Genomic DNA, 72,089 nt, shown 5'->3' on the forward strand with positions numbered 1-72,089 from the left:
AAGTTCTTACTAGTTCTTCTAGTTGCTTGTCCATGTTTGGCCAGTACACATAGCCACGTGCCAGAGCTTTCATCCGATTTATTCCCTGGTGTCCATAGTGGAATTGTCTGAGAACTTTGTTCTGGAGTTTGTATGGAACAATCACACGTTCTCCAAAAAGAAGTGTTCCATTAATTTCGGATAAAGATGATCTTCTCTGAAAAAACGGTTGAAGTTGCTGGTTGGTGCATGTTTTTGGCCAGCTTGAAAGATGAAATTTTCTGACTTTTTGTAGTAATGGGTCTGCAGCTGTAGCCTCCTGAATCATCTCTGAAGTGACCGGTAAAGATCTTACCGTGGAAACAAGTCCAGACATAACTTCCGGTTCCACCGATATAGCAGCGATGACTGTGTCTTCTACTACTTTCTGATGGGAAGAGATGAGTCTTGATAGCGCATCTGCCTGGCCAATTTTGCTCCCTGGTTGGTGCTTTATAGAAAAGTCATAGTCCAGCAGCATAGTTGCCCACCTTTGTAATCGGTTTGCTGTATATATCGGAATTCCTTTTCTGCTACCAAAAATGCTTATTAAGGGCTTGTGGTCTGTGATCAGAGTAAAATGTCGGCCATATAACATTTTATGGAATTTTTTGACTGCATATATTATTGCAAGTGCTTCCTTCTCAATTTGGCTGTATTTTCGTTCCGTTGGCGTCAAAGACTTTGATGCATGTGCAATTGCTTTTTCGCTTCCGTCAGGGAAAATGTGTGATATTACTGCTCCGACTCCATAGTCTGAAGCATCTGTCACAACAGTAATGTCCAAAGATGAGTCATAGTGTGTCAGCAATAAATTTGAACTGAGAAGTGTTTTAATTTTCTCAAACGACTCTTTGCAGGCGTTTGACCAGTTCCATTTGGTATCTTTTTGTAAAAGATCATTTAGTTGTCCCCGTAACCTATGTAGTTCGGGTAAAAATGAACCATAATGGCTTACAAGTCCAAGAAAAGAGCGTAATGTTGCAACGTCCTTTGGAGCTGGCATATGCTTTATTGCCTGGATATTGTCCGGATCTGGTTTTCGACCATTTTTTTCAAATATAAATCCAAGGTATTTCACAGAAGTTTGGAAAAATTTGCATTTATCTGGTCTTAAGTGAAATCCATATTATTGGATTCGCTCCAGCACGGAAGTGAGGCGATATAAGAGTTCTTCTTGAGATGTACCTGTCACAATAATGTCATCAATATAGGCAGAAACTCCTGGCAATCCTGTGAGCATGGTGTCCATGGTTTGTTGAAATATTGCTGGAGCTGACTTGACCCCAAATGGAAGGCGGTTAAATTGAAACAGTCCCTTGTGGGTGTTAATAGTGAGAAGATTTTTGGAATCTTCGTCAACTTCCATTTGCAAATATGCGTCTGCAAGGTCCAGTTTTGCAAAACAAGTCCCACCATTAAGTTTTGAAAACAGATCTTCTGGTACTGGTAGTGGGTACTGGTGTGTCTCCAGTTGGTCATTTAGCCCTGTGCTGAAGTCCACGCATGACCGTACTTTGCCATTTGCCTTCTTTACAATGACAATAGGTGCTGCCCAGGATGAATAATTTGTGGGTTGGATAACCCCTTCTTGTTGAAGACGATCCAATTCTTTTTCCACAGTAGCTAAAGCTGCGTATGGCACTGGCCGTTTTGGTCTGAAGACTGGTTTTGCGTCTTCCTTCAGTTTTAGAGTTGCTTTAGCTTTCGAGCAGAGCCCAAGACCCTCCTGAAAAACTTTGCTGAATTTTGCTTTGAGCAAGTTTTTAAAATGTGTTTCAGCATCTGTGGCAGCATTAATGTTGAAGGAACTGAAAACTGTTAAGGGGAACATTAAAAAGGTCCAATTCCTCAATGAAATCTAGTCCAAGAAGATTCAGTGTTGACACTTCCGAAACATAGCACACCTGAAAATTGCTTTTCTTGAAAAGAGACATTACATGTTAACTCACCAATTAATTGTATTTTTTTTCCTGATGCCCCACAAGCAACATGATTTGTCTTCTTAAGTGTTGGTTTTCCCAACAACTCCCACGTTTGGCGTGAAATTAGAGTGATGTCCGAAGCAGTATCAAACTGAAAATTCACCGGTTTGTTGTTTATTTCCACAATTAGGTACTTTCTCCGAGCTTCAAAATTCACATTGAAAGTAGCAAAAATTGAATTTGATGAGGCTTTCTGGAACCGTCCTGGAGTTTTTCAGTGATTTTTGCCTCTTGGCTGTGCCGTAATGTGTTTAGAAGGGTTGTGGTTATTACCACAAAATCCATCCTTGTGCCCACGACGCGAACAATGTTGGCATATGTGCCTTTTGAATGGGCAAAAGCGAGCATAGTGCATTTCCCCACATGACCAACAGGGCGTTGGTTTTTTTTTTTGTTTTTCCAGTAGAGTTTTTCTCAACTGATTTTATATTTGAAACAGATGGGGTTTGTTGTTGCACCATTGCTGTGTCCCGTTTTAAATTTGTTAGCCGCTGGCATTCTGTGGTCAGAAGTCTTATCGTTATGTCCTTGTCTTTTTCAATCATGGACAATAAACGAGTGCGGATGTCCGCATCCTGGGGTGATTGTAATCCCGCGATGAAGATGAGGCACTTGAATTGATCCTCAGTCAGTGATTTCAGCTGAAAACTTTCGCAAGTTTGGTTTACAATTCCCGCATATTTTATCAAATCGTCCGTATCATCTTTCTTTAATTTCAAGCAATTGTATCTAATATTAAATAAAGATACTGACTCACCAAAAATTTCTGATAGCTGTGCTATGGTTTCATCAAATGTAAAATCTCCAGTGTTTTTAGGTAGGATAAAGTTTGAATACCGTTGATGCTCGACTGTGTCAAGTTTCTGTAACAGTAAACGCGTTCTCCAGGAGTCATCCATGGATGCGAATTCATTTTCAAACGTATCTTTCCAACGGCCATACCAAGCGTTGAATGTCTGCTTTGAGTCCGGATTGAACAAAAATTCCGTTATCGTGCTTGCTATTGAGTCCAGAGAATTTGATTTTGGTAAGTTTATAATTTGCTTGTTAAACTGGGTTGTCAGATTTTCAATAAGACTGTTCTGAGCTTTTAAAAATTCCGTTTGTTGGGATTGAAGGATTCTTTCGAGCATATTTAGATCCATGGAAGGTGGAGTGTTTTTTTTTTTTCTTTCTTCAACAAGAAAAAAAAAATATTGTAAAAGAAAAATTCCTGTTTTTTTTTTCAGCAAGAAAAAATATTTTAAGGAAAAGTTCCTTTTTTTTTTTTTTTTTTTTTTTTTTTTTTCCAAAAAAAAAAAAAAAATTGAAATTTCTTTTTTTTTGTGTTCAAAAGCAAATGTGGAAATTTGCTCAGGAAAATCGCGGCATGAGGCGTAAATCGCTTCTTAGAACCTGACACCATGTGCGTTTATGTTTTTCTGTGAGTTAAAATCCAAATCCATCGTCGCCATTGATGTGTTTGTGATTATTTGGTAAAACCGATACTTGAAAGGGTATGAATTATAATCAACACTGAATGCATTTGTAATGCATTATTTATTTAACTATAACATAAACTTAAATGTTCGTAATGAACGATTGAGGAAACGATAGTCTGTAGCAGCCATGTTGAATGTTCCAGCCTTTTCCCTTAGTCTCCCCTGGCTGCCAGGCACAACTAATCTTTTGATGGAAGGGAGATAATTCTGCATTTATCCATTTATGGATTATCTCTCTTTGACCATCTAACACGTACAAATCTGGCGGTCACTGAAATACAGTGCATAATGCATGTCTTTATATCTTGAAAACTACTTGTCTCCGTCAAAGTTAAAAGAGATGATCTTATTCAGCATAATCGAAAACCTATACAAGTCGTCATTTTAAAGGAAACTGTAGCGGTGGAGCTAAGGTAAAAAATTTATCAAAAAAAAAAAAATTTTTTTAATAAATAAATAAATAAATTAAAAAAGTTAATGTCTGAGCAGTGTCGCTAATAAGTCTGGAATAGAGAAGTAAACCAAAGACAAATATATAAAAAAAAAAAAAGTGTTTCTGAAAGCAAAGTAATTTACAGTAAATTTGCAGTTTAGCAGTGTAAATTATTTGACAAGCACAAAAATTAGAAAAACTATAAATATTTATTTTTATACTAGCGTGACCTATGGACTCATTCATATGTAATATATTGATGTTGGCATTCTGTAGATGTTCAGGGTAAATGGAGATGCTCTGATATTATTGTAGCTTTATTGTTAAAACTGCAAAATATTTATCTAAGCTAGCATAAATAGGTTTCATGTTTTGACAAGCTTCTGGGATTGACCTTTACTCCTGATCTGAAATGGAACACATACATTAAATCTATTGCCAAGGTCGCTGGAAAAATGGTATGATCATTCTAACAATCCAGTAGATCGATCACTGCTAATGCAATTCACTACCTACATAAGAGCCAGGTACATCCAAAGATGGAGTACTGATGCCACATCTGGGCAGGTGCTGCTAGGAAGAACTTATCCTGCCTTGATAGAGTTCAAAATAGACTTGGTAGCTTAGTAGGGGATGACCTTTTCTCTTCCCTGTAACCTCTTTCTCACAGAAGAGAGATTGCAAGTCTGTCTCTGCTTTATCGTTATTTTCATGGAAAGTGCTCGTCTGAGCTTCAATCTATGGCCCCCTTGCCAAACTTTCACGAGAAACACTTGTCTAGCTGAAAACACTATCAATAATTTCCCCAACTCTTTATCTGTGCCTAAATCTAAACAGATTCCATGAACAAAGTTTCTTTCTTAGAACTGCACGCCAGTGGAACTCTTCCGTTTGCCTGCTTTCCAGCTGACTACAATATGGTTGTCTTCAAGTCCAATGTAAACAAATTCTTGATGAGCCATCCCACTTAACTAATTTACCGAATTTCAATTACTAACGATTACTATATTGTCCAATTAACTAGTCCATTCTTTAATCCTTATCCTCGAGTTGCCTCTGGGCCTTGATAAGTGGTGATGCCTATGTAAAAAAAATTAATACAATGATTTCTCTCAGAACCATATATAAGTGTTTACGACCATGCGGTCAGCCACACGTGAGAAAAAGATGTTAACAGTAAGAAAAATATATGTTTGAGGAGATAACTTGTTATGTACCTTGAATGTTTATAACTATGAAAAGTTTTGCCGAAATTGTAGCCATATTATTGACTAAACTATATCTACTCAAAGTGGATTGAGCTGGCTCCAATAAGTTTGCAGTATCCTCTGTGTGTGTGTGTGTGTGTGTGTGTGTGTGTATATATATATATATATTCATTTCAATTGATGCCAGATGGGAATCAGAGCGTTAATGATGTAAAGATAGAAGCTTGGTTTTAGATGCATTAAAAGTAACCAGCTACCTCTTTCCCCATTGTACCATGTACTCAAGATCAGAGAGAACTTGGTCGTTTATAACCTTTGATGTGTTGCCATAGATGGTAGTATCATCAGCATAAATGTCTACAAATGATATAAGGATGTGATTTGGAAGATCATTAGTGTAGATCAGGAAGAGAGTTGGGCCCAGGGTGAATCCCTGAGGGACTCCAGCATTAACACTGTGAGCTTGATTTCTGCCCATCGATCACTACTCTTATGAATCTATCAGAGAGAAATGATTTAATAATTGAGAAGACATTTCCAGCTATACCGTAGCTGGAGATATATTATTTCAGTTTTTAATTTATATTTTTTTTATTTGATTGTTTTATTAAATGTATAATAGGTTTTCTTGTCCAAGAATGTACTCATTTTATCTTAATGTTCTTATTTAGATCAGTCATGCAGTTTAGTTGCCCGTGACAAACAGCCTTTTCTTTCTTGCATATGTTTTGTGTTATTTTAGGGTTGAGAAATCAAATAGAGAAATAAGAAAATAATGATTAAACTCGTGAGAAATTCCCTTTGGATAAAAATCTAAAATGTATCCATAGCAACTTTGATCGCTATATCCTGATTCACAAGTGTATTGAAAAACATTTAAATTTTATGTCCTTAATCACAAGAAGAATTATTTATGAAAAGTTCAATAAATACTAACAGTAGTGTACAAGTAATTACACATACATGCAGTGACAATTAACAAGATGATTGGTGGTTGGGAGTCATTACATAAATAAAAACAAAGAAAAATACTGTTGGATACTTTTAGTTTTATTGTGCACACATCAAAGTGGCACAAAAATAATGCTTGGCTCTCACGAAAGAACCAATGATACAAAGATGAAAAAGAAATTTCACAAAGATGGATTCACAGTTCACAGGAAGCGTTCAAACATGGCAAAATATTTTTTGTTTATATAGTAAAAAAAAAACAAAAAAAAAAAACACTAACACCCAAACAGTATTTTGGGTAAAAAAAAAAAAAAATTTTTTTTAATGAGATTTTGAAGTGGAGGTGGAACAGGGGAAGCATGTGTAAATTACTGAGTTGATATTAATTGAAGCCATTTTTAAAAATTTTAATTTATTGTTCAGCCTCAGGATTTCCAGGCGCTTTTGGTGCAGCAGGGGCAGTCGGATCTTTTTCTCCTTTCTTCACACCAGACACAATATCATCAATACGCAGTAGTAAAATGGCAGTCTGAAAGAAATTTCATGTTACATATTTAAACATTTTGGAAAAAAGAAATACAAATCACATAAAATGTTATAAGAAAGATGACCACCCATGACCCGTTTAGCTATACATTCATTAAATATGAACACCTTTGAAAATTTATAAACATGCGATGAGATAGAACTTCTCATTTAAATTATTTACATCACTCCATTCCTCTCACAATTTCTTTCTTACTGTTCTTATGTTATTTGTCCATGCTCCCACTACCTAACATATGTGAATGATAAAACAAGCACAGTTTCAATAGTATACAGAGGATATAAATCCTAATCAACATGGTTTCTTCTATACTAAATCAACCAATATCTAATATTTTGAAAAGTGTTGACAGCAAATGAATGATGTTAGGTTGGTTGGTGGTTTTTGTTTTACGGCATATCAACCCTTTTCAGGTTATTTAATGCCGAATACAAAGATTGAAGAAAATTTTTTTAACAGAATATATTTGTTGTTTTCAAGTCGGTTTCTATTTAACCCATAGTTGGGACCCTAACAGGTACTACCACTCCGGGTCAGAGTGGACCTGGGAGCAATGGCAATTAAAGGGTGCCTCCACACTCCTCAAAGCCCGCAAGCTGGGGCCTCACCACTGGATATAGTTTAAGGTCATATCTAGGACCATAAATAATGTTAGGAGATAATGAAATTATCAACCAGTTTTAGCATTTCAATGCTTTAGGTGCCCCAAACTCTAGCATGGATAACATGCCTACTCTCTATGGGGTCCAATCTATAAAGTTAATACCAGCCAGGTTAAAAACAGTAAAGTCACTTCATTTGCACTCAAGCTAGATTTTCCATGCATCCTCGTGCCTGGGGTAGCCATGCATGTTATCGAGTTGATGCAAGAGTCTGCACACCATATATGGCAAACTGCCTAGACGCTAAGTATACAAGGCATCTAAAATCCCATCAATACCAAGCTTCTGATAAAGTACGGTGGAAGAGATTCTTTATTCTGGCAAAAGGACCCCCCACCTCCCGGTTTTACTTAGAAAACATTTCAGTGGACACCAATTTAACATTTACCTTGGCATATTAAAGTGGATTTTCGTGACCAAGAGTTTTTTTTGTTTTGTTTTTTTTATATATTTAGACAACTTTAATCTTTGGATTGATATTTTTATTAAAAAATTAAATTTAAAAATAATAACGGGTTATATTATTAATTTGTGATCAAGATGGATTTTTTTATGGCGAGTTCATCTATTTACAAAATTTTATAAAACTATTTAAATCAAAAATTGGATTGATATTTTTACTAAATGAAGATTTACAATTAAAAAAGATGATTTTTATGGGTATTTGGGTTTGTTTTGAACGCATATTACATTTAAAATTGTTGCTAGCAGGTAGTTGTTTATAAGTAAAAAAAAAAAATCTTTTTAATTGTAAATCTTCATTTAGTAAAAATATCAATCAAAATTTTGGTTAAAATAATTTTATTATAAAATTTTGTAAATAAATGCACTCGCCATAAACAAACAAAAAAATTTTTTTAAATCCATCTTGGTCACAAAAAAATATTAACTCATTATTTATATTTATTAATAAAAATATAAATCCAAAGATTAATTAAAGTTATGTAAATATATAAAAATTGCACTTTTGGTCGTGAAAATTTACTCAAACGTGCCAAGGTGATGATTAAACCTGTTTTTTTTTAAGTGAAGTCAATCAGGGTCTTTATTCCTTTATTCTTTTCCGTTGTCATACATCCATCTAGTCATGGCACGATTATTATGCTGTAGCCATTGCCAGTTTGGGGCTCAGCATGGAAAGCTAATACAATAGCTCTGATTAGTAGCAACTTCCTAAAGCCTATCTCCAGCAACACAAGAGCAAGCAACACTAGCACATTTGTAATATTAATATTATATTTGTATCTTAAGACATTTGATATAAAAAAAATGAAGATATTTACATTTCTAACAGTTTTATGAAATTAACAGTCAACATATTCATAATTAGAGCATATACTCTTGCCTTGTGTTCCTATTTTATCAATCTTTATAAATAACTTATCAGAACGATATACATTCAGAAATAAAACTGTTCGGCGTTGTTAAACTACTTTTGGATATCATCAAAAGAAAAAATAACAGATGGATGAAATAAGTTGTACTTTGAAGATACTCTAGAGCAAAAATTTGAAACATGTAAAATACTACATGTTGGGTCAAGGAATATCGAAGTTGAAAATATAGATTAAGATTTCATGAATTTCATTTTATTCTCAAGACTCCCTAAAAAAAAAATCAAATTTAAGACATTTTTCTAGAAAAAAAAATCCTTTAAATGGTCTGTTGTAAATTGGATTAAATATTCCATACATAATATTTAGCAGCATATATATCTTTATTTCAATCTTAAAGGGAGCATACAAGTGATACGATACTGTTCTTTTAATTTACCAGAACAGAAATACTCAAAAGTTTAAAATTAAAACTTCTAAAGAAAGAAAAAAAAAAGAAAAAGTAGGGATCAACTCACTTCTATTGCTGTCTTGAAGACTTGTGCACGTACAGCATAAGGTTCCCAAATATCTAATTGTTTCATATCAACAATTTCTCCAGTTTCTCCATCAACTCCCCAAGTGGTATTGTTTGGTAAAGCATGTTTCGCCTGACAAAATATAAAAAAAATAAAGTAATTTTGAAAAATTTAATTTTATAATTAATAATCTTGGATAAAAACAATTTTGATCCCAAATAAAAATGTCACTCTTTAAACTTACGCGAAGCGCTGTTAAAGTACGAATGGTGCTGGCCCCACAGTTCTGAATAAGAGTCAACGGCAAAACTTCCAAGGCCTTCGCAATAGCTCGGTACGGCCATTGATGAACAGTGGTTATACTTTTAGCCTTCTCATTTAAAGCCTAACAGGGAGATGAAGAAAAAAGTTTCATTAACATTACACATGAAATTTTTAGATTGATTGCATATCAATCAAAATAAAAAAAAGATTTTAAAGAAAAAAAAAAAAATCATTCTTAACTTGTAATTTAGATTCAACTGAACAACAGTTTAAGTACTAATCTCCAAAGACTACTTCACTTTGATTTAACATCTGGATTTGATAAAAGATTTTAAAATCTTAATAAACTATATCCTCTTATTAGTTATTTTGGTCAATATAAACATTTTTTGTATACAACAAAGTATGCTCATGTGTGAAACATTTTATGGAGGATTAAAAAAAAAAAAAAAAAAAAAAAAAAAAAAAACAATAAATTTAGTGAAACTTAGTCAATTTTTTTTTCATTCATAGAAATATTCTTAAGCACCAAATTTTCTGATATTTATATAAAAAAAAACCCATCTGTTTAAGGTTTGGATGGTAGATCCATTTGCCACATTAATTTAACATAAAAATAAGTCCCACTTTGTAGTCATTTTCATTAACACTGGTTCAGCACTATATCTTTCAAAAAATTACTTTGTGGAAAAGACAAAGGTTAAAATTGACTATACTACCAACTAGAAAATGTAAATGGACAAATGCTATTCTATTCACATTAAATTAAAGAAAAAACAAAATGAAGTAATGTATTCTGCAGAAATTAAAAAGCATTTTTAAAACCCAATATTAAAATTTAGGAATGATGTGTGTGTGGGGGGGGGGGTGAAGCATTGCAAACATCTGCCCAAATAGTTTTATTTTCATAATTTTGATAAACTAAAATAAATTGAAAATCAATCTTAATATAAGTATGGATATATACAAATTATTCTGGATATTTAAACGTGCATCTTAATTCAAAAACAATTAGGATAATTGTAACATGTATTTGAAATCGGATTTCAATACTATTCGTAATATACTAAATATGTAGCTATTCAACATTTCATTTGCTATTTATTAATTTTTTTTACAAAAATTAGCCATTAAAAAAACAACAACTTATTTTGCATTTTTATGGTTTATAACTGAAAAGAGGGGAATTTTTTCTAATAACTTTAACTACAAGACAATGAACACATCTAGGAAACAAAAATAGCAAAGGTGTGGGGGGTCATTTTTGCATTAACATAAAAAAATTTGTAAAGTATATAAAAGTCATCCATACATTATTTTATATCAGTATTTGTTATATAAAAGGCATTTTATTTCACAATTTGAACTCTTGATCCAAATTACATTTATATCTGATTTAGGTACAAATACAAATACAGAACTTGTAAAATAAAATTTATTTTAAATGTTGATCTTCAGATTTTTTGATAAAAATGATCACTAAAATTGTGTTACCCGTTTTAATCTATTTATAAATGCTATGAAAGGTGTGTTAACAATAAGCAAGGCAATTAAGCATGTTCTATCAAAAGCAGTTGGCTCAGTATTAAAAATGAGAATCGTTAAAATGTTGCTGCATATAAAGTATCAATAAATAGGATGAAAACTAATTTTACTCAATATCAGATATAACTAGTTCATTGTTTAAAATGAAAATGCCATTTTTTTTTTTTCGTAATGTAAAAATATCCACCTTCCAATTCTTATGTCAAAGTGATTTATTCTTTGGAAAAAAACATTTCTTTATTTTTTTGCAAATCAAGTACTCTAGTTATAGAATTTATTAAAAAAAACATTAGAAATAAGTCATGTAAAAGAATTTAAAAAAAAATAAATAAGAAATAAAAAAAAAGCAGCAAAAGAAGACTATGAGAAGTTAGAAAATTATTTCCTCCAAATAAGCAAAAATAAAAAATACTAAAGAGAAAAATGAAAATATAAAAATGAAAATATATAAAATGATAATATAAAAACGAAAGTCATTTGGTATTTAAAAAAATTTTTTTTTTTAAGTTGTTTTAAAAAAAACTTACATGTGCCAAAGACATTTCTGTGGCTCCTCCACCAGGAACTAGAATTGGATCTTGAATAACATTTCTAGCAACATTTAAAGCATCCTGTAAGTTTCTCTCAACTTCATTAAGAATATCTTTGCTAGCGCCTCTTAACAAGATGGTGCAGGCTTTGGGATCTTTACAATCAACCAAATATGTGAAGTATCTGAGGAGCAGAAAAAAAAACAGATTTAGCAAAAATCTTTAGAAAAAAAAAAAACAAATATAAGAGTAATTCTAATTTGGAGAGGATAATCTTTAAAGCTTAAGATTTGTAGAATTTGTATTAAAAAAAAATTTAAATATCAGGCAAAAGATGTTACACATGGATGTAAATCTAAGATGCAATTTCTATAAAAAATAAATAAGTTTAAATAAAACTCTGCCCTTACTCGTCACCAATTTTCTTAATTTCAAACAGACCACAATCAGTGCCAATATCCTCCTCTTTAATTTCCTCCGTTCGGTTCACAATGGTGGCACCACAAGCTCTGAAAACAAATAGAAAATGTTTAAGAAATAGTAATCTATGACGAAAAATGAGAATTAAAAAAATACTAAAACAAAAATCTATTGTACATTAACTTTTCTCATATTTCAATAGCACAAAATAGATGTTAAAATATAAATTCCAAGACTGAGTTAGATTTGAAGGAAAAGAAAAAAAATTTTTTTCTAATTAACTTATCCATCATTTCGACTTTTTGTGGAATTACTTATTAATTCAATTATCTATTTTAAATAGATGAGCATTTTCAGAAAGTGACTTTTTAACGTTGTCATACTTTACATACCACAATCATATAAATTAGATGCTAAAATATTAAGCTTCAATAGACTAATAAACAACATTTCTTTAGTAGCGGGACTTGTGGAGACGCTCTGAGATTGTTGTAGCTATTTTATTAAAACTGCAAAAGTATTTATCCAAGCTAGCATGGACACAAAATCGTAAAATACGCTTAAATATGATATTATAATTCTTGCAGATTTTGTATATATTATTATAGAGTTAATGTTCTATCGATTTTTATATATTATAAAGTTGCGATTTCAAAAGTAAAAAATATATCTATATGACTTGGATTCATCAGTTTGAATCGAAACAGAAACTTATGAATGAATATATATATTATATATATATATATATATATATATATATTCATAACTTTATTTACTTCAGCTATAATCGAAACCGAAACCAAAACTTAAATTCTTGATAAAATTATTTATAAAAATAGATTATTAAAGTGGCATCAGCTAAAATCCAAACCAAGACTTATGAAGAATTCTTGATAAAATTTTTAAAATTTAGCTTATTGGAGTGCCATTAGCTATAATCGAAACCAAAACCATGAAGAATTCTTAGTAAAATTATTTATAAAAAAATTAAATGACTTGAGTGCCATCAACCTTAATCGAAACAGAAACTTATGAAGAATTCTTGGTAAAATTATTTATGGCAAGAAATGGAAGTACATAACAATTAAATGACTCAGATGTAAGCGTGACATAGAAAATAACACACACATGCTATTGTATTAATATATAGATAATAAATTAGAGATATTTTTAGTTAAGCTCGAAAAATGTGTTAACAGATATGTTAGTTTATAAATTTTCAAATGGTGGCATACAATTAAACAAGAGTTTACCATAATTTCTGACAGTAGATAAGTATTTGAGAATTTACTTTCAAGAATTTAAATAACCAAACAAAATTTTTTAAAAAATAATATATAAAATTTGTTTTATTAAAATTCTCACCTTGCAATACGGTTATTATCAGTTTTCCTTACTCTGCGAATGCAACTAATTCCAGCTTTGACCAAGAAATGCTGAGCTAAATCAGAAACGCCTTTTTCGGTGATGATGAGATCCGGTTTGAAAGCAATGATTTCGTTACAAATCTGCTCAATGTACTCCTCCTCCATGCGCAAGATTTTACTACACAAAATGGAAAAAAATAAGTGAAATTATCTTTCACATTTGCAGTTTTATTTTTTTTTGTTTCAATTTTCAGACAATCTTCAAAAAATAAAAATCACAAGGTTTTACTATATATATATATATATATATATATATAAATATTTGTTTAAATTTTAAATTGGTTTCTTTTCTTAAATGAGAAAGTTGACAGACTGCAATGGATACAAATGTGTTAAATAGACTATTCATAAGGAATCTTATTCAAAAGAGAAAAAACATCTCATCAGAAATGTTTCTATAAAATAGTAAAAAGTTACTGCACCTGCTTGTATCTGTATATATGCATTACTGATGAAAGAACTAATGTATGTTGACATGGTAGTTGCTTTCTCTTACATATACATTCAGATTGGGGGCAGTAATCAAGTAAGCAATCTGGATGAAGTTTTTATAAATTGTCTTGCTAAAAAACTTACTTTTTATTAGAAATCCAAACTCTTTAATTAGATAAAAGAATTTTTTCAATATTTAAATTTTGAGCTGATTTTTAAATGAAAACTCATTAAACTGACTAGCAACACTGATTATTGCTGAAGAATTTATAAAGAGGAAATACATAAGTGTACATTTTTACTATAATTATGTGCATTTTAATCAATAATCTTGAATACAATAAATTAATATTTAATTTTTTTTTCAATTGCACTGTGTCCACAATAGCCAATAATGGAAAAAATTACATATCTTGGCTATAAATTATCACCAAAATGTTTTTGTTTTTTTTATGTTTTCATTTCTGTACATAATGAAAATAAATTCTGAAAAGTTTGCGGTTAAATTTCTTTATTTGTGCATCAAATCATTAATTTGACCTTAACCAACCATAAATTTTCACCTGAAACTGGTTGGTTTGTGTTATGTGTCATTCAATTCTCTACATAATGAAAACAATTTTTTTTAATTTTTGTTCAAAATGTATAATTTTTTAGGTCAAATTTTCTTATTTAAGCATAATCGGCAATATCATCGGTTGATGATAACCGATGTAAATGACTTCTTCCATTATTATTTTTGTAAAGAAAATTTGAAATTTTTAGGATTTTTTAATAGCCAACATATTTTTACTGTTTGGAAATAAAATTTGTACCTATGAAAGAAAATTATTAAAAATGTTTCTTTGTATAGATTTAAGAAAAACAGTATATTTTCCCTAAAAATTCTAATATAATTTCCGGATGTATTATTCAACTTTAAACAACTATAAAACCATTAAAAATTAAACGAATTATTTTTTTTTATATTCAGTCCAAATTTAGGCTTTAGATCTGCCAATCTTCCAAAAAAAGTTTCCCATCCTTGTAAATACAATGCGCAGTGCATCCAAGCTTTTAACATTATGGCCTCTGGGCCTTGTTTTTAAAAAAAAAAAAAAAAAAAAAAGCACAAACTGATTTGAATACAATAGAGTTTCATGAATAATACTATGATCGTTTATGTAATAGTTAAACTCATTTTTGGGGGGTATTCAGGTCATAAATTAGTTACAAACAAGTGTAGGGAGAAAAATTATTTATCCAACTTTTATATAAAGCCAAAACTTGGATTAAAAATTGTAACCAATTGAAAGTACATATTTTAATAAAAACAAAAATAAAATAAGGTTAAAAGCATTTAATACTTACGCAAAATCTTCTTCCCCACTGATCTCGATGTTAGTCTACAAATAAAATGTAGAGAGAAATTAGGAAATAAAAACGTTTTCATAAAAATATCTTCAAATGCATTAATTTATGCTTTGAACAATGCTGAATAATTGTATGACTTACTTTTAATAATTTAGATTACTATTTCTGCAGGTTTTATACAAAACTTATGGTATCCATAATAATTAAAGTGTACCAATGAAATTTAAGTGAAAGTGTTAGGTAATGGGTCTGACAAGTTCAGTGTATAAAAACGCTTCTGACGCAGTAAATCAGTGTCCAGATCCCTACAAAAGATATATGAATGTTGCTTTTATTTGAAAAGAAAGCCAGAATTCTGTCTATGTTTCTGCTCTGTGGAACAACCTGCTAGGAAATTGTGAAAGTGGTTAGACAAACATTTAGATATTGTTTTTTATCGGTTTGTTGAAGCTGGGGATGGGGCATCCAACAGGATTCCAAATATTCACCCACTAACTTAGATATTCCAGAGAGATCTTAAAGATTCTGACCGTCCTTTTAAGTGTAATTGTTTGAATCTATTGTATGTAGACGTAAATATCTTTTCGTGTGGATTGTTGCACTATTTTTTGCCAATAAACTGGATTACATTTTCTTACGTATAAAAAAAAAAAATCAGACAGATTTAAAAAGAATGTTAATCGAAACTTTACAAGCGAAAATAACTTTAAAATATAAAAGATAATTATAATTTGACAATGGATTCCACTAATAAAAATATACATTAAAATGCAAACCATGTTCTTTTTGCATTTAAAAAACAATTAGGATTCTATATATAAAAGGGCATTTGTCTGCATGTGTGTCATACTAAAACTAGAACATTTAGCATCTTTGTGAGAAAGTTTTACCAAAAAATAATTATCTATAAACTTTGTAAGAACAATAGCATTTAAAGATTAAATGCAATTCGATATAAACAAAATAACGTGATATCTTCGCATTTCAAAAGTTATTGTACACAATATTTCATAGGAATTTGTTCTCTGAAATTACAGTGTAGCCAGATATAAGGGACTTCTTATCCTGACCCTACATCTCTCTTATATCCGGGTTACACTTTATATCAACACGGACCAGAGAAAATCTCATATCTGCCTTTCTTATATCCGGGTTACATTGTATATAATTAAAAGAAACAAATAGTAAAGAAATTAAATTACAAAGTTATCCTGATTTAAACCATGCTAGTGAGATGGTAATACACTAAACAAGTTGGCTTGCTATCACTTCGTTACTTGAAACATTAATTTAAAATAAATATTTTATTTATAACTTTGTCACAAACATGCAACAAAATCTTTCTCGTTCATACAGATATTAAAACATTTATTTATCAAAGAGAAAAAAATGAATTTTCCTTTTCATTTATAATTTAGGAATAGATCAGAATTGTTGAAAATCAAGTAAACTGTCTTTTTCCCAAACCAATATGTAAATTAGTTAATATTGCAGATGACATAATACATACATAAACAGTATTTAAAACAGATGTTATGTTTAGTATGAAATTAAGTTGTTTCAAATTCACTGTTAGTGCAAGAAAACAAAAAAAAAACTTTTACATTTATTTTATTTACTATGTTATTTAATTTCCTTGAAAGCTTTTTCTGATGCTTCTTAACATTTCCCGGTAAATACACTAACAGGCCTCTACATTACAAGTGAAACAGTCGCATTTGCGAGTGATTTTTCAAAGTGGCAACTAGAAATAATGAAATTTCTATCTTTTGGCGATTGTATTTCTTTCACCGACAATCTTCCAAAGCTCACTACTGAGTGAAAAATATCTTTTCAGCTTTTTTTTTATTAATAAAGCGAGCAAAGTCAATTTAAACTATAAAAGGTTTAACAAAATATACTTTTTTTTTTAACAAAGGCTGTTTTAAAAACATCTGAGAAAATTCGAATGTTTATGCGTTCAAGTATCAACATCAAAGTCAGTGTATATTTAGAATTACACTTATTAAAAAAAAAAAATACAAAAAAATCTTTATGATGTGTGTACTTGTCATAGAACGAAGATGTCATACTCTAAAAATCATGTGGGTTTGGCTCGTAACTTTTCTATTTGGCTAGTAAACAAAAATATTTAGTTGTCAAAAGTCAACTAAAACTAAATTTATCCATAGAGCCCCGACTAATTTTAGGAAATACATATTTTTGGTGATTATAAACCGGTAATCAACTTTCATGAAAAATGATTAAGTAGTTTTATTATTAATTAGTAGCAAGATGGGGGGGGGGTTTAAAATATACTTAAATATATTTTAATTCATGCAGATTTCGTATTTATTATTATAGAGCCAATTCTCAATTGAATATTATATTATACCTAATATATAGTAGTGATTTCAAAAGTTTAAAAGAAACAAAAGAGGAAATTACGAGGCTAAAATAAAAACGAAAACATTTAGCGGTCCAGCAGCATCTCCTACCAATGAGATAGGCAAGAGAGGTTTAATATTAAACGACTTGAAGAAATTAACTGAATTTGGTCATGCACAAAAAATAAAAATACATTGGCAAGTTGAAATAAAAATTTTGCATTTCAACTTACCAATGTCTGTACACATTATTCATCACCCAAAGATTTTACTCGTTATAAAGCATCCTTAGTGTATGATTACTATTTCCTGTTCATTTCAGTGTTTTGTGACCAGTAGTTTAAGGGTTTATCAGTTAAATATTTACAATCAGACAAAGACACATCTACTGTTTTATTCATATAGAAGATATTCATTTTTTTTATTTTTTCATAATTTGCTAAATTTGAAATCTCCAGCAGGATCAAAAGGGTTCATAATCCCTGATGGCAGAAACTAGTTCCTTCAAAAATACTTCCCTGTGATAATTAACAAAACTTTGACTCAAATGCTAAATTGATGAAAAGATTTGGTAACAAATATGCATTTCCTAAACTTAGCATATTTACCAGGGACGGTTATGTCAAGTAGCATTTTTTCCCCCTATATGTTTAATCACAAAAAATAAATGAACATATACTTTACTTGTAAGATTGAATTAGGTTTGAAAATACATTTTTTTTAAATCGTTATAAGCTTTAATTTAGCAAGTCACCCATCTACTTTAATATTTTTTGGTGTCTGAGCATTAACAGAAAGTTTCTATTTTTGTCAACCCTTCTCTCCCAATGCATGTTGTGTGAACCCCCCTTCCAACCTGATCTTATTCTATACGCCATCTATTTTCAAAGAAAAGATTAGAATAATCCATCACAAGAGGCAAGGTCATCACAGGCAGTAATAAGATTTTAATTGGAGAGGATAAGAGAAAAACAGACATCGATGCCTCCGATCAGTCTCGAAAGACAAAGGATACCCCCTGTAGGGACAATTGCGCGTGTAATTATGAGGCAAGGGTTGCACACTCCCTAACCACACCTTTCCTGAATCGGCACTGGTTGGGTCCAACGCAAGGAGAAGTCCAGGACAACTGGAAATAATGCTGAGATAAGCGGAGAGCAAATACAGCACCTGGAAGTCCCAAATGGTTACCCATTTAGAACTGACCAGGTTAAACGTTGCTTAACTTCGGTGATTCAGCGGGAACCGTCGTGTCAACGTGATTATGCCGTATCAATAATATTTGAAAGCCTTAATTGAAGCCGATACTAGCAAAACCACACGAGAAGTTCCCATTGAACTTGAGGTCGACCATTCAACAGTCATTCGCCATACAAAGTAAATAGAAAGGTAATAAAAAGTTAGATAAATGGGTGACATAAGGTGTAATTTGAGAAAACCGATATACAGTGAGCAAAAGAGGCTAATTTGGGATTTTATCTTTATTTTTAAATATTTTGTAAAGAAAATTTATAGTGTGCATGATTAGCACGGGTGTCACTCACTTAAGTAAAGAGAAGTATTAAACTCAAAACCTGACCGATACGAGACAAAAACGTGTCTTAGCCAAAGCCAGCATTTTTTCAGTTGGGAACAATTCTTTTTTTGCCGGACCCTCGTTGGCACGGTTTACTTTGCAATGTGGAGTCAGTTGAAGAAAGCTTGTTTGCAATAACAAAAAGGGAATAGAACAGATTTTTGTTACATGTGCTTCGACGCGGTGAACTTGGCGATCTAAAAATCGTTCTTTTTCTTCAACTCAAACATTCAATGATTAGATATTTAACTGATTTTGTAAACTCGTTTGTTTTCTCACATGTTACTGTCATATACGACTAGCGGGGGTACCCGGCATTGCCCGGGCGTTTGGAGGGGGGGGGGGTAAATCAAATGGAAAATAAAGAATAAGCGAATGTAATAACCCTATTTAAATAAAACTTTTTTTTTTTTTTTTAATCGGAAAAACAAAAAACAGTGAACGTGATACATAATAAAAAATAAGCGAATGGAAAAGAAATAACGTTTAAATGTTAAAACTCTAAAAATCGAAAAAATATATCTGACATCACGGCTCGAACGTGCAATCTTAAGATAACGACGCTGCTACTATACCAACTAGTCTATGACCGAGTGAGCAAAATTAGGTTGTTTTTTTTTAATATTTAAACTAATTCAAGAAACAACATTTTTTGCGCATGCGTGTATGGCTAAATTACCATGAAGGAACGATTTTTTGCTAACCCTTCTTGTAGAAAAGTCCCCAGTTAAGAGTGAAAGATTGTTTTTAGCCAATTTTTCGACATTTGTTGTCCGGAGGGTCGAGCTTCAAAATGATACCGATCTCATGAAAATTCGTCGCCTCTGTCAAAAGGTTTTGCAAGACATACATTTAAACAAACAGGTGAGATTTATATTATAGATTTCTGAATTAATTCATTGATATATATAGCCATGTTATATATCATTTTGAAGTGTGCTTTTTGCGCTATCAAATAATGTTATTTGTTACCGTTCTCAATATCTTCATTTTTTTTGCCGGCTTTTCGACAGCATGGACAAAATTCAAATCTGCATGATTTTCTTGTTTCAGTTCAAACAAGGCCGAAAAGCTGCCAAGAAAGCTTGTGATATCAATGATGCGTTTGGCCCAGGAACCACTAACGAACGTGTGGCACAGCGGTGGTTCAAGAAATTTCGCAATGGTGACGAGAGCCTCAAAGATGAAGACGGTTGTGGCTGTCCAACTGCGATTGATAACGAATATTTGAAAGCCTTAATTGAAGACGATCCTCGCAAAACCACACGAGAAGTTACTGTTGAACTCGAGGTCGACTACTCAACAGTCGGTCACCATATAAAGTAAATAGAAAAGTTAAAAAAGTTGGATAAATGGATGACGCATGAATTGAACGATAATAATAATAAAAAAATCATTTCGAGGTGTCTTCTATGCTCCTACTGCGCAAAACCCATTTTTCAAGTAGATTGTGACATGTGATTGCCCACCGATTATCACTTTTTCAAGCCTCGACATCTTCCTGCGCAAAAAATGCTTCAAAAGCCAAGATGATGCCGTATCGGCCTTCAACGACCTCATTGCTTCCAGAACTCCGGATTGCTATGATAATGGGATAAATAAACTTGTTTCTCGTTGGCAAAAATGTGTTGATTCTAAAGGTTTTTATTTTGATTATGAAAGGAGTTATGATCTTTTAAAGTTGAACGTAAAAAAAAAAAAATTTGCATCAACCTAATACAAACAGTTTAACTTAAGCTAAATGAGTGATAAAATGGGTCACAATTTTCTAGTATTTATTTTATGAATGAAGATAAAAATTTTAAAAAACATTCAAAATTGATTTGTTTTAAGAACTGACACATCTGCATCAAAATGAATAAATATTTACCTGACTTTCACCTTTCTTGTATTCCAAAGAGCAGTCAAGCAAAAGAATTCGTGGATTTTCTATCTTCCTAGAAAAAAAAAAAAAAAAAAATGACAAATAATTTTTCAAAAACAAAAAGTCCAATCCTAATTCCAGAAAATTGAGATAAAATTTACCCGCTTCCCCTCCCTTTAAAATAAAATTATAAAAGATTTTTACCTTTTCATTTTTGGATGTGTGACATCTTTATTGATGAGGACTCCTTGCAAGACACAGGAATCTTCAATACTGCCACCGGGAATCTAAAAAGAACATGAATTTTTATGAATTTTAAAACAATATTGATTAATGCATACATTACAAAGAAAACATGTCAATGTAGGAAAGTAAAAAGAAAAAAAAAAAAAAAAAAAAGATGTAATTGGCTGTTTTGAAGTTCGTTTCAGAAAGGAAGGAAGAAAGTTTGTGAAACGAAGTATAAGGAAAGATAATGTGAGCAGTTGTGTTGGGCAAACGCATTATCAGTATGAGATGCAGTGTTTGAATTGTTTACTATTCGAAAAATTGCATATCGTTGTTTGAGAATAAGAATCTATGCATGATCATAAAAATTTCTAATAAAAAAATGACAACTGGTAAAAGATAAGTAAAAGAAAAAAAATGTAAATAAGTGAATGCATTCAGCAAAATGTGAAGATAGGTATTGTTGTTAAACAAAGCATAAGAGATAAAATGTGAAATGCAGTAAGAAAGTGCAAGTAATATATATATATATATATAAAAGCTAGTAAAAATTGAGAATAATGTCAGTGATCAGTGATGAACAGCCAGACCATTCTTCTAATAAGCTATATTCATTTAAGAAAGAAGATAAAAGTTTCAGGAACCAACAAACCAAACTGCTCTAAAAGCAGAAAGAGTAGGTTGAAGGAGTAACCCATATTTAGTAAAATCATAATCGATAAATGATAATAGCAAGAACTGAAAAATGTAATAACAAAGAAAATATCCTATGAAGAATACTTCTAAGCATAAGGTGGTGGAAGTAGATCTAAGTACGTGTGGAAATTATTTACAATTCCCTATTTGGAGTCAGCTTATTAAAAAAAAATTTAAAAAAAAAATCTTTTAAAAGTAGCAATATTTTGTATAAAATGGGCAAAATTCTATACATTGCTCGTATTTACAGAATCGGATGGAATAAGGAGGAAAATAGACTTTACTTTATTATATGGAGAAAAAAAATATTTCCATTAACAAGTTACTCACCTTTTCTACTTTGGCATAATTCTTGATATCAATTTCTTTTTTACCTCTTTCTTCTACAACAACGGTTTTCGTGGCTTTAAGGGCCATTTTGCAAGCCATATCAGACCTAAAAATGATGTTGGGGAAAAAATTAAGTTAGTAAATATTCCAATAAGTTATTTTCAAATTATACTTTTCAAAAATTTTTTAAACAAAGTTAACTGTAAAAAAAAAAAAAAAGGCCTACTTACCATTGTTTGATAAACTTGGTACCAATACAACTCTTGATAATATTAAGCATCTTTTCATCATCATTTACGTCGACAGGAACACTAAAAGACAAATATGAAGAGAAAAATAAAATTTCATTTTTGAGGAAATTGTAAAAGAAAAAAATTCTTTAATAAAAAGCTAAAAAGCCTGACAACTCCCCTACACTGTAAGCTAACCCTTTCTTAAATAGAAGGATAAGTCTGATTAAATTATACTGGAATAAGAAACGGTTTTGATTAAACTAATTGAAAATGTTTTTAGGTTTTTTAATAAATAATCGAATGACAATGACTCTTCAATATCTCGATTTTTAAAAGATGGTAATTTGACCAGAAACATATTGACCAATTCATGTAAATCATTGATGCCTCTGTTCCGTCTCGAAAGACAAAGGATACACCCTGTAGGGACAGCGGCACATGTAATTGTGTGCCAAGGGTTGCACAATAACCAACCACACCTCTCCTGAATCTGCACTGCTTTAGCCTAGTGGCAAGGAAAAGTCCAGGACGACTGAAAACAATGCAGAGATAAGCGGAGAGTATATAGAGAAGCTGGAAGTCCCAAATGGTTACCTGTCTGGTATTGATCAGGCTCATCGTTGCTTAACTTCGGTGATCTGACGGGAACAGGTGTGTCAAACGTGATGATGTATCAAAATAAGTCACTTGTAAATGAAAGTAAATAAATTGTTTCTTATGTCTAACGTATTTAAAATCAATGTTTATAAAATTATAGATATATGTTAGCTTCCTTCAGTCTTGACAGATTATGGCTACTCACTGTAAAAGTTGCAATCTCCAACCACACCTCTTCAGAATTGGTGTCGTTCAATACCAGTGGCAAGTGGAGGTTCAGGATGACTGGAAATTAGTGGTGGGACGATTAATCGGAATCGTTAATCGTAAGAATCGTGTATTTTGGGAGGTATCGGAATCGGAATCGCATCGTTAAAAAATACCTTAATTTTCCGATTCCTTCATTACGATTCTTTTAGTCTGATGTTGAAAAAAAGAAAAAAAATTCCTGATATTTCTAACCGCAAGAGAGAAATAAAAAGAAACCAAAGAAATTCATTATTAACAGGGCAATGCTTAGTGCCCCTCCCTTACAAGGTTCATTCATTCAGTTTGTAATTGTAATCAAAACTACAAAAGAGTTAACTTGAAAAGAAGTATGCAGGGCTCTACATTGCGAGTAAAAATAAAAAAACCGCTTATCTTTTTGGCGATTGTTTTTTTTTACTGACAAATCTTCTAATACTGAATGAAAATGCTTTTTCAACTTATATTTTCTTAAAATAAAACGAGCAAAGTCAAATTATTTAAACAGTAAAAGGTTTAATAGAACAATATACTTTTTTTTCTTTTTTTAAAAGAAGGCTTTTGAAAGAAATATCTCTAAAATGAAATTGATCACGTTGTATTATTTCGCAAAGTTTTGACAGTAGTCGGTTTCTTTTGAAGTTTCAAAAAAATCGACCCCATACCTATCTCTTCCAAACCTAAAGTTATTAAATAACCCCTTCGTTAATTTAAGGGTAATTAATTCAATTCAGTCAAGTTTTTTTTTTTTTTTTAATTTCATTGAAATAAAATCCATTATTTTTTTTTCTCCAGAAAGATAAAACCCTGAATTTGATTATATTAAAAGCAGAATAATATAATCTTTTTTCTAGAATTTTAAATTGAAAATTAAAAGTGTTTTGCGCAGTTCTTTGCCGAACGAAAAAGAAATTAATATATATATTTTTAAAAGGTTTTGTAATCAGTTAATTTTTATGTCTAAATAATATTTACGATTAATTAAATAATTTCATTTTAAAAAGTATTTATAAATAGAATTTTACTAAGGACTTATAGTTGGGGTTGTATTACTGTACACATAAATTCGAAAAAGTTGTCAAAAAACAAATATATAACAAATAAATGTTATCAAAGGCAAGATAAGTTATTTTTCTACCTAACTGGATATATTTTTCGGGTTTTTATTCAATGTAACATGTTTATTCAGCTCGAAAAGCATACAGTGTTTACCGATGTATTGGAAAATACAGAATGGCGCCCGACACTCTCTTTAACACGCTTAGTTTTGGAAAAGATGTTATAAATAATAAACTATACAAAATACTGCTAGAAACTCGCTCAATATGTTACTGTGACATATTTTGATATATATTCGGTGTTTTTTTTAATAGTATTTTGTCTAGTTTATTATTTATAACACCTTTTCCCGAACTTACCATGTTAAAGAGAGTGTCGGGCGCCATTTTGTATTTTCCAATACATCGGTAAACACTGCATGTTTTTCGAGCTGAATAAGCATGTTACATTGAATAAAAACAAAAAAAAAATGTATCCAGTTTGGTAGAAAAGTAACTTATCTTGCCTTTGATAATATTTGTTTGTTATATATTTGTTTTTTGACAACTTTTTCGAATCTATGAGTACAGTAATACAAACCCGGTTATTTTGTATCTACGGCGCCATGTCACGTGGTATATTGTTTTTTTTTTTCATTACGCACGTTCATTTATAAATTATTAAATTAAATATTTATCTTTTTTATATTTAATTAGTATATATTTTCTTTCTCTTCCGCTATATTTTTTTATTTAATTCATTAAATCTGTTAATTATGAGGACCAAAATAATGAATCGTGTGTATTTATTCTCTAATTTTCTTGTTTTTGTTCTGTTATATAAATTCTATTTTATTTGTTTTTTCTCTGAAGGATAAATTTTATTTTCTTGGAGTTTTTTTTTTCTGTATTCCAATTAAGTAAAATAAATTTTCTCTAGAATAAATTTTGCTAATTTTTCCGTTTAGTTTACTATATAATAATTTTATTTAATCCAAAACACGACAGTGTAGACATAAAATATCTCTTCCAAAGTTAGGGAACATATTTGGGAACTACCGACCATAAGTATAAAACTACCTGGTATATTTCAAAACAATAAATTCCCTAGGAATCGGAATCGTACTTGGTATCGGAATCGTTAATCAATATTTTCCTGGAATCGGAATCGGAATCGTATAAAAATTAGGAATCGTCCCAACACTACTGGAAATAATCCAGAAATAAGCAAAGTACATACAGCTCCTACAATTCCCAAATGGTCACCCGTCTGGTACTAGCTAGGCCCAATGTTGCTTAACTTCAGTGATCTGATGGGAACCGGTGTGTCAACATGATCATGCCATATATATATATATATATATATATATACGCACACACACACACACACACACAACTACAAAAACAAATACGAGAAAAAAATAGATGGAAAACATTTTCAACCAACCCAACTTTAGTTTTCATAGTATCCAAAAGGTCATCAAGAGCTTGTCTAAATGCACTAATGATCACGGTTGGATGCATGTCTTCTTCCAAGAAGGGTCGGCCAACACTAAGAACTTCTCCAGCTAAAAAAACAAAAAAATTTTTTAAATATATAAAAAAAAAAAAAAAAAAAAAGAAAGATTTTAAGTAAGAACATAAAACATGCTTTAATTTCTGCTTGTAAATTATCGTTCTTAGTTGTTGCAGCATATCAACCATTATTTAATTGTTTTATCCTAAAACCATACACATGTTGCATGGCACTGGTTGCTCTTTTTTGTTATAGAGAACTTTAAAATATTGAATTTCGAATAAAACCAATGGTATCTACGCAATTGTCATGTTGCAGTAATAAACATATCCTAAAATTATTAAAAATGAGGAGATAGAAAATTAATTATTAATGAAAATAGTTTTCAAACACAAATTTGCAAAAAGTTGACTTTTGCTAAGATTTTCAGAAAACAATTATCTCCCTTGTTACAATTCAACTTCGGGTTTTTCTTTTTAGCAAAACTTAAATTTTAGTAATTGTATTTGAAAACGTATTTTATTTAATTTTTTTACCGTATTGGTTTTTGTAATTTTTGGATTTTTTCATTACTGTGACATGACAATTAAGTAGGTACCATTGGTTTTACTTGAAATTCAATACTCAACACTCCATAGCATGGAAATTGGAGCTTCATCACTGAAATTTGTGGCATTTTAGTTGTTAAGTGTAAAAAAAAAAAAAAAAAAAAATATATATAGGAAAGACAGAAAAAAGGACAAAGCTAGAAAGAGCTAAGTGGAGTTTTGGAGTACAGACTAACACCTTGTCTAATGGTATCCAGGGCAATTTAATGTAGATTGTTAGGCAAACAAATATAAAGCTGACAAGCTTTTCTTGATCAACACATTTTCTTAATTTTTCAACTGATGAGTATGTTCCAAAATGCAAACAATTTTATAAAAATTAAGGATTAAAAATAATTTAAAAAATGCACAAACAAATGTAAACATTCTATACACAAAAGTTTAGACATTTCCACCTATTAAATATAAATAAAACATTTTAGAAAACAATTTTTAACAATTAAGTCTTAATTATTCAGTCATGATTTGTCACTCCTGTCATGCTACTAAAATAACATTTCCATGTAGTTAACTTTCTTTCACTAAGATAAAGTGAAGGTTTTTACAAGTAACAAAAACTCATGCATTTTAACTGATTTTTGGTCCCTCGACAAAAGGAGAGTGGACCTGTAAATTTACCCTTGTCTGTTCGTTTGTTCATCCATTCGTCTGTCTGCACTTTTCTCAATAACTAAGCCTTGGAATTTTTTGAAATTTTGCACAAACATTAAACATAATATGAAGAAAAAAGTAACAGAACGGATTTTCCGGGAAAACTCTGATTGCTTCCCAAGGTGTGCATTTTGTGTTAAAATGGCTAAAATTGACACTTTTGTGTTTATTAAAAACAAAAACAAAAAAAAAAAAAATGATGCCTTGGATTTTTATTAAACTTTCTGAAAAGTAGTAACTAACTGATTTCCATATAATTTTGTTTGTGATAACTCTGGGTGCACCCCAGTGGCTCTTTTAGGGGGACTATTTTTTTACCATATTTGTCCAAAATTTTATGTATGTCTCAAATTTAAATATGCTATGGTCTTGGGAACTGTTGGGGCTAAGGGGAGGAGGGAGAAAATGGACTTAATCATTTCTTTTGCATGGTGCAGACCTCAAATTTACGGCCTAAAACTGCACCATTCATTTTCACCAGGATTTGACATCATCTGGGAACTTTGGAGCTAAATGGGGGGGGGGGCTGAATTTAGTCATTTTTTTATGCCTCGTTCACTGTGCACTCACAGGGGAACATGTACGCTTCACTTGTTAGCATTAACTATCAATATATTAGTGGCCTTTGAATACCTGAATTAACAACAATGGCAACATTATTAAATCCAAAACACTTATGACATTTTGCTAATCACATTTTTGTTATGAGTTCTAGAAAAATTGAAAGCAATGAATACTTGTTTTCCTAAATGATAATTTGCAATACGTTAAATGTTTTAATGTTCAAAAGAAACTCACTGAGGATAATAACCGAGGTGGTTCCATCTCCAACTTCTTCATCTTGGGTACGAGCAACTTCAATAATGGATTTTGCAGCTGGATGTTGCACAGTTATCTGAAAGCAAAACATTTTTTTATTATTATTAACTGAACCATTAATAAGATCTCATGTAGAATCCTGGTCTATATGGGTCGGGATGATTTAAAATCTGAAAGTCTAAAGAAAAATGACTAAACTAATAAAGAGATTATGGATAGGTAGAAATTCTTAAGTTGAACAATATTTATCTCTCTCTCTCTCTCTCACATACATTGTTGATCCAAGAAAGTTTACCATGCTCTTTTTATGTTGAGAGAACACCTTCCTCACTAGTCTAATCTAGGACAGGCTCAGTTTAATCAATGATGATGCACAAATTAAAGATGGTCGATTATATCTTAAAACAAGTCTTCCAATTTCCTCTATAATTGGGAAACAGCAATTTTTTTTCAAAACTGAAACTATTTAGGTTAGTGCTCTTATCAAATGTTCATAACCAAGAAAAGTCATTCAAATTGTAATCAAATGAAATATTTATCAATATTTCTACTATTAGAAAATAAAATAGTTAATAAACATTGACAAGGTAATAAATCTCCGAAATTAGTTTACATTGTTTTTTTGTTTTTTTTTTAACAAAGGAGTTACCACTTATTAAGGCCTGGAGGCCACTCGAGAATAAGGGTTAATGAGTGTACAGCAGTCAATGGGGAAATGTAGTAATCGTTAGTAGTAGAAATCTTGTAAATTGGATTACTTCAGTGGCTGGCTCAAGAACTTGTTCACATTGAACTTTAAGACAACCATATTGTAGTCAGTTGGAAAGCAGGAAATCAGAACAGAGTTCCACAGGCATATAGTTGTAAGAAAGAAGCTTTGTTCGTGGAATGTACGTTTAAGTTTAGACACAGATAAAGAGGGGGGGGGATTATTAATAGTGGTTTCAGCTAGACGAGTGTTTTTCATGAAAGTCAGGCCAGGGAGACTATAGGTTTGGAGCTCAGACAAGCACTTGCCATGAAAATAACGATAAACAGAAACAGGCTCGAAACGTCTCTTCTGTAGGAAAGAGGTTGCGGGAAAGAAAAGGGCATCCCCTCACTAGATTACAAGGTCTATTTTAAACTTTGTCAAGGCAGGATAAGGCTTTGTTAAGGCTTCTAACAGGGCCTGCCCATATGGGGTAACAGGTACTCCATCCTTAGCATAGATTATTTTCAATTGAGGAAAAAAAGGAAAATATGACAACATCAATTGTTTGAAAATCATCTAGGTTTGTAAAGAGATGTCTCCATTTTAAATGTATGCCAGCGGCATTTACCCTAGGTGGGTGGAACCAGTTTCCTCCCAAAGTGTTTCAAAAGAATATTAATATAACAGAAAATATAACAAGCAGTTACTCAATTGTAATTCTTTTTATTTTTATCATGAAGAGATTTCATGTTTCTTTTGTGTTTAACACCCCTGTCCCCCCCCCAAAAAAAAACAATAAATAAAAATAATCAAACTATCATTTCTGGATAGCTATAATTTCCCCAATTTTCAGATGTCTGCTTACGTTAATATGTTATGAAAATCATGTATTTTTCATTACATAGTTTACAGTAAAAAATTAAGATTCTGAATTTAAATGTCTAAAAAAGAAAAAAAAAAAAATTCATTCTGTGATGAATACGTACATCAAAGATTTTTCTGTAATTTTGTTTTAGAAATCAAGTGTAATTCTAAATAAGTACCATATTTTTTTTTATCCAAGTCATGAAACGTAATGAATATTTGAGGCATTGAGAATAACAACCTGACAAGCTCTACCACAGATAAAAACAAGTTATGCATACCACTGTATTCCTAGAAGCCTCCTCTACCACATGGAAGAGAAGACATGGTCGAATTGAGACTGCAACATGGGTGAAAAATCGACTAATATACAGTCTACTCATAATGCGCTCCATCTGCTAAGAGTACGCATTAAAGGTTTTCCGCTCATAGTAATAAAACATTTAAAATTCATTTTACTATGAACCATCTTGTAGGGCTTAGCATTATCTGAACCCTCAATGTTTGATCTCAAAAGCACCCAGAGAGAAAGTTCTTGCTCCGACTATAAGGTCAATAATGCCCTTTGTTAATGTTCTATTTTCACCTGTAACGTTATTGGCTTGTTGCTGGATCCCAGACTTGAGTAGACAATCTGACAAATGCCACAACACTCGTCTTGCCGTCAGGGATGGCAGCTAATCGTATGCCCTGAGGCAACCTAAAGACCCTTATAAGTTAAGGATTGCAGAAAGTTAATTTTCCGCTCAAATTACAAAGAGGGTTACCTTTGTACTATGGACTACACTGGAGTTCTTGGTAGTGTCAGGTTAATGCCTGGGAGGTCAGCCTACAGGCCTTGAAAGTTTAAACTGAGGGATGTGAAGCCGACTTCAAAATACCAGCAGTCCTTGAAACATGAATGATTTACAGTCTGCTGATGTACATTCCTGCTCCCCACTGGGGAATTACTTTCATCAGCTTTTTGTGTGTGCAGGAAGAGGTGCAGGAAAGACAGGAGTCTGAAGCAGCTGATGATGATGACATTGACAACGATCTGTTCGACTAATCTGCACGATGACGCGCATCAATTTTTTTTTAGTTTGTTCACGCATTAACATTTTTTGTTTTTGTAGTTTTATTATTATTAACTCTAAATATTAACTTAATACATTGTTTTGTGTTTTATTAAATTTATTTTTTACTGATAACTCTTTTTGCAAGTGTCTGGACTGATGTTCTGGACAATAGCAGGTACTCTGATTAATAACTTTATTGTTGTCCTGTTTTTTATCATGATTAATTTTTCCTGGCTAGGCGTGAAAGTACATGCAGCTAACTATTTTCTGTCTATATGTCAGCTATTTCTGTCATTAGGTATACTTGGAATAACTGAACAAAATGTTTACTACTGCAAGGTTCGTAGGTGGCATCCAAAAAGAAAAACGCTGTTAATGCTTTTGTCTTCCAAAATATCTTGGTTGTAATACACAAAACTATGCTAAAAAAAAAAAAATAAATAAATAAAAAAAAAAATTTAAAAAAAGCACACACTTTAAGCTACACAATGAAACAAACCTGACATAAATATCTTTTACAGTTCAGAAGTCACAAAATTTTAACAGCATTTTTCTCCATTTTCGTATTTTTGGCATTGGTCAGGTTGTTACTCTGAACGTCTTATTTTTCTAAACGATAAATTGCAGCGCTAGGGGTCTCAACTGATTGGATTTTTTATGGACCATTCTTTTATGGTCTTTAGCCAGCTAAAATGGTTCTTAAGTAAAAAATTGGTCAAAACTGAAAAAAATCGTTATACATTTTATGCATTCATCTTATTTTTAATCAGTTCATATACGTGTCACGTTGGCACAGTGGTAACGTCAACAGCTTTGAATGCTAGTTTTGCTTTCTGCTTCACTTCTAGCTGAAATACTTTTTTTTTTAACTTTTGAAATCACGACTATTATAATATATACAAAATCTGGACAAATAAAAATATTATATTTAAGCGCATTTCATGACCGGGCGAAGCCGGGTGCTCCCACCCTGTTAGCAAATAATGTAAATCAATAATTGTATGTAATAAAACACATTTGGAAAGAAAACCCAACCCTCAGTTTTACAAGGAAATGTCAATTAATTCTGAAAATTTTTTTTTTTTAAATTATTGAATTACTTACTTCCCGCAGAATAGCATTTCCATCATTGGTCATGACGATTCCTCCCATTGGGTCCATCAGCATCTAAAAAAAAAATAAAACGTAATGAAATCATGTAAAAAGCAAATAATATCAGAAATGAGAAGAGAGAAAAGATAAATTTTATATCCGAGGTTTTAGTCATAGTTTGCATATATTTTGTTTTGAGAAAATCATACAAGATTTGAATTACACTACAAACTCGTGTAGCGAGTTCAATCTCGGCTACATCCGCGATTGATGGATGGTCTATATAACAAGTGTATATATAATTATGTCTCAGATGTATATGTGTGCATATAAAGTGTTCATAGCGGGCTGTGTCATCTAGTGTTATACTCGTGTATATGTATAATGTGTATATATAAATCCACGTGTGTTTGGTAGCTAATGGGCTCTAGCATTGTTCTCGTGTGCATATATAATCAATATATCTATACGAGCGAGAATGTGTATATGTGAGGACACTTCTTAACCTATATACTCAATGAATTTTTGATCTACAGATTTGAAAATTGGTATATTGGGTACTCAGATATGTGAAAAACTCTTTAATCGGTTTTCATCCAGAAAAGGGAGTTGTTAAGGGATCAAAATTGAAAAATTGGTACGTGGGGAAGTCATCGGATTTTTATCTGTCAACTGTTTCACCACCTTCCCTAATAAATTCAAACATCTGATTTGAATGAAATTCAAACCATATATATTAGAGACAATGTAGACATCTATGCTGATGACACTGTGGTAGCACATTTAAGACCGTAAATGACCAAGTTCTCTCTGATTCTCACTCCTCTGATCTTGAGCAAGTGGTACAATGGGGAAAGAGGTGGCTTGTTACTTTTAATGCATCTAAAACCAATCTTTTATCTTTACATCATCAACGCTCTGATCGCCATCTGGCATCAATTGAAATGAATGGCTCCCGTCTTGGGGAAGCCTCATGTTTTGACAAGCTTCTGGGCTTGACCTTTACTCCTGATCTTGAATGGAACACATACATTAAATCTGTTGCCAAGCCCGCTGGAAAAATGGTTGGATCCTTCTATCAATCCAGTAGATATCTCACTGCTGATGCAATTCTCTATCTATATAAGAGCCAGGTATGTCCAAGGATGGAGTACTGCTGCCACATCTGGGCAGGAGCTGCTAGAAAGGACTTATCCTGCCTTGATAGAGTTCAAATGTCCTTTTCTCTTCCCTGCAACCTCTTTCTCACAGAAGAGATGCTGCGAGTTTGTCTCTGCTTTATCGTTATTTTCATGGAAAGTGCTCGGCTGAGCTCCATTCTATGGTCCTCCCTCACCAAACTTTCACAAGAAACACCTGTCTAGCAGAAAACACTATCACTAATTTCCCCCACTCTTTATCTGTGCCTAAACCTAAATGTAGATTCCATGAGCAAAGCTTCTTTCTTAGAACTGCACGCTTATGGAATTGTCTTCTGTTTTTCTGCTTTCCAGCTGCATACAATATGGTTGTCTTCAAGTCTAACATTAACAAGTTTCTGATGAGCCGTTCCATATAAGTTAACAAATTTACCGAATCTCCATTACTAACGGTTACTATATTGTCCGATTTCTACTGTACACTCGTTAATCCTTATCCTCGAGTGGCCTCTTGGCCTTGATAAGTGGTGTTGCCTATGTAAAAAAAAAAAAAAAAAAAAGTCAATACCGAGTGTTTTAAGAGTGTGTAAGAGTGCATAAAGCCTTTTTCCCCACCAATAAATACACTTATCAATTAAAAACTGCACTTTTTGTTTTCTTTATAAATTTATTGGCATAGACAGAAGGCATCGTCTCCATCACAACCCAAGAAATGAAAGGCGATTCTGTTAGTCCTCTAATTGTAAGGAAAATTGTCTAGCAGTAGTAATTCATGTTAAAATGTAATTTTAAAATTAATTTTATTTAAATTATGCTATAAATGTTATTCAACATAATAAATGAATGCCATTAAGAAAAAAAAAAAAAAAAGCGCGAAAAGGCAACATCGGTTAAAAAATGCCATTATCTCTTTCATCAAAAAGAAAGTTGAAAGTATTTACGGGTTTTAAGTTTCAACATTTTAAATGGAATTTATTGCAAAGCAGAATTTTTCTAACATTTCTTCCCTGAATTCTTTCCAAATACGTAAAATATTTTTCAACAAGAAATGAATAGAAAACAAAAGATGCAAAAATTGAAACAACCCTTCCCTTAGATAATGTTAGATCGATAGAGCTAGTAATCCAATGTCTACAAATAAAAATTCATACAGAACATTTTTGTTAATGTTGCAATAACTTTGGTGTCACGCATATTTTCCAGTGATAATTATTAATATGCTCATAACATACTGTACGAATGTTAGAGCATCAAGTTTAATCAAGGGCTAGTAAAATAAAGGATACAACTGTGAATAAAGAGAGAGAGAGAGAGAGATACCAAGTTAGATAACTCTTCTTGCAAAAAAAAAAAAAAAAAAGAAAAAAAGTCAATAATGAAAATCTTAGAATTTCAACAGACTTGTACTCCCCCACCTGATCCATTCACTTTGGATTTCCTTCACCATCATTTCTCCTCATCTGGCAACTTCAGAAACTATCACTCAGAAGTTTTGAAGATTTTTAAAATCTCTACTAGAAATGCAATCTGTTTTAGAAACGACTCCACTGGCATGGTAAAGGGGTCATCCTGTGCCCAACTCTCTTCCTAATCTACATCAATGATCTTCCAAAAAACATCCTAAGATCATTTGTGGACATTTATGCTGATGACACTACCATTTATGGCAACACTTCAAATGCCGTAAACGACCAAGTTCTCTCTGATTTTCTCTCCTCTGATCTTGATCATGTGGTGCAATGGGGAAAGAAGTGGCTGGTTAATTTTAATGCATCTGTGGGAGTTGAAAACTCTCAGCCTTACTCGATTGTTGCCCTTTAACTCAGGAGAGCGACCTAGCTACGTCACTTCCTGTTTCTCATATTTCACCCTCTTTTCTGCTGAACGCTCGACCAGTCAAGATGTGACAAACACCGCTCCGGTGGAGCCATGAGCCACCACCGCGTTCCTGACTAGCCAGTCAACCGCAAGTAACGTTACTCATCTTTCATGAACTCTTATTCTTTCTATCACTCTTTCCTGTATATATATATATATGCAAATAAATTGCATTTGTTTCGTTGATATATAACGGTATATTTTCGTCTTCATTATGCGACCTTTCGTCTTTTCAATTTCTCTACCATTAAATACATCTATCTGTTACATGATAAGGGCTGTCCCCTTTTCATGTAAGTATAAAAATAGAGAGATTAGTTAAAATGAAAATAAAATGAGAGAAAGCAGAAATCGAACCCTGGACATAAGTTTTAAAGAACAATAGGTTTAAATGGAATGTCCAATAAATTGTAAATTCTGATGAAATAAATAATAAATAAACAATTCAATTGTTAGAAAGAATGTGGATAATAAAATATGGGTTAAATAAAGTAGATATGTAGGTTGAATTCCTTTGTAAAAACATCAAAGAAAAAATAGGTTATTGGGAAATCATGTCGGAAACGTGCAAAGCGCGCATGTTGAAACATGTGAATTTTGCTCACGTGGCCAGACATGCATGGATGTCTCAATATAGGAAGTGAGAGTTAGTTAGTTAGAGACAGTCAGTGAGAAACTCAGAGTCTGGAGTTTGGAATTCGAACGTCTAGGAAGCAAGACGATCACTTTGAAACTAAAATGTGAAGCTTTGAATTCTTGATGAGAAAACCACGGCCAGTCGTGAAGAAATAAACCCATTATGTGTTTTGATAAAAGCTCGTCCTTGTTTGTGATTCTTACAAAAAGGTAAAGTGAATTGTTATTATAGGTCTGTGTTATAAAATGTCGTGACATACACATCTCATATCCACAATGTGAATCTACATCTCATATCTACACTAAGACTGTCTGAACACTATCTCCTCACTCCAAGAGCTTCTTCTTCCATTCTACACATCTAAGGAATGAACATTTAAAACATAGGAATCTCTCACAACATCCCTCTCTATATCTCTTTACAATATCTCTCTCAACAGCATCACTTGTAATAAGACTCTCTCTCAACGACAAACACTCTTAATAAAGACTGTCTCTTCATCCCTCCTAAGACTCTTACACTTCTTAACATGTAAACAAAACATTCATCATCATAAGTATAATTAGAGACTCGTTAATATATAACACATCCACCATTACACACATGGGGACGGGGTCGTCTATCGCACTGCAGACCGTCCTGTCTCCAATACATCTAAAACCAAGTTTCTATCATCAACGCTTTGATTCAGGTCTGGCATCAATCAAAACGAATAGGTCTTGTCTTGGGGGAGGTTCCATGTTTTGACAAGCTTCTAGGTCTGACTTTTACTTCTGATCTGAGATGGAACACATGCATCCAATCCGTTGCTAGGACTGCTGGGAAAATAGTGAGATCATTCTACCACTCGAGTAGATATCTCACTGCTGATGCAATTCTCTATGTGTATAAGAGCCAAGTACGTCCAAGGATGGAATAATGCTGCCAAAGGCAGTTTATCCTACCTTGACAGAATGCAAAATAGACTTTGTAGCCTAGTGGGGGGGGGGTCTCTTCCCTGCAACCTCTTTTTCACAGAAGAGACGTTGCGAGCCTGTCTGTTTTATCATTATTTTCATGGCAAGTGCTTTTCAGAGCTCCAATCTATCTGTCCTTACTTTCACGAAATACACTCATCTAGTTGAAACCACTATCAATAATTTTCCCCACTCTTTATCTGTGCATAAACCTAAATGTAGATTCCATGAACAAAGATTCTTTCTTATAACTGCACGCCTGTGAAACTGTTCAGTTTTCCTGCTTTCCAACTGACTAAAATATAGTTGTCTTAAAGTCCAACATGAACAAATTCTTGAAGCGCCATCTCCTTAAGTAATCCAATTTACCAAATTTCCACTACTAAATATGTTCCCCTTAAACACTGTACACTCATTAACCCTTAGCCTCGAGTGGCTTCTGGACCTTGATAAGTTGTAACTCCTTTGTAAAAAAAAAAAAAAAAAAAAAATCTACTAAAACATCAGCTTCATTGGTGTTAACAGATTTTGAAGTTGCTCGATCAAAGTTTTAATGAACAGTATATTGTACATTTTGTTCATCCTAAATCTATAAATAATATAAAAGCGAAAATGTTTGTATGTATGTACGTTCGCTTTTTGTGTATGCGCAAGAAAGGCTTTTTTCCGAGAAGCAATCAGTCAACTCACTTAAAACTTTTTATATCACGCCTAAATGATAATATCTACGAGTTAACAACCGGGGTCACCTGTCTATTTAATTTGCCCGACTTTCAAAAGTTCCACTTAAGTTAGCAAATTTACCGAACTTCCATTATCAACGATTACTATATTGTCCAATTGACTACTGTACACTCTTAACCCTTATCCTCGAGTGGTCTCTGGACCTTGATAAGTGGTGATGCCTATGTAAAAAAAAAAAAATTTTTTAAATGTCCTTCAACCACTATTTTGACCTTCCTGAGGAAATATTTTAGCCAGATCACACCATTTCTTGATTTCTATAACAGACACTCATTTTTCATTTGCATAAGTTTATATTAGCTCTCTAAATTTTACTGATCCAATCCAAGATGTTCCTTGCTGATAAGGAATTTAAATTTACTCTAACCAAATCACAAGATTCAACTACAGACTTTATATACATGTCTTGATTTTGAAATTTCATAATTTAATCATGCATAAATCAATCATGTCACATTTCTGACTAGAGCTCAATGAATTCAACATACAGAATAAGGAATTAAGGCTGTACGATAACTTTTTCTAATACATTTTAAACAATTATTTCAGCCCACTGGCCTCTTATAAGTCTAGATTTCCAGTCTTTAAAAGAGGCAGTAAGCTAAAATAATTGTTTGAAATGTGTTAGAAAAGATTACCATGTAAACACATATATATATGTTAGCAGAATTGGCTGGGTTGGGAAAACCATATGTAACAACATAAAACTTATATCTGTCATAATATACAAGTTTTGAATTTCCTAAAAATGTGTCCAGTAATTTTCCTTTGCCTTTATTAAATAGTTGCAAAAAGACATCTTTAGATAGAAATCTAATACATTTTTTCTTTATCAAATTTATAGTAGAAATATAAAATAATCTTCAAAGTTAAGACTAAAATCCAAATAACTATAGGCAACATTGGTTCAATCATTTTATCAAGAGATATTCTGTGTATTTGATATGCTTGATAATTATAAATATATATATATATATATATCTCAGACTGTTAGGTATTTGAATCTTTTTTTTTTAAATTTTAAAAAGTCAGGTTGCCTTGATCCTTTATTTATTTTACTTTATTTTTAGAGTTTTCAATCAATATTCACTTTTATGGGGATAGGAGAAATGGTAGGTATAAAGTTTGACCAAACAATATACAAATGAAAGAAATTTAATATTGAAAATTAAAGAAAAAAATTGAAATTGTATCACATAACATGAAATGTATGTTAATAGTTTATACAAGTTTTAAATTCACGGTTAAAAAAGCCAAAAATAACTTACCTTCAACATGGAGCGTGGGCCAAGACATGTTCGAATAATATCAGCTATAGACTGAAAAAGGTAAAAAATTTTATATCAGAAAAAAAGTTAAATTATACTAAAAGTTGAATATAAATGTTTTAGTAATACTTATTCAAGATTTATGTTACTTTAAATGTTTTCCAAAATATCCATGAAAATTAGAATTAAATTAGAACTTCATCTATCTAGAAGTGTAATATCACACACTAGCGGGGGTGGCCGGCGTTGCCCGGGTGTTTAGATGGTGTAGTAAGGACCCTGGAGGGAAGGGGATGTAAAAACAACAGTAGCAGGGTGCCCAGGTGTGTGTAGGTAGCGTAGTAAGAAACCGGTGGAGGGGGGGGGGTAAAACAACAGTAGGGAGAGGTGTTAAAAAAGTAGTAGGCAGGCAGGCTCAAACCCATAACGCGAAGGAAGAAAAAAAAAAAACCTGACGTCTTAGACGATGTCTCCGTCGCCTGACCGGGAGTTCAGAACGTTGAAATTAAGTGCAGTCAATCGAAAAGACGATGACTTGCTAAAATGTCAGTGAAAAAAGCGACCCCTCCTTGTACAGAACTGCTCAGTTGCGGGTGAAGGAATGAATGTTTTTGGCCAATTTTTCGATATTTGTTGTCAAAAAAAAAAAAAAAAAAAAACCCAAGGTTTAAAACGATACAGATTTCATTAGGATTCGTCGCCTCTGTCAATAGTTCTTGCCGGGTGCACACATTTTGCCTTTTATCTATTAAACTAGCGGGGGTACCCGGCGTTGCCTGGGTGTTTATAGATGTGTGTTTGGGAGGAGGGGTGTAAAGCAAAAAAAAAGAACCTTAACCCTGTTTAAATATTTAAAAAATGTTAAACTTCTTAAACAAAGAAACAGCGATTTTTAAAAATGGAAAAAAAAAAAATCTTTTGTGTAAAAGAAAAAAAGGGGGGGGGGGGGCAGGTAGGCTCGAACCCGGAGCTTTGAGGCCAATAGGCTGATGACATACACCTGCGTTATGGCGACGGAAGCAACGTAAGACGTTAAATTTAGCGATTAAAAAGTGAAGTAGTTCAAATTGAGGTCAAACATCATGCTTGCGAGACAGTTTTTAAGTGCATATTTTATGAGGTCAAATTCGCACTTAATTTTACTGCGAGATAGGTTTTTTGTTTTTTTTTTACCCAACTTTATCTGGTTTTGTTTCTCCGTGATCGGGAAAACCAGCTCCCCGTTTATTAGGGGAGTGTCCAAATGAAAGCAATGACCCGACATTGACCAAACGTCCATCGCTTTCTGGACATTGTTCCCGAGCCAAGAACCACTCATCACATCAGTTTCGGTGTTACACAAAAAGGCCGAATCAACAAGTGAGAAGCCAAAATAGCAATAATTTTGTAAAAGTCGCTGTAAATAAATCTAGCCATGATGCGTATTCGCAAATCCTAGATTATTATCTAGGGGGGTAACTACTTCAAAGCGATAGTACCCCCCCCCCCAGAACCACGTTGAAAAAAGCTTTTCTTGGACATACAAAAACTCGCGCGCGTTTTGCCTTTTATATATAGAGATTACATATCAAGACAAGACTAGGTTTCAACTCCTAAATTTCGTACTAGAATTATCCACATGAACCTACAGCATAATGGTGTTGGTTAACAATTGATTCTAACTGGTAGTTGTCTGGAGGTTGAAGGTTCAATCCTTTCTACAGGTGGTAATTTAATAAAAAAAAAAAAAAAATGAACACTTCTGTCACAGTCAACAGAACAGGAACAATCTACATCTGAATTAAAGGGTTCAGTTCAAAACTGCAATTAAGTTCCTGCAGAAACATGAAAATAAAAATCAAGATTCTCATATCAAATATATAAAAAAAATATCCTGCATGATTTTAAAAGTTGGACCTAAATAGTATTTAAGTCAACATATCTAACGGATTCAAACTAGCGAATTTTCATTTTTTTTTTTTAACCATGTAATATTAAGAGTAGTTTAAAAAATGATGTATTCCTGTTTGGATAACTGGTAATATTAGTGGTGGGACGATTAATCGGAATCGGAATCGTAAGAATCGTGTATTTTCGGAGGTATCGGAATCGCATCGTTAAAAAATACCTTAATTTTCCGATTCCTTCATTACGATTCTTTTAGTCTGATGTTGAAAAAAAGAAAAAAAATTCCTGATATTTCTAACCGCAAGAGAGAAATGTAGCACGTTATAAAAAGAAACCAAAGAAATTCATTATTAACAGGGCAATGCTTAGTGCCCCTCCCTTACAAGGTTCATTCATTCAGATCTATTGTAATCAAAACTACAAAAGAGTTAACTTGAAAAGAAGTATGCAGGGCTCTACATTGTGAGTAAAAATAAAAAAACGCTTATCTTTTTGGCGATTGTTTTTTTTTTACTGACAAATCTTCTAATAGTGAATGAAAATGCTTTTTCAACTTATATTTTCTTAAAACAAAACGAGCAAAGTCAAATTATTTAAACAGTAAACGGTTTAATAGAACAATATACTTTTTTTTCTTTTTTTAAAAGAAGGCTTTTGAAAGAAATATCTCTAAAATGAAATTGATCACGTTGTATTATTTCGCAAAATTTTGACAGTAGTCGGTTTCTTTTGAAGTTTAAAAAAAAAATCGACCCCATACCTATCTCTTCCAAACCTAAAGTTATTAAATAACCCCTTCGTTAATTTAAGGGTAATTAATTCAATTCAGTCAAGTTTTTTTTTTTAATTTCATTGAAATAAAATCCATTATTTTTTTTTTTTTTTTCTCCAGAAAGATAAAACCCTGAATTTGATTATATTAAAAGCAGAATAATATAATCTTTTTTCTAGAATTTTAAATTGAAAATTAAAAAAAAGTGTTTGGCGCAGTTTTTTGCCGAACGAAAAAGAAATTAACATATATTTTTTAAAAGGTTTTGTAATCAATTAATTTTTATGTCTAAATAATATTTACGATTAATTAAATAATTTCATTTTAAAAAGTATTTATAAATAGAATTTTACTTAAGACTTATAGTTTAGCAATATTGAACCGCATCAACCATGTGTGAATTGAACACAGTCAACCAAAAAAAAAAAATTCAAAAGAAAATGCATATTTGCATTTCATTATGTAAACTTTTATACATTGGTTTCAAAAATTACATTCTATAAGTTTTTTTTTGTTAACTACTGAACAACGTGGAAAGGTGTGGGGGGAGGAAAAAAGGAAATTAAATGATGATAATAAATTATGATAACCGTCTTCGAAAGGCACTAAACTCCTAAAATTTATTTCTTAAAAATTTTAAGCGGCATTCCCCGGTGATTTTAAAGCACTCTCTCTCCAAAAAAAAAAAAAAAAAAAAAAAAAGATTTGATTTTTAAGTTTGGGAAAGATATATTTATTATAACCGAATTCCTGTATGAAGACTGGGTCTACTTTATTGGACGTTAATTTGAGAGATAAGTAATTTTTCAATGTTTATTTCGATTAATGGTATTTCTCAAATATGGTCGTTAACTTTGGAAGGGTTATTTTGTAGCGCCATGTCACGTGGTATATTGTTTTTTTTTTCATTGCGCACGTTCATTTATAAATTATTAAATTAAATATTTATCTTTTTTATATTAAATTAGTATATATTCTCTTTCTCTTCCGCTATATTTTTTTTTTTTTATTTAATTCATTAAATCTGTTAATTATGAGGACCAAAATAATGAATCGTGTTAATTTATTCTCTAATTTTCTTGTTTTTGTTCTGTTATATAAATTCTATTTTATTTGTTTTTGCTCTGAAGGATAAATTCTATTTTCTTTGAGTTTTTTTTTTCTGTATTCCAATTAAGTAAAATACATTTTCTCTAAAATAAATTTTGCTAATTTTTCCGTTTAGTTTACTATATAATAATTTTATTTAAACCAAAACACGACGGTGTAGACATAAAATATCTCTTCCAAAGTTAGGGACCATATTTGGGAACTACCGACCATAAGTATAAAACTACCTGGTATATTTCAAAACAATAATTCGCTAGGAATCGGAATCGTACTTGGTATCGGAATCGTTAATCAATATTTTCCTGGAATCGGAATCGTATAAAAATTAGGAATCGTCCCAACACTAGGTAATATAAACATTTTTTTAATGATAATCTTAAAAAAAATCAGTAACAGAGAAATACTAGTTTTAATAATCCAAATTCAGAAGCCTCATCTGAAACATTCTTAAAAACTGCGAGATGCCTTAAATAAAGTTTCCAGATTTTTTTGTACATGCATTTAAAATTGTTGTAGACTCTTGAAAATTCAATGTTATTGCTATACATCTTATGAGATGACTGACAAATTTTTATGATTTCAGGTTCAAATGAACAGTTACAGGAGGAATTGGAATACATCCTACTGAAGCCGGATTTTTACAGCTGGTGAATTTCAAAAATGCAATCTGGACATGAGGAGACTTTAGAACAATATGCAATAAAATTTGGTTTTAAACTTGAAAAAAAAAAAAAAGAAAAAAGTCACAGAAATGTATGGAATGCTTCCGATTGCTTTTTTGGACTATCTTGTATAAATTGAGCATCAGTTTTTCAGTGACATAAGAGATTCAAATACAGCAGAGAGTCTGTGAGGAATGATGAGAGGGTGTGGGAGGAGTAAGGAAGTCAGAACACCAGAATTGATTGGCCAAATAAAGAATTTCATGGATAAGGACTGTCGTATGTCTATTGAGATAAGTGCACAGTTTGATGTCAGTGTGGGAACTGTACACACAATTATTTGCAAACTGCAGATGCGGAAGATTTATGCAAATGCACCAGCCTACAATTCAATCTTTGTCACAGACTAGTTGATCAAAATGGGCATCAAGACAATTCCTCACCCTCCCTATAATTCAGACCTTGCTCCCTGTGACTTTTGGTTATTACCTCAGCTCAAGAAAAACCTCAGAGGCTGTCATTATGAGGCAATTGAGGAGATAAAAGAGGTTGTGATTAGGGTCAATGATACGCTTACACAAGAGAACTTTCATGGGGCCTTCCAGAAGTTGTTAGAACGGTACAAGTGCATTGCAGCCAGAGGAGATTACTTCAAAGGGGACTAGAGTTTCATGTGTGTGCTATCAAAAAGGTTCATATTAAAATAGTCTGGAAATTTATTGAAGGCACTTCTTATTTCAAGTTGTATTTTTCATAAAATATTTCAATATCATTTCTTGTTGACGCACACTATACTTTAACAGGCAAACAGTAGAATCAACCTCGCAAGTCAAAATATATAAAGAGTAAACAGCAAAAAAAAAAAAAATAAAAAAATAAAAAATTGTTACATTCTGTATTAATTATTTTGATTCATTAATTTTGCAAAGACAATTTGATGCACGGACAATCTAGGCATCAAAAAGAAACAAATCTCTACATTAATAATTTCTTGTGTCTAGGAGGCACAAAACTGTCTAATAAACTTTATTAATAAACACTAAAATGTAGAAAAAAAATCAGACTCATGACAATCACATTATTTAGTAGAAATATTCATTGATGTCAGCAGACAGATATAAACCGATTGCAATTCAGGAGGGTGGGGGCATAGAACAAGAAAACAATTACAAGAGAAAAGGGCTTCTCACAAAATGCTAATTGTTAAAATTAGCATTTTGTGAGAAAACCCAAAAAAGTAGATCTTTAAATGGGAGTAGGAGACCAGTCATTTGAAGGAAAATTTGAGTTGGGAATGAATGTTTTAGAGTCGATATAAAATCTGTCAAGTCCGCATAATGTTGTAATAAACAAAAAAGAAAACTTTAAATTTGGTCCATATTCGCTTTCCCACTGATTATAAACAAAATGTGTCAAAAAACTTTCTCCTCTAATAAAAAGGTTTCAAAGTAATTTAATTTCTATTACATCATGAAAAGATTTTGACAATGGTTTGGGGACATTCAAGTTCTGTCTGTGATTGTTTACAAAGGATTTCTGCAAAGCTGTCGTCTACATGATCAAGACCCTAAAAAGACTCACTCTGAAATGTTATTTTACAAGATTTTTTTTGACAATAGTAAAATGAAATTTGCTGAATTTAATATTTTTATTAAAAAAAAAATACAACTTGAAAAAGTTTCAAATAAGACTATTTTTTTGTAAACTATATTAAAATATATTTTGTTTGCTTATTCATAAGATTTTAAAAAAATTAAATTTGTTTCATTTTATTGTTAAAAAAATAAATAAATAAAACTTGTAAAATGCATTTCAAAGTAAAAATAAAATATTTTTTATTATAATACAAAAAAAAAAAAAAAAATCATTTCATTTTACTATTAGGAAAAAAAAAATTATAAAAACATTTCAAAGGAAGGAATTTTTTAGGGTTATCACCGTGCAGTTGACGGTTCGCAGAAATCCTTTGTAAATAATCGCAGATGGAACTTGAACTTCACCTAATGATTTTTTAGCAACCAAAACAGTTTGAAGATTTGTGTCTGACAGAGATCATATTTACATTTGATATCCAAGTTTGAATGTTGGTTTTCAAGTGCTTAATTCCCAAGACACCAACTTCACTTTATTTTGAGCATAGCTCTTCCAATTGGTCCTAATCTTGGAAGGACATCATTTCTTTTCCTACAGTTGAAGATCACCTCACTTGATTTTGGTTTGGGCAGTTTGCTTGTTTTAAAAAGGGTTGGAAGGGTCAATCAACCTTGCAGATGTATTTTGCGATGATTAAGAAAATTAATGTCTCCCTTTAGAAACACAAACCATAATACTTGAGTTTTCTCTTTACACATTAATTAAAGATAATAAAGTTTTGTGTTAGTTTAACAGATTCAAAATTGCTTAAAATTTTTGGCTTCAGAGAAAGAGGTAGTAGAGAGGAGAAAAGGACATTGCCTACTAGATTACAAAATCGGTTTTGTACTTTGTCAAAGCAGGAAAAGGGTGCTCTGAATGTCACCTCACCAGATGTGACAACGTAGCAGTGTCAGAAATTTCGTGAAAATAGTGAATAATTCCACCCCATCTTTCCAAGCTTATAACTCCTCGAAAAATGTAATTCAAGCCCTAATATTTTTTTCAATTAAAGGAGCAAGGACCAAGGTTTTATTAAAAAAAAAAAAAAAAAAACAATGTGCTTTTTTTTTAAAAAAAAGGTTTTAAACTTCGGACTTTACAGGTAAATTTCTAAAAAAAAGGGATTTTTTTTTTTTTTGTTTTAAATTTGAATATATTATTTATTGACCTTTTCTCTTCAATTTGTGATATATAAAACTCTCCGACATAAATTATTTACTTTTTAATAGACATTTCAAAATGAGAGGCGTGAATTATTCGACCCCCTGTCTTTCCAAGCTTATAACTCCTCGAAAAATGTAATTCAAGCCCTAATTTTTTTTTCAATTAAAGGAGCAAGGACCAAGGTTTCATTAAAAAAAAAAAGACAAAAAAAAAAACAATGTGTTCTTATAAAATAAGGTTTTAAACTTCGGACTTTACAGGTAAATTTCTAAAAAAGGGATTTTTTTTTTTGTTTTAAATTTGAATATATTATTTATTGACCTTTTCTCTTCAATTTGTGATATATAAAACTCTCCGACATAAATTAATTATTTACTTTTTAAGAGAAAGTTGAAAATGGGTGACACTGGGGGGGGGGGGGGTGAATTTAAAAAAAAACGTTTGTCTAAAATATTATATTCGGTTTATTGGAAAGAACATAAAATTTCACATTGACCCTGAAAATATCGTAAAAATAGAATCAATAGAAAAATTTTGATAGATTTTTAAAGTTTAAAAATTGAAAAATATTGAGTTCGGAAAATTCATTACTGTTTTAAAAAAAAAAAAAAAAAATTTCTATTACTTTTAAAACAACTGTAATAGTTTATTTTGGAAGTATAATCCATAAAGAAAATAACCCACTTTTAACAAAGAAATTACGAGATTTTTATATTGTATTCGCAGTTTCGTGTTAGGGGTGTCAAAAATTCCTACAAAAATTCTGATACTGCTACAGCATCAGGAGCAAGATACCTTTTGAAGCAGTAAAAAGATCCAACAATTTTTCAGCAATATTGGCAATAGATTTGATGTAAGATTTCCATTTTAGGTCAGGAGTGAAGATCAATTCTAGAAGCTTGTCAATGCAGGGGGCTTCAAGACATTTTCGCTCATGTTTTTATGTTTCTCCTTTGCTGAAATATAGTACTCAAGCATACTGACCATAAGATTTAAGAACTCCATAGATTATGTTTGTACCATAAACATGTTATAGTCCAGTTTTAAGGAAGGGGAGGGGTCAAACAAATACAAATGAATTAGATAAACACTGAAAAATACAGGTTGATGATAGAGGAGCTATCTTTATAAACTTATTCAGAATTAAACTCGCTAAGAACTTCAGTTATTGTTCTTCCTTAGCTAACCTCTATTTGTTTACACAGACGGTGACTACTTTTTCAACTTGGTTTTCATTTTGGCATTTCACGTGTACATTAACACTAGCTATAACTTCTGCGTTTTAAACATTTTTTGTAACTAAAATACAGTTTAAGCAAAAATAAAAATAAATTGTCTGGCAGCAATGCAAAAATCCATTTATTCTAAATCTACATGACTGAAATAGAATTAATCCTATTCATTAAGGACAAAATATCCAGAAAAACTTGTTTAGAAAGGGTTCAATTTGCTAGAGGTAAGTTGAAGTCGAAAATAGGGTTTATTTTCAAATTCATGAATGCAGTCTCATTTTTGGTGTCAATGCAGAAAATAAGATTCAAAAGGAATTTTTGAAAAAAAAGTCAATTTTTGGAAGTTAGAACAAAACTGACAAAAATTGTGATTTCGGAGTAAAATGAGGAAAAATTGCTGATTTCTGTAAATAAATGATATTCTATGTGCTTGGAATTGATCTTTTTTCTCATTAAAATTTTGTTTATGGATATTTAGTTGAAAACTGGAATTTGGGGGGCATTTTTCATGGGTTTTCAGAGTATTTTGTCCTAAATTTTTCTGTAGCATACAGAGAATCCCTACAATTAATCCCTCTCCACTACTCTGATCACCCTCAACATTTAAACTTGCTTTCAACAAACCACAGTACAGTAGATTAGTTGCAGAAACCAACCAATTCACTTAAGATTACTTCCTTGCTTCATCCTTTCAGTTATCATTGGAAATTGATAAAAATACAAACATGAAGAAAACTATGAACATTAATCCAAGTATGGTTAAATTTCTGGGAATAAAAAAAAAAAGCTTGCAAAACTTTCCTGGCCAGTCTTAATTTAAAATGTTAAAAAAAAAAAAAAAAAAAAGATAAAATAAATAAATAAAAATAAAAAAAAATAATCATACACTGTTTTCAGATATTTTAAGGTGAATTAAGAGACAGTCATTGGTTCAAATCCTACTTGGTGGTGGTATCAGCATTACCAGTAGTTCAGTCGGCAAGAGTGCCTTCCTTACACCATATTTAAATGGAGATGGGTACAGTGTATTCAAAGTCAATTTTGCCAAGTTCTAATTCCATTATCTGTTCATAAAAGCTGTAGAAATGCACAGAAGTACTTGAGTGCCTGAAAGGTTCGCAAGATTAATAAGGTAGTAGAACCCATTAAAAACGTAACCAAATGACCAAAACTATCTTTATTCCTCATTTTTGCATGGCTTTGAAAAATTTCGCATGAATGTCTGCATGATTTTTCAAAGTAAAAACACTATTTCTCCATTCCCCATCCACTTCACACAACAAAATCTAATCACTCGACCTCTCATCATCTGTTGTAGGATACTTCCACTTCAAGTCAGAATTGCAATTTGTGCAATAGACATGTTTGACACAATAGAACAGTCTGTAATCCTAAGGGATTTTTGTGCAGGAACCAATGTACCATACCAACCATAGATGACTTCTCAATTCACAATGTAACCAATGGAATAGCAACTATTTTTACCACCCAGCACGGTCATAAGATTTGATCCCCCCCCCCACCTTACCCGTGGATAATCAGTTAACCTTCAAAATTTCAGCAAGTCCTCAAAATATTTATTTTCATGGAATTACAATCAAGGATCTAAAATTTGTTTAAAAACAGTATTACACACAAAAACATTACAACCTTAAAAACTCATTTTGGTATAAAATTTCAGATTTTTTGCTAGCTGAAACTTGAATTTAACATGAAAAAACTATTTAAAAACAGTGCGGTAACAAAGTGCACAAGCACCGGCTTACCGTTAAAGTTGATTTTTAAGGATACTGTACTTCGTATTGTTTTCACTAGTCACCAAGTTTGTTTTCGCGCGCGCACATTTAATTTTGGCCTAAAAACGTCAAGTGGTTCTAAAATGAGTGATCGATTTACTAGTACGTTGCATTAGAAACTGAGCACCTCCTACAAATATTTAAATATTGATTTTTTTCATTTTCGGTTTTTATAATCTGGTAGACTAGTATCTATTCGATAATAATCCGCTAAAAAAAGACGACAATAATATAGAGGTGGGAGGGGCAAGATTCTTCAGGTCCACCTTAAAAAATACCAAAACTACCTTCCCCCCCTAACAATTTAAGGGAGGGTAAAATTAACTTGAAAATCATACCCAAGAAAAAAAAAAAAAATAGAACGGTCCGTATTCTGCATAAGTACAATAATCTATCTTTTTATAAAAATTAAACAGAAGTATGTATTTGTGTGAAAATATTTAACCGATAAACTCTTAAACTACTGGTCACACAACACTGAAATTAACAAGAAATAGTAATCATCTACTAAGGATGGTTTATAACGAGTAAAATCTTTGTTTGGATGAATAACGCGTATACAAATATGTCGGCAAGCTGAAATGCAAAATGTTCATTTCAACTTGCGGTGCTAATGCAGAGTGATCCGCGCCGCGCTATTTTTTAAATCGTATTTCCACGTTTAATTAAAGTTTTATGTTTTTTTTTATTATTCAATTGTAAGGTTAAAGTACAGAATAGGTACAAAACATCCTCCCCTCACCATATTAAGAACGGATTTTTAAAAATAATAATGTTATTATTTCAGCACGGATCACTCTCTGCATGAGTACCCAACTTGCTGACATATTACTTTTGCGCATGAGCAAATTCATTCATAGGGTGAAGTGGTTTTAATTTTAAATCTGGGTTTGTATTACTGTACAGATTCGAAAAAGTTGTCAAAAAACAAATATATAACAAATAAATGTTATCAAAAGCAAGATAAGTTACTTTTCTACCAAACTGGATATATTTTTCGTGTTTTTATTCAATGTAACATGTTTATTCAGCTCGAAAACCATACAGTGTTTACCGATGTATTGGAAAATTCAAGATGGCGTCTGACTCCCTCTTTAACACGCTAAGTTTGAGAAAAGGTGTTATAAATAAAAAACTGGATAAAATACTGTTAAAAACTCGCTCAATATATGTTACCGTGACATATATTCGGCGGGTTTTTAATAGTATTTTTTCTATTTTTTTATTTATAACACCTTTTCCCAAACTTACCGTGTTAAAGAGGGGGTGAGGCGCCATCTTGAATTTTACAATACATCGGTAAACACGAAAAATATATCCAGTTTGGTAGAAAAGTAACTTATCTTGCCTTTGATAACATTTATTTGTTATATATTTGTTTTTTGACAACTTTTTCCAATCTATGTGTACTTTACAGTAATACAAACCCGTCACTTTTTAAAAAGCTTTTGAAATCATTACTATATTAAGTATAATATCATATTCAATGGAGAATTGGCTCTGTAAATGAAATCCGCAGGAATTAAAATACATTTAAACATTTTACGACTGAGCAAGAACAGTCCCCCCCCCCCACATACACACACTAATTTTTAATAAAATCATTGATTTAGAAGAGGGGAGAGGATGAGCCTATTTCTCATCTGTTTCTCTATTCAATTATGTGAAAATCTTCTCAGCATTATTTGTTGCCCCCCACCCCTCTCCAAAGATGTTTTAATAACATTTTGAAAGTTAAATCATTAATTGAAAATAAATCACTTAATTTAGTTAAAACAGTGCAAATTCTAAGACCCCCCCCCAATCCTTTTATAAAGAATTTTAATCGGGAAATTTAATTTCCATTTGACAGTTTAAATGCTTTAAAGTACCTTTCAATTTCCCAATTTTATTTTCAACTATTAAAAGATTCAAATGGTTGGTATGTCTAATAAGAAATCGGTTATGCATTATGGTGGGTTTAATTGTTTTTAGTCAGCATTCTTACAAGTTTAGTTTTAATGCGTTAAGTGATGTACAAACGAGAAACACACGTGATGTTCTTATAAGTCGACAATTAATCGCGATGCTAAAAATAAATAAAATAAAAAATGATTAAATAACGAATGTGACAATTTATTCTAAATGATTTATATAAGAATATTTCGATCTTCCCTTTTATTTTTTTCGTACTTGAGTACAATGAAAAAAAAAAAGGAAAATTCTGGAAATTTTGCAAATTTTTTTGGTTGCCATGTGCGAGAAAGGAGAACTCTCTTACCTTGCCGGCTTTGATATTTCCAAACTGAACTTTTCGGCCAGATTCGCGTTTTGTATTCTGATCTAAAAGAGAACAAAAAAGTCAAATGAACACAAAAGCAGACAATCTTACAGAAATCGATGTTAAAATACACAAATTTTATAGACTTACTAAGAATAATAATTGGAGCATTTCCCCCGTACATGTTGGTTAATTTTTCTTTTTTGAGAGATGCAACGAGAGAACTAGAAGAAAGCGATATCACTTCCGGTTAGGGAGACATCCTTATTTTTTGTTTTTCAGATCAGGGAGCATTTATTAAAGGAGAAAAATATATTCTGGAAAGTATTTCAAAACACTGCTTAGTCCTTCCAATCTTCACTACTTACAGTCGTAATCGTTATTTTTTATATATTAAAAAAAAGTTCATTTATTTATTAATTAAAAATATTGTAAATTAAATATAAATGAATTACGTCCTATACGCATTCGCATACAACCATTTTTTTGTTAAATGAACATTAACAAAATATCTATTTCTGTTAGAATTAGCAACTACTTTAAAATTACGAAATGAATTTGAAATTATTAAGAATACTATGCTTATTGTACTAAAATATTACTGGAATCAATTTATTTAATAGGAAGTGAAATACGAAAATAGAACTCAAATTTGTGAACTGCAAATAACGCCAAAATTTATAGGGAGATAGCCGAGAATGTTCTCTTAAATTGTATGGAATCTCCAAAGCGACATATAATACTTATAGTTTTTTTTGTTTTTGTTTTTTTTTTTTTGTTTTTTGTTTTTTTGCATCTATATTTTTTGTAGTATTAGTAAGTCTCCATTGAAAATTTCTAATATAAAGACACAAGAATAATAAATAAACATGCTAATTTATGATATACTAGCGGGTGGGGTGGGGGCTCATTCATAAAATACACTTAAATGTGATTTTATTTTTTTTTAAAATTTGTCCAGATTTCGTATATATTATTATAGAGTCGTGACTTTAAAAGTAAAAAAAGTATTTGGATGCCATCAGCTAGAATCGAAACCGAAAGCAAAACTGCAGCATTAAAAGCTGGTGACGTTACCACTGTACTGTACCAACGTGACACGCATATGAACTGATTAAAAATAAACTAAGATGAACATACAAAATGTATAATGATTTTTTAAATTTTGATCCATTAAAAACTATTTTAACTGGCTAAAAACTAGGTGTATCAGAATTTTGGAGAAATTTTTGACACCCCTAACACGAAACTGTGAATTAAATATTAAAAAAAAAAACTCGTAATTTCTCTTTTAAAAGTGGGTTGTAATTTTCTTTATGGAATATACTTCTAAAATAAACTATTAAAGTTGTATAAAAAATAATAGAAATATTATTTTTTATTTTTTTAAAAACAGAGTTTACAAAGTGCCGGTGCGCCTTCATGCAGCCATTTTTTTTATTTTTTACGTATGAAATCAATTGAATTTTACGAGTTAATATTTTTTTCAATTTTTAAACTTTAAAAATCTATCAAAATTTTTCTATAGGTTAAATATTTACGATATTTTCAGGGTCAATGTGAAATTTTATGCTCTTTTCAATAAACCGAATATAATACTTTAGACAAAGGTTTTTTTTTATTCACCCCTCTCCCATTTTGAAATGTCTATTAAAATTTTAATAATTAATTTACTCACCAAATTTTTATATGTCACAAATTGAAGATAAAAGATCAATAAATAATATATTTTAAATTAAAACAAAAAAAAAGTGTTTTTTGGAAATGTACCTGTAAAGTCCAAAGTGTAAAAGTCTTTTTTTTTTAAACCACGTTGATTTTTTTTTTTTTAAATTGGAAGCCTATGTTCTGCTTATATTGTACAGTAAGTATTGACCGCTGACGACAATTTTTTTCTATTTCATTCAATGTTTTCTTTTTGTAGATATTTAAAAAAAAATTCACTCAATAAAATAGAATCAAAATATATTAAATCAAAAATTTATGTATTTCTTTGAGAAAAGACAAAAAAGATTCCTTGACTGTCTTTTTTTTTTAAAGGCAAAAACTTATAAGTAAAATTTGACTATTTTTTACCTATGGGAACACATATTTCTTCACGGACAAGGCTAGACGACTAACGTGAATATGTCGTTGTTACTTCCTTCTGTCCATCCATAGGTCAAAACAAAAAAAAAACTACTTCCGGTTTTTCAATAAGAATATAAAATGCTTACATAATGTCGCCTTATTCAAATAGGTCTTTAAAAATTCTTTTATTTAAAAAAATAAATGGTATTTAAAATATAAATATGGATAAATTCTTAACAATGAAGAATGGAACCACACATTGATTAGTAATTTTTGTAGGTAAGTGATTTTTTGGAATTTATATTGATTTTTTATAATCGACGTAAGTAAAATTTCGTTGATTTTCTTCAAATCTTTTTTAAAGAAAACCGATTTAAAAAACAAATATTGCATAATTTGCTATTAAATCTGTTATTTTTTTTTTAATTTGGTCTTTGCTCCTTTAATTAAAAAAATTAGGGTTTGAATTACATTTTTCAAGTAGTTATAAGCTTGGAAAGATAGGAGGTCGAATTATTCAATTTTTTCCATGCATTCTTAAGGTCGGTTTCTGACACACCTAGCTAAAGACCCATAAGAAACGGTCCATAAAAAAATCCAATCATTTGGGGCTCCTAGTATCGCTCTACGATTTTTAGTTTCAGAAGAGATAGAGTTTGAAAATATGGAGACAAACAGACAGACATAGTGTCTTTTATATATTAGACTAGCGTGGGAGAGGCAGCTTTGCACTCGCATAAAAAAATATGCTTGAATATGATATTTTAATTTTTCCAGATTTCATATATATTATTATAGAGTTGGGATTTCAAAAGTAAAAAAAAAAGTCTTTAGGTGCCATCTTTGACCCCTTAAAAACTACTTTAACCAGCTAAAGACCCATAAAAAACGGTCCATAAAAAATCCAATCATTTGAGGCCTCTAGCCCCACTCTGCGACTTTTAGTTTCAGAAAAGAAAGACTTTGAAAATATGGAGATAGACAGACCTTTTATATATTAGATTTCATTCGTCCTGTAGATAGACAATTCTTTATGTAAGGAATTTTAATAACTGTAATGATTACAAGATATGTTTGATAACAAGTCTTAAAGCAAATATGCAAAATAAGGTTGATATTTATGGGCTTTCATACTTAATCAGCATTCTTTGATATTTGTTTTTTTTTTTTTTTACAAGGTAGTCACCACTTATCAAGGCCCGGAAGTCACTCGGGGATAAGGGTTATTGTGTGTACAGTAATCAATGGGATAGTATCATAGTAATTGTTAGTATTGGAGATTTGATAAAGTGTCTTACTTAAGGAGGCGGTTCATCAGGAATTTGTTTATGTTGGACTTGAAGACATCCAGGTTGTAGTCAGGTGGGAAACAGGCAGACGGAAGAGAGTTCCACAGGCGTGCACACTTCTAAGAAAGAAGCTTTGTTCATGGAATCTACGTTTTGGTTTTAGCACAGATAAAGAGTGGAGAAAATTATTGACAGTGGTTTCAGCTAGACAGTGTTTATCGTGAAAGATTGGCAAGGGGAGATCAGAGATTGGAGCTCAGATGAGCACTTGCCATGGAAGTAATGATAAAACAAAGACAGGCTCGCAACGTCTCTTCTGTGGAAGAGAGGTTGCAGGGAAGAGAAAAGGGCATCCCCACTAAGCCACAAAGCCTATTTTGTACTCTGTCAAGACAGGATAGGCTGTTTTTAGCAGCTCCTGCCCAGATGTGGCAGCAGTACTCCATCCTTTTGGTCAAGATCAAAGTGTAGTATCTGTTCTTCAGATGCTGCACTTCCATTTCTTGTTCTCTTTCGGTGGAGGAGAAATCCTTCACGACTGAGACAATTTTTATTTTTGTACCTTTTCTCCACGTTAAAAAACGACCCTGGTGTCTAACTCTGTCCCGTGGGGAGGCATAGTAAATAGGTACTTGGCTTTTATATAGATAGAGAATTTCATCAGCAGTGAGATATCTTCTGGAACGGTGGGAGAATCCTACTATTTTTCCAGCGACCTTGGCAATTGACTTGATGTACGTGTTCCATTTCAGGTCAGGAGTAAAGGTCAAGCCCAGAAGCTTATCAAAACATGGAGCTTCCTCTAGACGAGAGCCATCCATTTCAATTGATGCCACATGGGGATCAGAGCGTTGATGATGTAAAGATAGGAGCTTGGTTTTAGATGCATTAAAAGTAACCAGCCACCTTCCCCCACTGTACCATGCGCTCAAGATCAGAAGAGAGAGAGAACTTTGTCATTTGCCTTTGATGTGTTGCCATAGATGGTCGTGTCATCAGCATAGATGTCAACGAATGATTTAAGTATGTGTTTTGGGAGATCATTGATATCGATCAGGAAGAGAGTTGGGAAGGTATTCATTTATGTACTAGCCTGTGTGCCCAGCGTTGCCGGGTATTTAAAAAAAAAAAAAGTAGAAGTAGGTAGAGAGGCTCTAACCCGTACCATAAAGGAAGAAAAGAACATGAAAAAAATGTGACGTCTTTGCCGTTGCGTCCATCACCAAATCAGAAGTGGCGAAGGTTTAAATTAATGTTAGTCAATCAAAAATAGGAGATGACTTCCAAAAATATTGTCGAAAAAAGCGACCCCTCCTTGTAGAAAAGTGCCCAGTTGAGGGTGAAAGAATTAATGTTTTTAGCCAATTTTTCGATATTTGGCGTCCGATACCGATCTTGTGAAAATCCGTCACCTCTGTCAAAAGTTTTAGACACACATCAAATAATATGCATACATACATACATACATTTAAACAGACAGGTGAGATTTATATTGTGATTTGTTATTTTTATTAATTTATGTTATACTAGACTATCCGCGACCCATTGGGTCAGTATGTTATATTAGCTATGGAATTCAATGTATGAGCGTGACACTTGTGACGTAAAGAAAATAGGGTTTTTTGACATAACAGAAACATTTCTATGAAAGTATATTAAAATGAAAAAAGAATATAGATAGATTTCTGTGAGTCGTTCTGTTTATAATTGTTTATTTTTGAAAAAAAAAAAAACTTACAGCCATTGAATTATAAGTGGTTTGCCATACTTATAGGTAAATGTGCACTGAACAGATACCATAATACTTAAAGTTAAATTCAAATTTTGATATATCTTTTTTAAATGAAATTGTTAGTTGAAAGTACAGAATAGTTAAAAACACTCTCCCCCATGTTAAAAATGGCTTTTTAAATAGAAAATGAAAATAAAATGTAACTTTTTTCATTTATTTTAAACAAACACTCATGACCCATTGGGTCAAATATTTGATTTATATGTTAATAATAAGGTCAATAAAACTAAATAAGACAATGCCGAAATGAACGATGTAAAAAAAAAAAAAGCAGAAAGTATTAACAATTGTTTACTTGGATAATTTAAACACGAAGAAAAAACAATTCGGACGCTGGAAATATACACAGTAAAACGATATGTTTTATTGTCGTGTTGATTATTTATTTGTAGCGCAAATTAAAAAAAAACATATTTTGGGGGTTATTTATTTATGTTGGTAGTGTAGAAGAAAATGTACGAATGTTTTTTTAAGAAAGGTGTATTAAAAAATGGACAATAAATTAAAAAAAAAGGAAAGCAGTGGGTAAATCGCCATTGTAAAATGCTCTTATGGTTGTCAACGGGTTAAAATAGATTTGTTTGTAAGAAAATTGTGTTAAAATAACTTAAACATAATACAAAAATGAACGATGTAAAAAAATTGCAGAAAGTATTAACAATTGTTTATTTGGATAATTTAAATGCAAAAAAAACAATTGGGACGCTGAAAACATACACAGTAAAACAATATGTTTTATTGTTGCATTGATTATTTATTTGTAACGCAAATTAAAAAAACATTTTTGGGGTTATTTATTTATGTTAGTAGTGTAGAAGAAAATGTATGAATGTTTTTTTAAGAAAGGTGTATTAAAAAATGGAGAATAAATTTAAAAAAAGGGAAGGTGGTGGGGAAATCGCCGTTGTAAATTGTTCTTATGGTTGTCAATGGGTCAAAGTTGATTTAACTGTAAGAAAATTGTGACAGTATAGCTGTAATACAGAGTAGTTGCAAAACATCCCCACCCTTTCCATGTTAAATAATATTTTCTAACTAATAACATTAATATTTCAGTCCGGAGGTCAAATTCTGCAAAAGTAGCGATTTGTGTTTATTTGTTTACGCTGTTATAGGTTTATGTTTATGTACGCATGTGCAACCGGAAATTGTAAACTGGATGTTGGGTTACAACACTTGTTACAAGGTCATTTGAGTTTTATAATTATATAGATTTAATAAATAAAAATAATGTTTTTATTTATTTATGTATTATTTTTATTTATATTTTGGTTAATTTAGCAACATAAAAAATGCCACTCTGCACTATTTCAAAACAACTTTAGCATATTTTTTTACAAAATAATATGATGCTTTTACAGAATACGGACAGTGTTATGTGTCTATAGGATTCCTGAGAGTCACCAGTTATAGGACTTACGGTGGAGTCACTACTTATAGGATATGGAGTGTGAGCCAGTGTTCACCAATTCATAATCGGAATCCATCAATTTTAAAGACCAAGGTTGCAGGTGCAGGAATATCTATAAGTTGAAAGTGATAGAGTATTATTGGGACCGTTAAAGGTAAATTTAGCAAGATCTCCGATTTATAGAAGTGTTCTACCAAGTCACATCCACATCCGTACAAATTAGAAAGGCGTGAATAATTTTGAAAAAATAATGACATTCGAGAAAGAACCTGAGATCGCTGTATTGAGATGAAATAACATTTATTTACATGTTTAAGAAACAGTAATTCAAATCATTTCAGCATTAATGTTTTATTAGACAGTCCTTGCTAATAAGTGTCTCATAGAAAAGGCAAAAAGTTTATGATTACTGATGTTCATGAACGAAAGAACACGTGATTATTTTCTGGAGGGAAAAGAAAATCATTACTTGCATAAGTGACATGTGTGTGTGTGTGTGTGTGTGTGTGTGTGTGTGTGTGTGTGTGTGTGTGTGTGTGTGTGTGTGTGTGTGTGTGTGTGTGTGTGTTTTCATGACATATGAAAAGAGCAGTTCGAAATAACTTGTTGAAAAGAATTAATTCTCATTCGATATGGTAACTTTCCATGCTGAGAATTTAGGTGCATGATGTGCTCAAAGTCATGTTGGGTGATTTAACGTCTGACAAGAAGGGAGTCAGGCAGCAATGATTTTTACTCGTAAAACTGCACCCTGGACTGATTTGATTTTTGCGGTTAAAAGCTTATGTGTCTATGTTCTAGAACATTTCAACTGTTTGTTGTATCACTGCACGTGAAGTGTAACATAGTTCCTTTATCGCATGTGTATGGATGGGCAAATTACGACGTAAGCTTGCACATACTTTACACATATGTGTATTGAAAATAGTGATTGCTATGAGAATGTCTCTGCCAAAGATTTGTTACAGACATATATAGCGGTCACTACATTTCCAATTGTGATTTATGGAACATACCGAAAATGGCTGAAGTAGTTTACGATATGAAAGCAAGAAACAAATGTGAAAAGGCAGAGAATACTTAAACATACAAATACGGAAGTAGATTAGGTTAGGTTTAGGATGAAATAAAATAGTAACGCTCTCTCTCACACACACAATGAAAATACTTTTAATAGGGGAGGGTGGGGCAAAGATGATTCAGTTAGTCATTAAGAAAATTATTAAACCCATTCTTAGTAGGAAGAGGGTCGGGAATTGACCCTAACAAAACAGAAAGCAGTGAAAAAGTTGTTTCCTTTAATGTTGGGCTAATCATGTAATTTATTCAAAAGACAATATCTAGTAGATTAAAATGGTTCTCTTTAATATATTATAAAAATATATAAATATTTTAATTGTATTAAACAAATTAATTTTATATAACTCAGTAAAAGATTTTTTAGCATTGTCTTAACAGATTTCTGTTTCAAGTTTTTAGATCAACTGAACGAATTTACTAAGTTTAAGTGTTTTTCACCTATTTCATATGTAATACTGGATTGATTTTAATGTTAATATGTTCAGCATGTCACAATCTTTAAAAAAAAAAAAAGACAAATTTTGAGCTATTCCTTATAGTCTTTTTAATAACATTGAATGGGTCGGGACACCACATGATTACCAATATCGATACTAATTGATGTTTGGCAACAACTTATTCATTTTCTGTATGTTTTACTGTAAGGGAATATGAGCAAAGAACACCAGTTAAGATATACACCGGAGAGTTACTTCCCTTGGGACACACACAGACAGACAGTAAATCCCGGCCTTCACAAGGAAAGGTACGTTTTTACTCCTCCTGGGAACTATGCCCACTTGAAAAACTGAGTAGAACTATAACCACTTCTAAAGTGAGTACCGAATTATTGTTGTTCTATATTGTGATGTTGCTTTATTCTTTACATTTGTCAGTTCTTAATAAATGTGTATATATGTACTTTTTTTTATAAGAGAGTCACCACTTATCAAGGCCCAGAAGCCACTCGAGGATAAGGGTTAATGAGTGTACAGTAGTCATTAGGATGATATTTTAGTAATCGTTATTAGTGGAAATTTCATAAATTGGATTACATAAGGGGACGGTTCAACAAAAATTTGTTTACGTTGGACTTGATGATGTAGTCAGCTGGAATGCAGGTAAATGGAAGGGAGTTCCACAGGCGTGCAGTTCTAAGAAAGAAAAATCTACGTTTAGGTTTAGGCACAGATAAAGAGTGGAGTAAATTATTGATAGTGGTTTCATTAGACGAGTGTTTTTGTGAAAGTTTGGTGAGAGGGGACCATAAATTGGAGCTCAGATGAGCAATTGCCATGAAAATAATGATAAAGCAGAAACAGGCTTGCAACGTCTCTCCTGTGAGAAAGAAATTGCAGGGAAGAGAAAAAGCTATCCCCCACTAGGCTACAAATTCTATTTTGAACTATGTCAAGTCAGGATAAGGTGCTTCTAGCAGCTCCTGCCCAGATGTGACAACAGTACTCTATTTTTGGATGTACCAGTGAACTATTTGCATTTATTAAGTATTTGTGTTTGTTAAGTATTTCAGTTTCAGTGAATCAATCAACTGTGAGACCCCTAATACTTAAAACACAACAATTGGAAACTTTTGTGTTGATATTGGTCCTGTTTGGTAGAAGTACTAAAAATATGTTTGATTTGATTTTTCATACAGACAGGCAACATCCAAAATAATGAAAAAGTTACTCAATGCAGGAGAATGTAACGTTATGAATGTTACAAATGTTACGTTATGTTACACACGATGGCTGCGATAATAAATGGAGAAGATGAGCGCTTTATTCAAGATGCCATTACACAAAGGCAATAACAAGAGGAGATAACTATCACAACAGAGAAATCCTTCTAGACTGAAGCAAGTTTTATGTCTGTTTCAAGCCAGAATGCCCCCTTTTTGAGGAAATGGATTTTAATTTTTATTTTATTGGGGAGAACTATTATCTTCATCTTTTTAGTGGTTTCACGACATTTTGGCCAACTATTACTCTGGCCTTCATCAGGTGGTAACCGCAACGAGATAGGAACTATGAAACTCCTGACTGCATCCACTGCAATTACTGCCTTCCGTAGTTACTGTCATCTCACCACGTTTTGGCCAAGTAAGCTTCTGGCCGGCTTTGGGTAGGATTGAAACCGTTATCTTCAGACAATTCTCACCTGAAACTGTAGATTCAACATCTCTATCAACTGCGCCAAGGGCCCCGAAGGGCGATCAAGGTTGGATTTTTTTTTGGTCTTATAAATTCATGTTTATTTATTATCTGATCTTCCATGGTCGGGTCCGTACCGAATGGTAATGGGAAACAACTAAGAAAATATGAAGATAATAGTCCGCAACAAAATAAGAATTAATAAATAATACTCATCTCAATAATGAATTCCAATTAAATAATATATACCATTAATTCCAATTAAATAAGAAATGGATTTTGTTCAAATTAAAAATCGACCTTATGTCTGAATCTGCAATTGTGGTGGAGGCAAGTAAATATGGACAAAGTCTATCCATGCATAAATAAACTTTATTTACTTCTTGATAGAAAAAAAAAATAAATAAATAAAGAGTCAAGAAGAAAAGGGTTAGGAAAAACTGCAATAAGCAGAATTAAAAATATGTTTGTACATCGGGGTGATCACATATATGGAACAACCAATAATAGGTAGAACAGCTGAAACTGAAGAGTTGTAAGTTAAGAAGGTCTTTGGGTTTCCTGTGTGATGGCAAAAGTGTTGTGTTCATTCTTTTTTGTTTTTTCATTTTACCTCAGTATAAAGTCTCAGCAATTAAGGGTCTAACATTTTGTAACAGAGCACAGATATGTGTATGGTAGCTGGCTGTATACAAATGACCAAACTGTGTGCGAGATGACATCACAGCAAGGAAAAAGATTATAAAAAGAAGGATGCGTGCGCAGACCAATGATTGTGTTTTATTTGGGAAAGTACCTGCAAATAAATGTTGTTGCTTCAATGGAAAAAAAAAATATGTGTCAAGTTATTCCTTCACTTGGTCTCCTTTGTGATGGAGTCTACAACGTGTTGGGTCCCTATATGTTAACATGTGTGTAAACATGTACAACGTTACAACTTGAATTTCATGGGAGATATATAGATATCATTGTGTTCATCTAAAGTTCCCCTTTACCTCTGAAACAGTGAGTTAGTTGAGTGAAGAACATTAATTTTCTTTTCTCCGATTGTGTTATAATAAGTCTTCCTTGTTTTAATAAGTCTTCCTTGTTATAAGTCTTCCTTGTTATAATAAGTCTTTCTTGTTATAATATATCTTTCTTGTGGCCTCTTCATCTTACTAGATTCCAGGACAAGAATTCATCTAGTCTGGTGAAGTATCCAGCTAAGTGTTGTCACATGAGGTAACATCACTAGAAGATACATCATTTCTTATATGAGCCAGTGTATAGCCAGGCCAAGAATTCATTTGATCTAGTAGAGTATCCAAGTGTTGCGAGATGAAGCAATATCATATATGCCTTATTTCATATATAAGCTAGTGTATAGCCGTGTCAAGGGAATCTTATTTGTGTTTTGAATACTATGTTATTTTGAATATTGGCTCAGAGTTTCCTCATAGAGTAAAACGTATAGTTAGTGAATTCATAAGACCGTAACAAGCTGTCACGATATTTAGAAGTCCATGACTATTTGTATTGTTTTCCGAGAAGTTAGTAACCAAGGTTCATTTGCCTATCAAATGCATGTGCAGCAGTTAGTAACACCATGATATGAATGGAATAGGTTGCTGTGGCAAGTTAGGACATGATATGAATGGCATAGGTTGCTGTGGCAAGTTAGGACATGATATGAATGGCATAGGTTGCTGTGTCAAGTTAGGACATGATATGAATGGCATAGGTTGCTGTGTCAAGTTAGGACATGATATGAATGGCATAGGTTGCTGTGTCAAGTTAGGACATGATATGAATGGCATAGGTTGCTGTGGCAAGTTAGGACATGATATGAATGGCATAGGTTGCTGTGGCAAGTTAGGACATGATATGAATGGCATAGGTTGCTGTGGCAAGTTAGGACATGATATGAATGGCATAGGTTGCTGTGGCAAGTTAGGACATGATATGAATGGCTTAGGTTGCTGTGTCAAGTTAGGACATGATATGAATGGCATAGGTTGCTGTGGCAAGTTAGGACATGATATGAATGGCATAGGTTGCTGTGGCAAGTTAGGACATGATATGAATGGCATAGGTTGCTGTGGCAAGTTAGGACATGATATGAATGGCATAGGTTGCTGTGGCAAGTTAGGACATGATATGAATGGCATAGGTTGCTGTGGCAAGTTAGGACATGATATGAATGGCATAGGTTGCTGTGGCAAGTTAGGACATGATATGAATGGCATAGGTTGCTGTGGCAAGTTAGGACATGATATGAATGGCATAGGTTGCTGTGTCAAGTTAGGACATGATATGAATGGCATAGGTTGCTGTGGCAAGTTAGGACATGATATGAATGGCATAGGTTGCTGTGGCAAGTTAGGACATGATATGAATGGCATAGGTTGCTGTGGCAAGTTAGGACATGATATGAATGGCATAGGTTGCTGTGGCAAGTTAGGACATGATATGAATGGCATAGGTTGCTGTGTCAAGTTAGGACATGATATGAATGGCATAGGTTGCTGTGGCAAGTTAGGACATGATATGAATGGCATAGGTTGCTGTGGCAAGTTAGGACATGATATGAATGGCATAGGTTGCTGTGGCAAGTTAGGACATGATATGAATGGCATAGGTTGCTGTGGCAAGTTAGGACATGATATGAATGGCATAGGTTGCTGTGGCAAGTTAGGACATGATATGAATGGCATAGGTTGCTGTGTCAAGTTAGGACATGATATGAATGGCATAGGTTGCTGTGGCAAGTTAGGACATGATATGAATGGCATAGGTTGCTGTGGCAAGTTAGGACATGATATGAATGGCATAGGTTGCTGTGGCAAGTTAGGACATGATATGAATGGCATAGGTTGCTGTGGCAAGTTAGGACATGATATGAATGGCATAGGTTGCTGTGTCAAGTTAGGACATGATATGAATGGCATAGGTTGCTGTGGCAAGTTAGGACATGATATAAATGGCATAGGTTGCTGTGGCAAGTTAGGACATGATATGAATGGCATAGGTTGCTGTGTCAAGTTAGGACATGATATGAATGGCATAGGTTGCTGTGGCAAGTTAGGACATGATATGAATGGCATAGGTTGCTGTGGCAAGTTAGGACATGATATGAATGGCATAGGTTGCTGTGTCAAGTTAGGACATGATATAAATGGCATAGGTTGCTGTGTCAAGTTAGGACATGATATGAATGGCATAGGTTGCTGTGGCAAGTTAGGACATGATATGAATGGCATAGGTTGCTGTGGTAAGAAAGGACCCACACTAAGAATAACAATTAAACTCTTATATAACGAAAGCAGGTAGTAATGATAGTTGAGAACACACACAGAATGCCAGTTCTTTGTATATTCGTTTCTTTCTGGTGCCGGATTATTTTCTGTTCTCTTCATCAGCAAAAGAATAGAATTTGTTCTTAGTAGTAGCAGCAATATTTGTTTCAACTCAATCCATAAATTACCATTTGTCAAGACGGCAATCTAAAACACATGCAAATGTCGTTAGCTGCTTTCTATCTCTATAACTGTGCCTTAATCTAAACAGCAGATTCCATGAACAAAGCTTCTTTCTTAGAACTGCCCACCTGTAGAACACTGTTCCGCTTGCCTGTTTCCCAGTTGAATACAACATGATAGCCTTCAAATCTAATATAAACAAGTTCTTGTTGAGCCGTCCCCATAAATGATCAAATTCTACCCAATTTTCACCCTTACCAATTACTCCACTATCACCTTACATTCATTAACCCTTACCCTTGAGTGGCTTTTGAGCCTTGATAAGTGGTGACTCCCAAGTAAAACAAAAATAAAAGTCATAAATAAAAACTTGTTTTCTCACACAGAGAAATGCCCCTGCTAAATGATTTGGTTACACACTGACCAATCAGCTTGTAGAACATATTTATTTCATATGTCCCCTTAAGAACTACTTTAGCCCCTTTGGGAATCATAGTTAGTCAGCTGAGAGAACTCTGGAAGCAACGAGGAAAGATGTCCCTTCTCTCTTTCCTGTCTCTTGTTGTGTTATATTTTATCTATTACCATCCACGTATAAACGATAATGAAACATGTTGACAACGGTGATATCAAAGGATTTTCAAGGAAATGAAGCATGTAGTTTTGGAAGACGAATGCGGATAAGTAACGTTTTATTGTTTTATTTAATCTGTGGCATGTGGAGTAAAAAAGAAAATGGCTAAACTCATCATGAAAGAAACCAATGGACCTGTGGCTGGCATAAGACCTCCACTGCCCCTGGGTAAGGAAAACAATTTACCAGCAAATTGGAAACTTTATCTGGTAAGACACCCGGTACTCTACCAAACAACACTTTTGCCTCATATGCTGGGAGACGAGGCATTAAAGGTCTATTATCAGTTTCAATTTTTAACTCCTTTGGGAATGACAGTCGGTCAGCAAAGATAACTCTGGAAGCAATGAGGAAACATGTCCTTTCTTTCCTGTCTCTGTCCAGTGGATATGCAAACATCTTCACCTGAAGATAATTGCTAACAGAGTTCCTGCAGCCCCAAATACTTTCTATTTTTTCTTTCTCCATGTGGTTACTTGTTGCAGACCAGAATTTAAAATACCCTAACTCGCTACATGAAAAAATAATGAAACGAATTGAATGAAGGAAACAAAGAACTAAAATGCTGGAATAAAATAAACATGTCATTTATTTTCTGTTGAGAAATGAAAGTCTTCAGTGTACACGTGTTCATTCAGCCGTTGACAACTATGCGCGTGGAAGGAAAGGGGGAATGCAATAGAGAAACGCGAAGTGGCAAGCTGGCCTGTAGAAAGAGAGGGTTAAGCTCAGTATAGCGTCGCGCACATGTCTGTTTTGATGGACCAAAGGCGAAGGGGAGATAGTGAAAAAAGTCAATCCAGTTCATGGAGAGAGAAAGCGTATAAAGAGTACTTGCGCTTGCCCCACATTACAGTAGCAGGGAAAGTGACGTTAGAACACGCGGTCGGGTCGTCGACTCAACAGGTCGAACGCTGGTCCGGATGAAAAAAGGGAAGTTAACAGGTTTTGTTGACTTTTATACTGGAGTTAGTGTTCTAGGTGCGCATGTCTGGTTTTCACTTAAAAGGAAGTGACGTCACAGCTCGGGTGTGTGTATGCGCATGAATGTGAGTATGTGTATGAGGCTGTGTATATGCGTGCATGTGTGTGTGCGTGTGTGCATACATGTGGGTGTATATATGTAAGGGAAAACTTGTTAGAACACACTGTTCAACTTTCTTACACCTTTACTGAAGAGTATTGAGTATTACCAAAGAGTATTGAGTATTACCAAAGAGTATTGGTAATTAAATAAATCCTTCCATTGTTGTTATACACCTGGAGTTCCAGATCAAGCTATCTGAAGATACTGGCTTCTTGATCGAAAATGCACCACAGACTGATGGTTTTGTTTTTTAAACTCTCCTTTTGTAAAACTCATTCATGTCCTACAAAGTTAAAAACATACACAACAATTTTCCATTAGAAAATAACAAAACCAAACATGAATAAATATTAAATATTTGAAAATATAAAGAATTTGAAACATAAGGCTGTTTGAGTTTTTTTTTTTTTTTTTGATTATTTTATTTTTTTTTTATTTTTATTTTTTTTTTTTTTTGGTTGTCTTCTACTTCTTTCCCCTTCTCCTTCATCTGAAACAAATGACATGTGGGAATCTGTCTGACTCTGAAATAAATACTGTCCATGCAAGAAAATTCACTTATATAAATGAGGATGGGACTCATTTTTGGTCCAGTTGCGCATGTCAGAGCTATTTCTGTGCTGATCATTATGATGTTCGCCTTGTCATGCATTTTCTACAGGCACTAAATAATGCAAAAAAAGGGTTGATATGCCATAAAAAAACCCTCAAACTCTATGGATGAATACTTGATATAGAAACAATTTTGTGCATAAAAGGAGTTGATATGCCATAAAATAAAACAACTGTTATCCAAGAGTTTTTGTTTTTTTCCATGCTACAGTTGTGATTATTACTTTTTTTTTTTTTTTTTTTTTACACGGTGGTCAATCAAGGCCCGGAAGCCACTCAGGGATAAGGGTTATTGCAAGTACTACTGATATATAGAAGTGTAATTCATTTCCATATGGCATCCAAAGAAAACATTTTCTCATTAAGCAAAAAATGTTACCGCTTTTATTGATCTATTTTGAACTGCCAAAATCATACGTGTTTGACCATTGCCTCAAAATCAGACAGTTCCAGGTTCACTCGCACATGCAGTCACTGTTTCTATATATGCAGCTAGCTCATGCTAGTCATGGTCAGTTATCTATCAGTCTCTCCATACCATCACCACATATACAGGGTGTCCCCCAAAAAGCAAAGTCATTACATTATCGAGAAATGGATATTTATCATAGAGTGGTACTCTTGGTGTGACCGACTCTCACAGAAAATGCTTTCTAATTGGTTAAAGTCCAGTATCGGCAACCAATCAAAATTATGAATTTTCATACAATCGGTATTAAGCATGTTTTAACCAAATAAACATTGGATATTTCAGAGATCGTTTCCTCGATGCTTTTATTAGTGTTATTTTAGGCATTTTTAATAATAGCCAACAACACAAAAAATGAATAAAAAAAAAACGAAAAACAAATATAAAACAAATAAATGTTTCAAAGGCAAGATAAGTTATTCTTCTACCAATCTGGATAAATGTTTTTGTGGATTTAACTTATTTTAAAGCGATTTGTAGTTTAATACACAACTAGTGTCAACTCTGTTAAATTAGAATAATAAAAAAAACATGATTGACATGAGATAGTCGTGAGAAATCTTGATCATTAATAAAAAAAATTAAACCAAATCACAGCCAGTAAATGCCATCAATAGTGCGAAAATATAATGTTCAATGAAACTTTATATTTTTACTAGCCTGGGTGCCTGGCGTTGCCCGGGTGTTTGGAGGTGTGTGTTGAGCAAAAAAAAAAAAAAGAAAGCCGTAGTAGACAGGCAGGCTCAAACTCATACTATGAAAGAGGTAAAGAATGTGGAAAAGAAAAAAAGCAACGTTTTTACCGTTGTGCCTATTGCCAAACCGGAAGTGGCAAAGGTTTAAATTAAGGCTAGTCAATCGAAAAGAGGAGATGACTTTAAAAAATAACAGCAAAAAAGCGACCCCTCCTTCAAGAAAAGTGCCCAGTTGAGGGTGAAGGAATTAATGTTTTTAGCCAATTTTTCGATATTTGTCGCCCGAAGGGTGGAGTTTCAAAATAATAACAATCTTGTGAAAATCCGTCGCCTCTGTCGAAAGTTTTAGGCAGGCATACATACATACATGCATACATACATACATTTAAACAGACAGGTGAAATTTATATTATAGATTATCAGGATTTTTGTGTAATTTTCGATTTTTGAACGATTATCAGGACTCCCCAAGTATGGTCTAATGTCAGCCATGTTTTTTTTTTCATTCTAACTTAACAGAGTTGACACTATTTGCGCATTAAACAACAAACCGCTTGAAAATAAATTAAAACAATGAAAACAAAACTTATCCAGATAGGTGTAAGAGTAATTTTTAGGGAATCGGTTGTTGCTTTGTATCCCTAATAGAATAATTAGTAGTTTTTGAAACATGGAATCAATAACAAATCGCTTTTAAAAACAAAACAATGGAAGCATTTATTTGAGCAGCAGAAAGTTGACAGTTGGACTGTGTTCAGATTGATAAATAAGGAATAAAAAGTTCTTTTGGGTCTGTCAGTCAGGAAGCCATTCTTAGTATAGCCCCAGGTTAACAACAGTCATTTTCGATGAAAATCGTCGATGCTGGACTGTCGAGTTGACAGAGACAAGAAAATGTCAGACTTCTCGGCTGGTCAGGTTTTCTCTGCTAGATGACTGCCGTTCTCAAAAGGGGCTAAAGAAGTTCCTTAGGGGACAGATGAATCAATGCACCCTGCCAGCTGATTAGTCAAGAACATTTAAATTATTAATTTGTTGTTGGCCCTTCGAATTCGAAAAATGTTTCATTTAAATTATTTATTTGTTCGAAAAAAAAAAAATGATACTTGTACAGTTTAATCAAGGCATTTTGATATCAGATTCGTTGTCAGCGACCCCGAAAACCTATAAAAAAACAAATTTTATTGGTCGGTGTTCTGTTGTAGTTAAAGTAAACATTTACCCGTTAAATTTTTCTGCTGGTCGCCATGAAACTCAACGCCCAAGGAGTACCACGTAAAATTCTAAGATATTAAATCAAATAATATAAAAACACCTTGTTTGTAAAAAAAAAAAAAAAATAGTTTAATTAGCCTCCAAAAGCAAGAGATTTCGGCTTCGCACAAACAAAAACGAAGTCGGCTAAGCATGGATTCTATGGAAGCCCAAAATGTCAAAGTCAAAAGAATGTCTGAAAATGACGTTAGATAGTTGGAGGGAGGTAAGGACTGCTGTTTTCTTGTTTATACATTTTGAGCATCGGCTATTCATTTTGTGTATACCTTGCAAATAGACTTTTTTTTCCGAACACAAAAATATTTGAAAACCAAAATATTTCTTGTATAAAAATGTATCAAAATATAATTGTAATAACACTGAAAATCTGCATATGGAAATATAATTTTGATAAAACAATTTTTTAATAACAGCAACATTGGATTTTTTCCCCAAAGCATTTTTGAAATTAAAGTACAATTGGATCTTTAATTCAATAATTTAAATGAAACATTTTTCGAATTGAAGCAACATTGAATTTTTTTTGTGTGTGTATTTTTCAGAACATTTTTTTTAATTAAAATAAAATTGTCACTGTAACAAAATAAATATAGTTTTAATTTTTTGTGGCACCTGTTCAAGGGTCAACAAAGTTATATATATTGTTACGGGCTGGGAGAAGCTAAGTCGGGGTGATCCCCCTGGTTAGAATCTTTGATTCTGAAATGGCGCTTTAACACAGAATAAAAATAAAAGAAAAAGATTTAAAGTGCGTTGGGTGCAGATTCGCGCTCTGGAATGACATGTTGTCTGAGATTCATGAATAACTTATTTAACCATGAACAATTCAAATGCAAAGCAAGAATGACAACACGTGGATAAAATATCATAAGGGCTTTATTAAACATGTAAATGAACTTTAATGTAATGCCTCAATGGGTTGGGGTGAGGTCGAGCAAATGAGAAATTAAGCAAAAAAAAAAAAAATAATGAAATCAAACAAAAGAAAAAAAAGGGATACAAGAAATGACATGAATGTCTTTCTGGAATAGCAGTCCGAAAAAAATATATAACCATGGATGGAGGCGGGTATTAGAGATAGGGTACTTAACTGTTGACAGAATATATCGCATGGCCAGCGTATCCTTTTTCCTTTTATTTTTTTTTCTCATTATTTTAAAAAGTCCATGAACACAGATATATTTCCTTCTATGGTCCCTTTCAAATTCGTCGACGTTGTCTCGAGGACCCGAAATTTGTATGTGCTGTGCGCTATTTTACGTCATCAATGCAGGCATCATTTCCTCGGAACAGTATGGAGATGATTCGTCCATCATATCTGGTCACTGGTTCCTCCATTGCTTTTTGGCATAACGGCGCGAGGGATTTTTTCCATCCGCTCTCCTCGTGGTCTTGGCCCAAAAAGACCGGGTTTTTTCATTTCTCCCGCTTAGAGATTTTTCTCCCCCCCCTCCCTTCTTTTCTCATTGCTGCTACTACTTCCTGTCGCCTCGGATTTTACACAGTGAGAGAGAGAGAGAGGAGGATGATAGAGTCTTCGTTGCTAGCACTGTGTGTGTGAGGGAAAGGGTGCTTGGTAGGGGTTTACGTTTGATTTGGAGAAGGAGAAAGGGGGATTGCTTCTCGCAGATATTTATTCATTTATTACTCTTTTCTTTCGTTTCTCTTCCCCTCTCCACTTATATCATTACAATATTATAGTTTTGATTTTTAAATTAATAAACAATTTGAATGGAATGAAATGAATGAACTTGCAGCAACCTCTATGCCCGGCAGATACAAATTCCCAGCAGGAACATTTCACAGCAATCACCGCTTTGATACACCCACATGTATAAAGAGTGCGTAAGTACATGACATTGTGATGCTACCATCGCACACATAAAACAAAAGGAACTATGTTACGCTCCCTCCCGTATAAATACGATAAACAGACTGGAACGTTTGAGAAGGCCTGTATATAAAGATTTGCCCGCCAAAAATAAAATCAGTTTTCTCTTTGATTTCTCAAGTGTCAACACATGTTCAAGTAAATTCCATCTCGGGAGACGTGCAAACACCCGTCATGATTTTGCACGTGACAGACACGAACTTTAATACCCTCATGGAAACTTACCACATTGAGCAAGAAATAATGGAATTTTAATCGTTTTAATCTTTTAAAAATTAATTAATGTTTACAAAGTTTCTTTTTCTTGGCAATTCAACTGATTATAGTATATATTAATTCGAAAAAACGCTATTTAAAAAAAAACAACATAATAATATTAAGTTTATATCAATTTTTTAATTGCAACTTCAATGTAAATTTTTGTTCAATATGTGCATTTAAATTTTTTTTAAATAAATATTTTTTACTTATTTGAACTCTTATGTTTCATAATAAATAGAAATTTCGATAGATTTAAATATATTTTGCTCGAATTTCGAAAAAATAAATATGGGTGGGGGGACACGCACTAAAAAATATTTCCCCTCGTATATTTTACGAAAACTGCATTTTACATGTAATTTCATTCTAAAATGGATAAGTATCGAAAATTTCACGAAAATCTGACCATTAGTTGATTTTTGCTAGATTTATTAAATACGGGTATGTTTTCCCATTCGGAATGTCTACTACATGGGAACGTTATTTTAAAGTGCCAGTTATGTAAACACGATTTTCGTCTCGCAATTTCATTATTTTCGTTCGATAAAAAAATAATGTTAAAAAATTATTACTGGTTTATTTTGCCCTTCTTTTAAATGGTACAAAAGTTATACTGATAATATTAATTTATAATAAAGTTACATCGTGTTGCATACAGAGTGGGGTAATTCTGTGATGAATTTTGGCAGTCCCTAAACCTTGACTTACATGCTACAATTGGTGACTCCGCTGTGAATTCAGCACATCCTACAAACTTGGTCGACTTATTGTCACTTTTGAATGAGGATGAAGCGCCACCTGGCGACAGTTTAGTGAAACGCACCAAAAAATGGCGCCATCCGTGTAATGCAAAAGTGCCGTTTTTCTTTATAAAATATTTTAATAACACAAAGTAAAAAAAGAAGAAAACACTGTATTCTATTTTTCTAAAAATATAAAGAAATTAGTAAATAAAAAACATTACTTTATTATAAAGTAATTTTTTTTTTTATTTTGTATTCTATTTAAAAAAAAAAAGCAATGATAAAAAAATATAACAGATTCATATTTCATAACATTGAAAAACTTTTCTTTTCTTTTTTTTTTCTTCTCCAAAATTCGGTCTGGTAAGTGGAACAATTTTACATCAGTTAGCGATATCCAACTGACATTATTCGCCTAGTTTCGTAACGCCCATCTTTCTTTTCTTACAATTCCTCGAATGTTC

The 72,089-nt window shown here is 32.4% G+C and overlaps 1 protein-coding gene and 1 pseudogene across 1 annotated transcript; both read right to left on the reverse strand.

Annotated features, from left to right (window-relative positions):
* Positions 1-6,157: 6,157 nt before the first annotated feature.
* Positions 6,158-51,016, reverse strand: LOC145267703 (T-complex protein 1 subunit gamma-like). The gene is made up of 17 exons (XM_080123319.1): positions 50,874-51,016; positions 50,724-50,785; positions 38,206-38,256; positions 31,596-31,658; positions 27,855-27,951; positions 25,729-25,849; positions 22,399-22,479; positions 22,169-22,274; positions 21,119-21,201; positions 20,921-20,987; positions 15,106-15,140; positions 13,262-13,441; positions 11,887-11,985; positions 11,474-11,660; positions 9,382-9,522; positions 9,138-9,269; positions 6,158-6,605 (listed from the first exon to the last, which is right to left on the reverse strand). The coding sequence occupies exons 1-17, from the start codon at positions 50,905-50,907 to the stop codon at positions 6,489-6,491; spliced, it is 1,656 nt and encodes a 551-aa protein (XP_079979445.1). The 5' UTR covers positions 50,908-51,016; the 3' UTR covers positions 6,158-6,488.
* On the reverse strand, positions 25,515-25,631 carry LOC145273774 (5S ribosomal RNA; annotated as a pseudogene).
* Positions 51,017-72,089: the final 21,073 nt, after the last annotated feature.

This window comes from Euprymna scolopes, chromosome 4, assembly GCF_053919585.1.
Source record: "Euprymna scolopes isolate OS-2025 chromosome 4, ASM5391958v1, whole genome shotgun sequence".
Classification (NCBI taxonomy): Eukaryota; Metazoa; Mollusca; class Cephalopoda; order Sepiida; family Sepiolidae; genus Euprymna; species Euprymna scolopes.

Excerpts from the sequence above, each read along its gene's own strand:
- LOC145267703 (XM_080123319.1), bottom strand. The coding sequence starts at position 50,907 with ATGTACGGGGGAAATGCTCCAATTATTATTCTTA. Across the intron at positions 22,275-22,398 it reads ACCAAGTTTATCAAACAATG|GTCTGATATGGCTTGCAAAA; the intron begins GTAAGTAGGCCT and ends CATCATTTTTAG. Across the intron at positions 15,141-20,920 it reads ACAAGAAAGGTGAAAGTCAG|ACTAACATCGAGATCAGTGG; the intron begins GTAAATATTTAT and ends TTTTATTTGTAG.